This window comes from Populus nigra, chromosome 15 (assembly GCF_951802175.1).
Source record: "Populus nigra chromosome 15, ddPopNigr1.1, whole genome shotgun sequence".
Classification (NCBI taxonomy): domain Eukaryota; kingdom Viridiplantae; phylum Streptophyta; class Magnoliopsida; order Malpighiales; family Salicaceae; genus Populus; species Populus nigra.
Window position 1 is genome coordinate 2,045,920 of NC_084866.1, and position 70,181 is coordinate 2,116,100.

General features: G+C 32.7%; 8 protein-coding genes and 1 pseudogene across 12 annotated transcripts; 4 read left to right on the forward strand and 5 right to left on the reverse strand.

Moving 5' to 3' along the window:
- Window positions 1-1,700: 1,700 nt before the first annotated feature.
- LOC133674658 (pentatricopeptide repeat-containing protein At4g21065-like) lies at window positions 1,701-8,182 on the reverse strand (annotated as a pseudogene).
- A 5,662-nt stretch (window positions 8,183-13,844) lies between these two features.
- On the reverse strand, window positions 13,845-14,649 carry LOC133674932 (EG45-like domain containing protein 2). The gene is made up of 3 exons (XM_062096231.1): window positions 14,484-14,649; window positions 14,104-14,383; window positions 13,845-14,024 (listed from the first exon to the last, which is right to left on the reverse strand). Exons 1-3 carry the CDS (start codon window positions 14,590-14,592, stop codon window positions 14,018-14,020), a joined length of 396 nt encoding a protein of 131 aa, XP_061952215.1. The 5' UTR covers window positions 14,593-14,649; the 3' UTR covers window positions 13,845-14,017.
- Window positions 14,650-20,613: 5,964 nt separating this feature from the next.
- Window positions 20,614-21,576, forward strand: LOC133674500 (EG45-like domain containing protein 2). Its single transcript, XM_062095636.1, has 3 exons — window positions 20,614-20,778; window positions 20,879-21,158; window positions 21,251-21,576. Exons 1-3 carry the CDS (start codon window positions 20,670-20,672, stop codon window positions 21,255-21,257), a joined length of 396 nt encoding a protein of 131 aa, XP_061951620.1. The 5' UTR covers window positions 20,614-20,669; the 3' UTR covers window positions 21,258-21,576.
- A 621-nt stretch (window positions 21,577-22,197) lies between these two features.
- On the forward strand, window positions 22,198-26,920 carry LOC133674498 (adenine nucleotide transporter BT1, chloroplastic/mitochondrial-like). Its single transcript, XM_062095633.1, has 2 exons — window positions 22,198-23,143; window positions 26,802-26,920. Exons 1-2 carry the CDS (start codon window positions 22,643-22,645, stop codon window positions 26,883-26,885), a joined length of 585 nt encoding a protein of 194 aa, XP_061951617.1. The 5' UTR covers window positions 22,198-22,642; the 3' UTR covers window positions 26,886-26,920.
- Window positions 26,921-29,964: 3,044 nt separating this feature from the next.
- LOC133674497 (adenine nucleotide transporter BT1, chloroplastic/mitochondrial-like) lies at window positions 29,965-33,666 on the forward strand. The gene is made up of 3 exons (XM_062095632.1): window positions 29,965-30,938; window positions 32,690-32,851; window positions 32,935-33,666. The coding sequence occupies exons 1-3, from the start codon at window positions 30,438-30,440 to the stop codon at window positions 33,406-33,408; spliced, it is 1,137 nt and encodes a 378-aa protein (XP_061951616.1). The 5' UTR covers window positions 29,965-30,437; the 3' UTR covers window positions 33,409-33,666.
- Window positions 33,667-33,929: 263 nt separating this feature from the next.
- Window positions 33,930-36,141, reverse strand: LOC133674499 (uncharacterized protein At2g34160-like). Its single transcript, XM_062095635.1, has 5 exons — window positions 35,818-36,141; window positions 35,323-35,371; window positions 34,914-34,976; window positions 34,757-34,821; window positions 33,930-34,193 (listed from the first exon to the last, which is right to left on the reverse strand). Exons 1-5 carry the CDS (start codon window positions 35,947-35,949, stop codon window positions 34,101-34,103), a joined length of 402 nt encoding a protein of 133 aa, XP_061951619.1. The 5' UTR covers window positions 35,950-36,141; the 3' UTR covers window positions 33,930-34,100.
- Window positions 36,142-37,148: 1,007 nt separating this feature from the next.
- On the reverse strand, window positions 37,149-44,202 carry LOC133674365 (cellulose synthase A catalytic subunit 1 [UDP-forming]-like). The gene is made up of 14 exons (XM_062095423.1): window positions 43,873-44,202; window positions 42,816-43,011; window positions 42,544-42,722; window positions 41,785-41,905; window positions 41,513-41,699; window positions 41,076-41,342; window positions 40,641-40,986; window positions 40,283-40,420; window positions 40,063-40,188; window positions 39,573-39,785; window positions 39,214-39,478; window positions 38,666-38,862; window positions 38,243-38,593; window positions 37,149-38,149 (listed from the first exon to the last, which is right to left on the reverse strand). Exons 1-14 carry the CDS (start codon window positions 43,951-43,953, stop codon window positions 37,562-37,564), a joined length of 3,255 nt encoding a protein of 1,084 aa, XP_061951407.1. The 5' UTR covers window positions 43,954-44,202; the 3' UTR covers window positions 37,149-37,561.
- Window positions 44,203-49,450: 5,248 nt separating this feature from the next.
- Window positions 49,451-52,116, reverse strand: LOC133674366 (transcription factor HY5-like). Of its 4 annotated transcripts, none has more exons than XM_062095426.1 (5): window positions 51,954-52,108; window positions 51,663-51,726; window positions 51,355-51,541; window positions 51,077-51,233; window positions 49,451-50,228 (listed from the first exon to the last, which is right to left on the reverse strand). In XM_062095426.1, exons 3-5 carry the CDS (start codon window positions 51,537-51,539, stop codon window positions 50,163-50,165), a joined length of 408 nt encoding a protein of 135 aa, XP_061951410.1. In that variant the 5' UTR covers window positions 51,540-51,541; window positions 51,663-51,726; window positions 51,954-52,108; the 3' UTR covers window positions 49,451-50,162. The 4 variants fall into 4 exon arrangements, with proteins under 4 accessions (XP_061951410.1, XP_061951411.1, XP_061951408.1 ...); XM_062095427.1 differs by having other exon boundaries at window positions 51,636-51,726; XM_062095424.1 differs by lacking the exon at window positions 51,663-51,726 and having other exon boundaries at window positions 51,954-52,116.
- Window positions 52,117-64,900: 12,784 nt separating this feature from the next.
- LOC133673789 (UPF0481 protein At3g47200-like) lies at window positions 64,901-66,934 on the forward strand. Of its 2 annotated transcripts, none has more exons than XM_062094681.1 (2): window positions 64,901-65,107; window positions 65,421-66,934. In XM_062094681.1, the coding sequence occupies exon 2, from the start codon at window positions 65,518-65,520 to the stop codon at window positions 66,802-66,804; it is 1,287 nt and encodes a 428-aa protein (XP_061950665.1). In that variant the 5' UTR covers window positions 64,901-65,107; window positions 65,421-65,517; the 3' UTR covers window positions 66,805-66,934. The 2 variants fall into 2 exon arrangements, with proteins under 2 accessions (XP_061950665.1, XP_061950666.1); XM_062094682.1 differs by having other exon boundaries at window positions 65,457-66,934.
- The last annotated feature ends 3,247 nt before the right edge of the window (window positions 66,935-70,181 follow it).

The window sequence follows — 70,181 nt, forward strand, 5'->3', positions numbered from 1 at the left end:
TTGAATGTGAATTCAGGCTCAATAGAGCTCAATTATGCGCACAAAAAAATAAATTTAGTATCGAACAAAATTTAGAATAAAAAATACTACTCCAATTCACTGTGATTTATGAGAAAATGATGCTATAGTGGTTTCTCTACTTGGTTTAATTTTTTTTTAATTATTATTTCAATCCACGATAATTTATGATGGTATTTCCACACAATTTAGCTTCTTTTAATATATATACATACTCGAAGTTGTAGAGTCCACTTAAAACATACATGTTTTCACCACTTAGAGAGATTTTTATATTTTCAAAAAAAATGATGTTTTTTATATATTTTATTTTTTTAAATAGTAAGTTGTGTATTATACTATTTTAAACTAACATATTTTAATAATTACATGCAATAAATATCTTTAAAAAATCATTATATGGATATTGAATTAGAGAATTGAATGGAGTTTTCCTATATTTCAACATGAGTGCACCTAATCAATTAGTTTTGATGTGTCATGTTAAAAATTAAAAATATATATTTTAATATATTTTTAAATAAAAAATATTTTTTTAAAAATCAATTAAATACACATTAATTCCACTTTATGTATTAGTTTGTCCCATCATAAACGGCCCAATCTCAACCAAGTTCAACAATTTTTATTTTTTTAACGAAATTTCAGACTTTCTGCTAGTTTTTGCAATATTTTGCCCTAGACATTCTGTTATGGTGGCTGGTGTTTGAAGTTTCTTCTATGAGAAAAGAGGACATCCCTTTGCTAGTCCTGAAAACCAGAGATGCTTTCTTTATGTTCTAAATTGGAGAATTTGTCCTGTGGCTGCTACACATCCCACTCCAGAGATTGAGACAGAAGGATCAATCTAGTAGCCCAAACCCATTAGCTTAGAGAAAAAGGATCAGTCTAGTAGCCCAAACCCATTAGCTTAGAGACATAAATTGCCATGCTAGAACCTTTGACATGCCATTTACAGTCAACTAGAAGCACATGGAAATGGGATTCTCAAAGAAAAATACATCGGGATTTCAAGGTTTATCATTCTTTGACTGTAACCATTTTTACTCAGTGAAATCTCTCTCAACTCATATCTATGAAAATGGAATTTACAAAGGTTAAAACCATTAACAATTTTAAATCTAATATGTGAAATAATGATGACAGTGATGAACCCTTTGGATCAAAATGTCTCACTCTCTATCTGATCTGCTACAATCGTGGCGCCGAAGGGGCATTAACTTAGTGTCATAATCGGAAGTGAACTCATGCCGGCAGCATTTTCCCCCGGAAGCTGCAAAATAGAAGTACCTCCATTGTATATGCTGCCAGCTGATTCATAGAAGTACCTCCATATACAGCTCATGGACAATTCTTACGTTTCCAGCTCATGGAATCCACGTTTATTCGAACAACCCATATCGGCTGAGAAATTTTTCTTGACCGGCGAAAGACGTCAAGGAGTCCTCGTTATAAAAGTATTGGTTGATCGATTTTTCCTGTGGATTTGCCCGTTGGATCGAACAAGAAGTCCACAAGAGGGCCCCAATAACGCCATAGGAAACTGATTTATGTACGTTTTTCCCTGCTTTTAGAATTTTGACCATGTGTTTTTGGCTTTTGAATATCCACCCCTTGCGACTCGATGTCCCCCGGGATCGCTTACAACTATACAAGGACCACCAATTTTGCCAATTGCAGGCTATACAAAGACCAGTGCCGATATTATTAATCGACCACAGATGTGGACGGGTTAGCATACTGTTATGACATTACAGTGTCCTATGATATGAACATGGAAAAATTGTTTCTTCAGAAATAATGCCCAGGTATCTTCTTCATTCCGTTCATGCCCATTGCCTCTCTAATCCTAGTTTTCTTTTCCCAATCGTACATTTTTTGTGCAGATGTTGGACAGTAGTACGTAGTTGGACTCATGCCTGGGCTCATTTCTGATTAGCTGCCTGTTAATTTTCTCTCCGAGCTTGAGTTCACCATGAGCACGGCAAGCATTAATCAGAGTACGCCAAATGACAAGATTAGGATCAATATGCATTTCTTGAACAAACTTCAATGCCTCTTTTACAAATCCTTCCCTGCATAACATCTACCATGCATCCATAGTATTCAATCTTCGGTACAATGCCAAAATCTTCCTCACTGAATAAAAATATCCAACTAACTCGGAATGACTACAAGCAGAAAGCAATCCAATAAACACAGCAACATCCGTGGCCACCCCACCTCAACAGCCTCTACACCACGACCACGCAGTGCTAAGCCGCCAATCACTGAAGTCCATGAAAAAGTGTTCCTCGCTCTCATACTCCTAAACAAGTTCAAAGCTTTATCAACATCACCACACTTAGCAAACATGTCGATCAACGCTTTACTAAGCTCAGCACTCTTCTGTACCCTACCCTTTCACCGTAAGATTCCACGCACTTCCCTAACTCGAGCACACCTAAACCCATACACGCACTCAAACTGAAACCATTATGATCTCATCAGGACAAACACCCTCGATTTGCAATTCCCTAAACAAACTAATCGCATCACTAGACCTCCTCACCTGCACGTATCCACCAATCATCGCACTCCACGAAACGGAATCCAACTTGCACATTTCATCGAGCACCTTTCGTGGAAGCTCAACCCCTCCTTCCCTCTACAACAACAACTCATACGCGCCAAAGTATTTTGCACATTAACTTCATCACCAAACCTAAATCTCAGCCCATGAACCGATTTACCCAAGTTCAAGTCCCCAATACCATTACAAGCCTTAAGAACAAAAGGGTAAGTGAATTTGTTAGGGGCAATTTTTCCTTTCAAGCATGACATTATTATACAAATCAATAGCTTTAGCCTTTAAATCACTAGTTTGGGCATATGCCCTGATGGTAGTGTTGTATAAAAATATATCATATTGACTGGTATCGGATTCGGGTGAGAATAGAAAAGAAGTAGCATAGTTCATGGCTTGAAGATCAGAGGATGTGGCAGTGAATTTGGTGAGGACTAATTGGTTGTTTTGGAGACCTGATTTGAGAATGTGAGTGTGGATTTGGGTAAGTTATGAGAGACTTTTGCAGGCTCTGCCCCGCCATTCTTGTGTTTCCGGCCGCCTTGGTGGTTGGTGGTGCTGGTTGTTGTATGGATTAGCAGTGATTTAACACTTTCGGTGTTTTGGATTTGCATTTGAAAGGAAAGAGGGCTCGAATTTTGCTTGGAGAGCTTAAATAGATGGGGTAAAGTATATTTTAGTCCTTGTAAATTCATAAATATTTCAGTTTAACCTATATACAATTAAAAGTTTTTCAACGTTAACAATATAGCTTATAAACATTAATTAAGAGAACTTCAAGAGAAATTGAGGGTTACCATTGATAAACAGTAAACCATACAGCTGAAGTTGAGCATCTCGGAATCTACAGGGAATGGAATGTAGTACTTCAGCATCTCGGAATCTACAGGGATTGGAATGTAGTTTGGGATTAGACCGTTGTTTACTCATATATAAATAAATAATTTCATGACAAAAATTAATTTCTTATAAATAATTTCTTCCTGCTGTAGCAGATGAGTTTCTCATAGACCAGCAAGCAGATCAAAGAGGGGCTAGCATTCCTTGCTTTGATGAAATACAGGTAACATGAGAAATTTATTAAGAAAATCATTTATATTTCCTTACCTCTAATCCTTTTATTCATGACTAAAACAACGATTTTCATCTGCGAAATATTTCGTCGCGCGGTGTTTAAGCTGTATTTCTATATTCCCCCGATGTAAACCTATCGCCAGGGAGTTTCTGCATATTGTACTTGTAACTGTGAACTTGTGTTTTTGCAGCCATAGGTCTCCATTGAATCAATTCATGATATGCTATTGGTTGAGAATGTTGTTGCATCTTGTTGAATGTTATGGCAGTCTGTGGCTAACTTTTTTCTTCAAACTTCTACCTGGATTGCCTTTCTAGATTCTAGCAAGAAATCCAACGGGGGATTATTTAAAGAAGTTGTTTATCTGCTGCTAGGACCAGTTAGGAAAAAAACAGCTCATTGAATTTGCAGCTCGTTATATGACCTAAGATTTCTGCTTCTATATTACAGAGTGTTGACGTATTTGCTATTGTGGCCTTATCTGGAATTCTAAGCAGATTGCTGACTACTGGAACTGTTATTGTCGCCTCCAGTAATCGAGCATCGAGAGACTTAAATCAGGGTTTCTTTTTTCTTTTTTTCATTTCCTTGGTTTTCTGCATCTTCATTCCTCTAAAGGTTTGTGTAGCTTAATAGTGATTACCTGATATATTTCTGGATTACAGCTTGAATCTTCTTTCGATTGTGAGATTTCCTGTGTCCCTTTCCAACCTTTTGCAGTTAATAGATACATGATCCAAAAAATAAAGTAAAAGGAAACCTCCATTGATGTATGTCCACTTCATTTTATATCACTGCATTATTACCAAGATGTCTTCATGATCACATGAGCCTGTTACTTTTATGGTTTCCAGTTTCCAATTTGAAATAGAGACAGAAGGTGGAAAACTTGGCACAACTGTTTTAGCTGAAGGCAATGTAGGCTCAGGAGGTGCATCGTCTGAGATAGTTTCTGATGGTCTCAAAAAATTTTAGTCTAAGAATAGGGCTTTCAAGTTCAATAATTATATATTTAGTTCTAATAATCTCATTTATACTTGATATTTATTAGGTCAATGTAGCTTGTTGCAAAAGATCTCATTTAGTAAAGGTAGAGACTTTCTAACACTTAAATAAATATTTTTTTAGAGAAAAAAAACATATAATAATATTCTAGAGAAATATATATATATATATATATATATATATATATATAAATAAATAAATAAATATATATGTGTGTGTGTGTGTGCAGTAAAGAAAGAATGAAAATTGTGAATCTTTGTTCTTAAAGTCTCATGGTGTATTTATAACCCATGAGTTTTGTTCTTTTATAGAGAAAAGAAATTGGAGAGTAACTTTATTTTTGAGATATTTTGAGTTGCATTATAAATTGTATTCCGCTTATTTTATCCAGTTAAAAGATGGAGAAATAACCATGAAAGACTTTAATATATTTAATGGTACTCTTGGTGGAGTATAGACTTTTTTAATTAAATCTATTTGTTGAGAAATAATTCATTTATACTTTTATATAAAAATCTATAGAATTGATAGTATTAGACTCAATCATCTTTTAAGTTTGGCCAACATGGGACCCAATGCTCAGGGCTTGACACACTGCTAATCCCATTACGGCTGGGGCTTGGCGCATTGCCAAGCCCAATCATGGTTGGGTTTGGTCAGCTCTAGACCCAACACCCGGGACTTAGTGTACTATCAAACTCAATTATGGTTGGGTCTTAGCCAGGACCAAACTCAATGCGTCTTCACTGGAACCTGTTTGTATTGCAAAAGATTTATACTTGGTAAATTTTTCTTGATACAATGTTTTTTTTTTAGTAATGATATACTGATATATTCATCAGTTTCTAAGCTATCTACACAAGAAGAGATCTTTGCCTTCCACGGAGTTGTGTTCCACTCCCTTTCAACACAACTTCCTCTTTTTCATGCTCATGCCCCCTACCTCTCTCAAAGAAACACTGTTATTAGATATATAAAATTACGGGTTGAAATAATTATACTTGGAGACGAATCATTAGAATATAAAAACTGGAAAAACTTAACGAGCTTCCACACGCCACGAACCGTTGCTTTGTTCCTATAATGCAAGCTGCTAGGTAACAGAGTCCAAAATGGTCCGAAATGAAATGGGGATTTTAATCTAAATGAGACTTCCAGGGATGGGATATAGCAGATGGGTTCTCTTGAAATCAACAATTGGTGCATTATGAATGCATGCGGGGTTGCTTTCCTTCTGTTGCAGATGTGGGATCTTACCCAGAAAACGAACAGACTGCCGCCATATATAGCAGGTAGGACATGAGTTTGAGATTCAGAGCCTCAATGTATTTGCAGTTATCATTAGCTTATGACATAATCATCTATATGTTGTAAAAAACTAAAATATAAAGAACAAACTAATATTTATGAACTAAGAAAAAAGAACAAAGAACAAAGTCTTAACAATTGAAAGAACAAGGAGCAGAAAATATCTCTGTTAGTTACTGTCATCCCCAGTGTTTTATTTATAGAAGGAAACAAACATTACAAAAAAATGAAACACTAAAGAAACGTACCAACTATGTTCTCTTTTATCAAAGGAGTTGTATAACAAGCTAGCCTAATCCTAGATAAGCTTAAACAAATGAATTGAAAGAAACATCCTAATCTAGATAATGCTATCAGCTAACAGATAGATAACTATCAGCTAACAGATAGATAGCAATGCAGTAGATTACTACAAAGTAATCCTGTTCCAGCTTTGGTACCAAACTTCAACACTCCTCCTTGGTTCCAAAGCTACACATTCCAATTCTTCCTCTCAGATCTTCAAACATGTTTCCTGTTTCTAGTTCAACTGCTGCTTTGAATTTAACAAACTCAGCAAACACATAAGATTTTGATTTCAAAAAGTAAATCCAGCAGAATCTACTATAATCATCAACAAATAGAAGAAAATACTTTGAACCATTTAATGATTCATTATGCATCGGCCCACACAGATCTGTGTGTACAAGCTGGAGTTTTGACAGTGCTTTGAATGCATTGTCAGGAAAAACAACTCTAGTTTGTTTTCCTAACTGATAGGCTTCACAAATACTCTTTTGTTCCTGTATATCTGGTAAATCGTGAGTCATCTGCAGGTCAACTATTCTCTTTAAAGTTGCATAATTGAAGTGCCCCAACCGTTTGTGCCAAAAAACAGATTCATTGTTCTCACAAGTGTTAGCATTCAAACACACTTCTCTCCAATCAACATTAAAACTTTTGTTCATCATTTTTGCAGAAAGCAGTAGCACTCCATTTTTATCTTTAATATCACATGCTCCATCATTAAAGAATATTGAGTAACCAGATTCAATTAATTGTCCCACACTAACTAGATTCTAATTGATCTTAGGCACATAAAGAACATTTTTAAGAGTTTTTGCACCTGACAAAGTTTCTACTTCAATTGCTCCTTTTCCTTCAACCTTCACATAGTTCCCATTCCCAATTCTAGCTCTAGATAGATAGCTTTTATCCAAATCTTTGAATAAGCTCAGATCTGCAGTCATGTGATTAGTGCAGCCACTATCAATAAGCCATGATGAGTCATTTACCTTGGTTGTGTTACACATTTCATGTATTGTAGCCATGAATAAAAAATCTTCCTCCACTTCTGAACTCTCGGCTACTTGAGCTTGTTTTTCTGGTTCTGCTTTATTTTTGCAGAATCTTTGAATGTGACCAAATTGCTTGCAGTTTCGGCATTGTGCATTCTTGAGCCAACACCAGGCTTCAAGATGATTTGTTTTCTGACAGAATTTGCAAGCAGGAAAATGTTCTTTCTTCTCTTTCCCTTCAGTGAAGATGTTGTTGTTGTTATGTTGCCAGTTATTAGATTACCAACCTCTCCCTTTTTCTCTTTTTTCTTCTTGATTGTTTCTATAAAAATTCTTAGCCCGACTCTTCTCCTTGTAAACTGCAACAAGAGCTCCTTCACTTGTTCCTTCTTGTCTATAAGCTTGTCTTTGCTCCACAGCTTGCAATGCATTTACTAGTTCTTGCAAATTCATTTCTGAAAAATCTTTAGAATCTTCTAAAGAGCAAATTTTATGTTCAAATTTCTCTGGTAGACTTACCAGAACTTTCTCTACTATTCTTGAATCTGGAAAATCTTCTCCCAAAAGTCTCACTTGATTCACAAGTTTTGAAATTTGAGAAGAGAAGTCTTTGATGGTATCGGTTTCTCTCATCTTCAGACCTTTAAATTGTCTTCTAAGATTTAAAACCTGCATCTTTCTTGACTTCTCATCACCATGAAACTCTGCTTTTAATTTATCCTATGTTTCTTTGGTAGATTTACAAGCCATAATCCTTGTGAAGATTTCTTCACTCACAGCATTATGAAGACAGGTAAGAGCTTTGAATCGCTTTGCCTTTTCTTCAGTGAAAAATTTCATCTGTGCAATCGTAGGATTGTTTCCTAATGGAGTGGGTTGCCTATCACTCTTCACTATCTCCCACAAGTCAAAAGCTTTGAGATATGTTTCCATTTTTACAGCCTACACACCATAATTCTGCCCTGTGAAAACTGGTGTTTTTGCTGGAAAATTTGCAGAATCCATTTCTTAAAAAAAACTCACTTAATCTCTCATGTTTCACTCACAAACCCTTCAAAGCAGAAAGCTTTGATTTAACCTTACTATTCTCTCGTGTTTTCACTCCCAAACCCTTCAAAGATCAGAGGTGCTCTGATACCAATTGTTGTAAAAAACTAAAATATAAAGAACAAACTAATGTTTATGAACTGAGAAAAAAGAACAAAGAACAAAGTCTTAATAGTTGAAAGAACAAGGAGCAGAAAATATCTCCGTTAGTTACTGTCATCCCCAGTGTTTTATTTATAGAAGGAAACAAACATTACAAAAAAATGAAACACTAAATAAACGTACCAGCTATGTTCTCTTTTATCAAAGGAGTTGTATAACAAGCTAGTCTAATCCTAGATAAGCTTAAACAAATGAATTGAAAGAAACATCCTAATCTAGATAATGTTATCAGCTAACAGATAGATAACTATCAGCTAATAGATAGATAGCAATGCAGTAGATTACTACAAAGTAATCATGTTCCAGCTTTGGTACCAAACTTCAACACTATCTGCCACACATACATGATGCTCAGAGAAGGCACGATTAAGTTAAATGGTGTCTGCCAGCCACTGTCATCCTACTGCAAATTTTGGATAGTATGTCACATTTGGGGTTTCTATAATCATTAATATTTAGATTGTATAGCAATTAATGATGCTTTGCTGTTTATGTAGACTGAAATAGCAAAGAATTTATTGCGTATATATATCAGATTAACATACAAGCTGTCTATGTAGGTTTCTTGTTTGATCAAGATTCAAAGGTGTTCGTAGTCTTCATCCTTATTTCCAGAAGCAACACCAAGGATTTGGAAATGATCATTCAAGCAATCTACAATCTCGAGCATCATCCTGGGAACTAAATAATCGTACTTGTAATCCATATTTAGTCCAGGTTCAATTTGATTCAATGGCTTTTCAAGAGCGGAACGGAACATGTGGAATGGAACCGGAACGTTTCGGGCGGAATTTAGCCGAAAAATCCGGAACGGACCGAGATTTAAAATGAAATGAAATTTGTTCCGTTTTGTTTCGTTTTTTGAATTGGTATGGAATGTTTCGGCCATTCCGGACGGAACGGAACGGAATTGACAACCTTGCTTCCAACACAGGAATGTGATGCTGTAATTGACGTGGGAACTTTTTTATGAAGGCGGAAGATAATAGAACAATAATAGTTACTTTAAGAGATTTAAAGAAGTTTAAATAGGCTATGAAAATCTATCTCTACTTCTCTATTGGGAATAATATAAAATTAAAAAAAAGTAATTAAAAACAGAAATCACAATAAATAAATAAATAAAAGATACAGTAAATCAAACATACCGATAATAAAATATTAATAATCATCCTAGAAAAATTAATAAAATTAGTTCAAACAGCAGCAACCAAGCCTGAAACTTGATTCTAAAAGATCCAATAATTTGATAAGTAATGTAGTGACTTTAAATAATAAAATAACTCTGAAACCACCTAAAAAAATTTAAATTTGATCCAATGATCTGTTCTCTCGTCATTTTAATTTTAATGTGCTAATATAATATGATGCGATAAAATCTACTCTTAGACTTAGACTTATCTTAATGGTTTATAATAATATATGTTATGCCATCCACATAATCTGTTTAAATCAGATTTTCATCTAATAATACCAGATCCTCACTAAAATATTTAGAATCTTTAGTTTCTATAAGTTCAGTTAGATCACTTTCTCTTTCTCTCTGATATACTTGTTTTTATTATATTAAATTTTTAATTATTAAAATTTTCTAGATTTTAAGAAGTTTCGAACTAGTCCAATGCGTAATACAATAAAAACAAGCATAATGCTTTATATAATTGAAACCGTGCCATATAATTCTAAAGGTCTAATGATAGTAGTTGACTTTCCAACTATTTTTGCTTCCAGACTCGAATTAGGATTGAAATCTACTATTTCATATCTTTTTATTTTTTATATTTAGTTTAGAACTTAATTACGATTTTGATACTTTTTATAAAAGAAATATTAGAAATATTATATAATAGTTTTTTTTAATAATTCTCTTTATAGATAAGGGCTGTAAATTTATTTGTCGTCCCAGACATGATTCTAGCATTTTTATTTGTCGTCCCTGGCATGATTCTAGCATGAAATATCGTTGGTTAGATCGGACTGTACCATTTCATCTCCATTTGTAACAGGTTTTTGGTATTGTGCCATGTCAATCGCAGCCATCTATGAGGGCCATAATATGGTGACACCGCCTGTCTTTTCCTTGCTAAGGTGAGCACTCTTGACCCGAAGGTGAGCACTCTTGACCCGAAGCTAGGTGACTGATCCACCCAATGTGTCTCACACAATTTGAATATCATGAAGAGAAACGTGATGTGATAAGAAATCTGGTTGGTTGCTGCTGCAAAAGGAGGCCAGTTTTTCTAGAACTAACTAGAAAGGATTCTTCTGGGCGATCTTTTGATCTAAAAGTAAACGCCATAAATTACGAATTGTCATCCCCGACTGAACCCAGCCCTTCACTATTCCACGGTCAACTCTTTGTTAATTCACAATCGATCATAGTCATAACACAACATACAAATCATCGTAAGACCTGGTAGAGGCTTGGATGGATCAATCGAGTCATCGTAAGACCTGGTAGAGGCTGATCAATTTTTCTTGTTGGATGGTTTTTAGGTTAACTCGATTTTATTTGGTATATTTATTTTTATATAAACATAAATATTTTGTTTTGAATGATTTGATTACATCAAGAATTCATTTAGCAGATCACTAGAATTTCACTAGGTTAACTTACATTATGATTCATGTTAGAGAATAATATAGATAATATCATGGGATCTCATCTAATAGCTTAAGCTTGGGTTAAGATGGTTCTTCGACATGGTATTATAACCTTGATGATCAAGCGGTCACGAGTTCGAATCTCATCATTCCCATTTATTTGATAAAAATTAAGCACAAGGTAAAGCTGGTCTGTGCAAGATTCAAATCCAAAAGACTTTCATTTGAGGGGGTGTGTTAGAGAATAATATAAATCATATCTTAGAATCTCATCTAACAGCTTAAGCTATTAAATTGAGATGTTTTTTTGACAATTCAAAATCAAAACCCTTGAATCTGCTATGCATCCAACTACTTATTTAACCAATGTTTTATTGCTACTATCATTTTCAGTTGCGGAGGAACTCTATTACGTTCCAGCTTCAAAAGCGAGCACCACTCTCCATTAATTAGAGATTAAAAAGTTCAATGCTTAAAAGGTGACGAATACTGTTATTGATTGGCTCGCTAACTTTAATCTTTTTATATATCTATTTTTTAGGGAGAATTTGGCTTTGTACTTTAGCCCGTGATTTATACCCCAAAAAAAAAAAAAAAAGCTTAAAGTACTCTACCACATCATCCATGTTTCCTCGTGCAGGTCTTTAATTAATTAGGTGTGGCATCTTACACTTGATTTTGTGCATATTAATATGCCCTAGCTAGCTAGAAGAAGGGGAACCCCATTAGGATGATGCTTTGATTTGAATCACTGCTATTTAAGAATGATGGATCTCACTACCCAGAGCATTATGCTTTATGATTAGGACTCGAATGTGATGTCAAAAATCACATTTTCAATAAGGTATTAGACCACTATATATATATATGAGATAACTATTCCACCACTAACTACGTGATAAGATAGCCATGATTGAGGAGTCACTCTGGCTTACTGGTGCCCATGATTATATATATATATATATACAAAGCCAAAGATTTGACAGCTCTATGGATATATAGGTGGAAAGCTTCGAGAGGTAGGTTTCATTGATGCTAGAATTACAGCCAAACATCAGCCAGAAGTTGTATAGAGCTAAAGTTAAGTAGGGCGCATGCGAGAACAAGACAAAGTTCGATGATCATGCGCACTCGTAACTTCCAATATGAACCCTTGAAGAGTTGTTGAAAAAGGTATCGATGTTCTGAAGGAGTAAGACTGTCCCTTTTAAGGATAGTCGCCTAGCTGAGCTTTGACCATATCATTTTGTGGGACAGATTACACACCCCACTCGACACTCCTGGGTCAGTGGAAAGGAGAGGTCTCAATTCTATGGACGCCTGCGAAGTGCTAAACATGTGTATGTATCTGTCCTGGCCTTGTTTGAGAAGAAAATTCAGGATGTTATTATTGATAATTTAGTATGTATTTTACTTTCAAACTCATGTAGAGTTTATATAATGGTACAACAAAATATATAAGAAAATAAAATAAATTATAGATAATGCTTGATTATCTCTTTTGATTAGATTATTGAAGTAATTTATTGATTGTCATGAGCCGTTCAATTTCTTGATTCCTTTTTTTTATTGATTAGAAAATAATTAAGGATATTTAACTTGATTATCTCCTTAACACACCCCTTTAGACTCATAATAATTTTAATCTTTATGGGTTTAATATACTCTACTTCTATTGCTATTATAGCCTCGTATGCTTATCTTCAATAATTATATTTTTCTGAACATGTCTATTCTTAGCTACTTTTGTCCTCTTATGACTGCTAACACATTTCTTTAACCAAACATCTCTTCTTCTTTTTTTCTTCTTTTTTTTTTTTTTAATATTTGATTCTTCAAGTGGTCATTCTATTTTATCTTACTCTTTATTAAATTGATGCATTCATCTTATGATGACTTCTTTGTCATATTACTTCTTCTTTTTTTTTTTAGAAGAATTCTTATTTTTTTTTGGGTGATCTCTTTTATACCAACTTATTTCTTATGCACAAACTTATAATTTACATTAAGTCTCTCTTGTTTATCTTTTATATCTTTCTCTTGATGTAGGGTTTCAATTCTCTTGGCCATCCACATGATCTTGAGATTTCTCCTTATCATGAGTTGATGTATTGTTAAAAAATAATAGTAAATAAAATATTTGATAGACAACTAAAAGGATAAAAAACAATAAATTTTAAAATGGTCGGACAGATAACATAAAAGCTGCCCACCAATAAAAGCAAAAGCTAATATTTAGAATAAGATATGATTGGCATGCTCTGATACCAAGAAGAAAATTTAGAATAGAAAAGTATGTTATTAATTATTTGATAATTTGATGTACATTTTACATTCAACTCATTAAAGTTTATATAGTTATATAACAAGACATTTAAGAAAATCGAATAAAATAAATTATAGAAAATACTTGAACATTTTCTTTGATTAGATGATTAAAATAAATTTCTAATTCAAATCTTTGATCTCTTTTTTAGGATATTTACCTTGATTATCTCAGTCTGAATTATAAATGCTATAACTTTGGCGTTGAAAATCTAGGAAAAAAGCAGCTTATAACAATGAGGTTATTAACACTTGATTATTGATGCATGTTAATTATGGCAATTCTTGCCCTCAACCTTGAATTTGGATATGATAACTTGTCCAACTTAATTTCCACGAGAAAATTTTCCAACAATATGTTCATCTTGGAAGGGCATGCATGGATCACTCTATTATTGTTAAATTTGCTCTGTAATCTTTGTTTTCATAGTAGTTATTAGTATAATCATACGTGACATCCGTCTAATCAAGATTTTATTGGAGATAGATATTCATACTACAACATGGAATAATGAGAACTCAAGTACAAACTAATGTCAAAAAACTTCTAACATCAGAAACACCATTTTCCCCTCACTTCTAGCAATCGGATTGCTTGATACAGTTCAGCAACATATCTCGATCGTACCATCATATCCTGCAGGAAAAAGCTATGAAGTCAGTGGAAAAAAAAAGGGAGCATTTAGGAGTACAGAAGGACAGGAGAAGATACATACTGGATGTATTCAACATTGATTTTTGCGGATGGAGAGTGTGATACAGCAGAAAAGGCGTCACCTGACAAGAGAATAGTAGAAGGGCATGGTGATTTTCTGCAGAAATCCACCACCCTAACATCAATAGTCCCATCCTTGCATGGTCTGTTATTTCCACTTAGGCACCGCAACCTGTAACGCCTTCCACAGGCAGCGCCATTATCCCACAAACCTTCACTCACAGAAACAAACAAGTTTCCTGGTGGGAATTGATCCTGTCGATTGCCATGACACTTGGTAGCTGCACAAAAATATATCCCAGTAAATCCATCAGACAAAGAAAGCTTGAAGGAACTTTTAGACAAGAAATAGTAAAGGGAAAACATGAAACATTTACTCACGTAGATAGGGAGGATTATACGAAGTAGCAGTGCCAATGTCCCCAAGAACAATGCCTGCTTCATAGCTGAGAAAGCTGATGGCTACAATTGCTATGGCCATAAGTGCCATGGTTAGAGAGAGCTAGGGAGAGGAACTTTGAACTTTGCTTAATTAGTAATTGCCCCCCAATAGCCCAATTTATACCCCACCCCCCTTTTGAAAGTGAGGGCCGGCCTAGTGATAATATGAATCACTTTCTCATATTAGTTGATTAATTGTTATAGAAAGAAAGTAATATAAATTATATTTTGAAATTTTTTTTATAAGGTTAAGTTATGTGGTTGAAATGATTCTTTACATGATATTAAAGTTTTGATGACCAAGCGGTCATAAGTTTGCATCCTTATTTATTTGATAAAAATTAAGCACAATATAATATGGGTCTCTGCAAGTTTCATGTCCAAAAAACTTTTACTTGATGGGGTATATTAGAGAATAATATAAATTATAGCATGTGATCTCATCTACAATTTTAAGCTATTGGATTGAAATAATTTTTTGACAGTTTTTCATATTATTTTCTTATAAAATACAATATATTTATTTATTAACTACTACATCCATTAAGTATGTTAGAGAATAATATAAATCATATATTGAGACCTAACCTAATAGCTTAAACTTTTAGGTTGAGATATTTTTTTAATATAGTATCAGAATCTTGATGACCAAACAATCAAGAATTCGAATATCACTATCTCATTTATTTGATAAAAATTAAGCACAAGATAATATGGGATTGTACAAGTTTCAAGTCCAAAAGCTTTTACTTGAAAGGATGTATTAAAAAATAATATAAATTATATCTTAGGACCTAATATAATAGTTTAAAGTTTTGAATTTGAGATAATTCATTGAAAATAACAGTAAGAAAAATAAAAAGAACTCAAAGAGTCAGAAAATTTGCTAACAAAACTAATAATCACAATAAACCCTGAATAAAAAAAAATAACCCAGCTAAATCAACTTTTCTAAAAACTTCTTACTTGGCTATATTTCAATAACATTGATTTTTCTCTCCATGATCATATTCAAAATACACAAAGAAAAAAAACTTATTATATATCTTGAAAATATCATTGAATTCAATTTATACATAAACTTCAAGGCGGCATAATATTTTCTTTTTTAATCCCATTTGATTAGATTGTAAGAATCTGAATCAACGACCGGCATGGCATCTATCTATTTATATACTCTACTTAAAAGTTCATAAACCGTTATATTTCCCTAAAGCAGCTGCATTCATCCACTGATATCTATAGTCATGATCAGCTAGTGGCTGCCAGCGTTGGTTTGCCTTCTTATAGAAAGTAGAAACTGAGAGGAATGCTACAAGTGGCAGCTATCCACTTTTGACTTTACAAGCCCAAACATGCATGTGTGGCAAATAAATAAATAAATAAAAAGTTGTTTTTAATGATCGATAGTCTCTATCCACCTTTTTGAGTGTTCTGCGAAATTAGCACATCTAAAAAAAAATTAGTTAACACACTTAGAATATTATTTAAGAATTTAGCATAGTTAATCAAGTTGTAATTGACATCTACAACACGCGAGTTATAAAATACTAATTGTGACACTCGAGTTGTATATAGGATTTGCAACTCTTCTAACAAACTAATTCTGAGATAAATTTTTTGCTATTAACTCTTTTTCTAAAAATTAGTAATTCGTACAATTCAAATAGCTAATTTTTCAATATCAAAACACAATTCACATAAATAACACATATCATCTTTAATCATAAATAATAAAATTAGAGTGACAATTAACATAATATTTTATTAAAATTAAACTAATTATACATCTATTCATAATTTTCATAAAATATAATAAATGCAATTATATCTAATAATCATCTTAACTTATAAAAGGACCTGAAGCACTCGTGGATGGACCTGGAGCATCACTCCAACTCGTCCAACTCGAGGACAGGTCTATAATACTCATGCAGGTATGAGGAGGAACAATATCATCTCAACTCATGGATGGACGTGGGACGCTCGTGGACAGACCTGGAACGCTCGTGGACAAACCTATATCCTTAACATTCTCACGATAAGCAATCTCATCTTCTGTTAATGTCACTTCAAGACACTCAACCTCTCCAACCTTTTGAAATCTATTATGACAAAAATTAAACATAGTATTGACCACAATATGTCTCATCTCATAGACACATTCACAAATAGCTTTCCACACAAAGTAATTAATTTATATATATGCATTAAAAATCAATTAGCATTCATCATCCATAATAAATTAATTTTGTTTTTAATTCTGGCCAAAAAAATATCATCTACAAATTATGGTCTACAAACCTTTGATGATACCTTTCATATAAATACCATCTACAAAATAGCTCATGAACACACTACAATTGTTTTGGCTAGAAAAATGAAGAGTCGTTGTGGTTTGGGAGGGGGGGGGGGGGTTGCAGACGGTGGTGAGAGGGAAGGGAGGGTGGTTGTAGAGAAAGAGAGTAAGAGAGGAGGAGGAAAGAAGGTAATTGCAGCTTTTGGACTCGGCCTTGTTCCGGAATGACTCTTAGATCGGGCTTTATAATTACAGTAAAAGGTGGGTTGCTTCTTTCTATGGTAAAGAGCTTATTGATTTGCTCTGGGCCAAAACTGAAGTTGTTGTTCATTTCATTGTTCTGTTCCCAAAATCAAGCCCATCGTAGCCCTTAATGTTTTTTCATCAATCCATTCCTTGGCCAGACCATACTGGGAAGGAGTAGGAGAATTAGCAAAGGCGAAAAGAACAGGAAGTTCTAGATTATAAATCTCAGCAAGATTTTGACATGCTATCATTAATTTAGTATTAAAGTTGTAAGTACTTGAAAGGTTACTTCTTGTTGCGCTGAGTTGATTATCAGTTTTTTTTATTATTAACGTATTTAAAATCAGTTTTTATATATGTATCGATCCTGATTAATTCTATATCCTGAAGTTAATGATCATAAAAGTTTTTTAACCATAAACACCGATCTATACTTTCATATATTCGCGTTGCATTTTTTAGGACAGTACAGGTATACAACATTTATATGTTGAACATCAAAAAGATTTCATGTGATGAACAAAGAACAGAAAACAAAAGCATAGAGCATATATGTCGAGAGTCGGAATAAACACAGGCTTGAGCAAGTAGTGTTGCTGGTGGCAAGGATGGCAACTGGCAAGGTGGAAATGCATGTGGTTTAACATGGTTTTTTTATAAAAAATTTAAAAAAAGTTTTCAAATTAATTTTTTAAAAAATTATTTTAATATATTAATATTAAAAATAAATTTTAAAAAATAATTATCACGCTTCAAAATACAAATACACGGTCGCTTGTTTTTATTCGTCAGAAGGTAATTGCAGCTTTTGGACTGATGGGAGTAGCTCTTCCACGCTACATAATTAATAAATAAATTATAATCAATTGGACTCGAATTTATTTAATAGAAGCAAGTCATGATGCATGACTGTTAGTTAAACTATATGTCCACTTGTATAAAAAACTTTGGTCTAAGAAAAACCATATATACTTAATTTCTTTCCAAAAAAAATATATATATTGAATCTAAGGATTCGTGTTATTAGTGAATTTATTTAATAGATTTTCAGCCCCATAAATTGTGACAGACACAAGTAAATGAGGCGAACATTACCCCTGTAATTAATGTAATCCCCCTAGTCCATTTCCCTCGTCCCAAAAATATCCTTAAAAGGTAATTAAAAATGAAAATGTTTCAATTTTAATCGATTTTTTGTCGAAATAATTTTTCTATTTCTTTTACCTATCTTTAAATCTCAAATGTACACACAGACATATTTTTCTTTCCCTTTTTTTTTTTCTGTACTTTATTTACTATTAATCAATAACGCTAGAGATAGTAAATTAATTGAATTGTATGAAATATCCATAAAAGCTAATCTAATTAAATTCTAAAATTAACCGAATGGAATAATTTTATAACTTTATTGGATAATCCTGGTAAGGTTTCTTTTTTATATTTTAGAGATCAAAATAAATTTAACTCGATTTTGATTTTAGATTTTAGAGATCAAGATAGCTAATCAAACTTGTTTATTTGAGAGTGTGGTTGCGGTTGTTTTTCGTGCTGAAATGTATCAAAATATATTTTTATTTTAAAAAAAATATTTTTGAGATCAGTACATCAAATCGATCCAAATAATAAAAAAAAATTGTTTGGTGTAAACAATGATAAGTCTATTTTTCCTCATTTTAATAGGATACTTTAATTTATGTATTTTGATACCAATTTCTTTTTGAGAACCAGTCTTCTTCACCACCCACATTTTAAATAATATATGTTACACACATAATGCAATATTTCTTCTTCTTTTTTGTTTTTCCTGATGACTCTATCAAATGCCTTGGTATCAGGTGCTAGAAGCAACTTGCAAGAGGTCAGCAGGCAGGGAGGGGCCTTTATTCTGTTGGGTTTGTGGTCTCCTCGCTATTTTTTAATGCACTGTTCATTTATTAGCGGCAAATTCATTGGACCCTTTTCTAGGTCCGGACAAGTTTGTAAAGAGGTCCCTTCTTTTTTTATACGTGAATGCTAGACCCCTTCATTCCTTATGTAATCATGGCAGATTGTTATTTACCAAGCATTGTCGGAACACCGTTGAACTTAATTAAAACATAATCTCAAAGGGCTCAGGAAAACACTGTAACATGATTGTTATCACCTCTTTATTTTCACCTTTTTTCTCGCATGATTGGTGCCTTCATTGGCTTTCTTCTCTGCACCAGTAGCGTGATCGAAGCTTCAACTCAGTTTTGTTTGTTGCAGTTTCGTGTTGGGACACGTCAGCCACTGGGCATCGAGGGGTTCTGAGTGGATGTGGCTGGTGTGAATAAGCATTGTCGGGGAACACCGTTGAAATTAAATACTAATAAATCAAAACCAAATTCTGTTAAGTAAAAACATTTGAATGGTCCGAAGTAAATATCCTCAGAAATTCACAAAATACCAAAAAGCCTATAAATGACAAAACCAAAGACAAAAACACTCGAAAATCTTTGAATAGAAAGACACTTAAATTCCAATCTTTTCATGTCTAAAACGTCTATAGCCACAACTTTTTATTTATTTATTTATTTGCCACACATGCATGTTTGGGCTTGTAAAGTCAAAAGTGGATAGCTGCGCTTGTAGCATTCCTCTCAGTTTGTACTTTCTATAAGAAGGCAAACCAACGTTGGCAGCCACTAGCTGATCATGACATACATGACTAGATATCGGTGGATGAATGCAGCTGCTTTAGGGAAATACAACGGTTTATGAACTTTTAAGTAGAATATATAAATAGTTAGATGCCATGCCGGTCATTGATTCAGATTCTTACAATCTAATCAAATGGGATTAAAAAAGAAAATATTATGCCGCCTTGAAGTTTATGTATAAATTGAATTCAATGATATTTTCAAGATATATAATAAGTTTTTTTTCTGTGTGTATTTTGAATATGATCATGGAGAGAAAAATCAATGTTATTGAAATATAGCCAAGTAAGAAGTTTTTAGAAAAGTTGATTTAGCTGGGTTATTTTTTTTTATTCAGGGTTTATTGTGATTATTAGTTTTGTTAGCAAATTTTCTGACTCTTTGAGTTCTTTTTATTTTTCTAACTGTTAATTCATATACTTAGTGGATATAATAGTTAATTAATAAATATATTGTATTTTATAAAAAAATAGTATGAAAAAATTATTAAAAATTCATCTTAACTCAATAACTTAAACTTGTAGAAAAGATTTCAAAATATAATTTATATTATTTTTTAACATATTTTAATTTTTGAATTTAAAACTTTTACAAATCCATACTATATTATATTTAATTTTTATCAAATAAATAAGAATAATGAATTCAACATCATGATTGCTTGGTTATTAAAATTTTAATACCGTATAAAAAAATTATCTTAACTTAATAATTTAAATTTATAAATAAAATCTTAAAATATAATTTATATTTTTTTTAACCATTATTAAAATAAAAAAGTGATTCTTATGATCACCAGGTCGGCCCTCACTTTCAAAAGGGGGCTGGGCTATAAATCCGGCACCTGGGGGGGTACGATAAGCTAAGCTAAAAAGTTCCTCTCCCTAGCTCTCTCTAACCATGGCACTTATGGCCATAGCAATTGTAGCCATCAGCTTTCTCACCTATGAAGTAGGCATTGTTCTTGGGGACATTGGCACTGCTACTTCGTATAATCCTCCCTATCTACGTGAGTAAATGTTTCATGTTTTCCCTTTACTATTTCTTGTCTAAAAGTTCCTTCAAGCTTTCTTTGTCTGATGGATTTACTGGGATATATTTTTGTGCAGCTACCAAGTGTCATGGTAATCGACAGGATCAATTCCCACCAGAAAACTTGTTTGTTTCTGTGAGTGAAGATTTGTGGGATAATGGCGCTGCCTGTGGAAGGCGTTACAGGTTGAGGTGCCTAAGTGCAACTAACAGACCATGCAAGGATGGGACTACTGAGGTTACGGTGGTGGATTTCTGCAGAAAATCACCATGCCCTTCTACTATTCTCTTGCCAGGTGATGCCTTTTCTGCTGTATCACACTCTCCATCCGCAAAAATCAATGTTGAATACATCCAGTATGTATCTTCTCCTGTCCTTCTGTACTTGTAAATGATCCCTCTTTTCTTTTCATTTTCTTTTTCACTGACATCATAACTTTTTCCTGCAGGATATGATGGTACGATCGAGATATGTTGCTGAACTGTATCAAGCAATCCGATTGGATAGAAGTGAGGGGAAAATGGTGTTTCTGATGTTAGAAGTTTTTTGACATTAGTTTGTACTTGAGTTCTCATTATTCCATGTTGTAGTATGAAGTGAGGAGAAATTTTGCTCAATCTCTTCAATTATTTTATGTGTTGTTCGCTTGCGTGTTTTCTTTTTGCTTTATCATAACAAAAAAACTAAAAGATTTGATGATTCAACTGTTCATTCACAGTTATGCATTGTGGACTCGTACAATGAACTCAGTTTTTCTTTGATTGTGTTCATATATATCTGTTTTATTTGTTGGTGGTTTCTTGGATTTTGGTGGTTTCTTGAATTCGTTAGGTGCGGTTTGTGGGGGATGGTTAGGTGAGGTTTAGGGGATGAGATATATGAATTTCAATCAAATGGCATAGGAATCACGCTCAGAAGATCAAAAGCAGCCTATTTGTAGTTTTAGGGGATGAGATTGATGTTAGGGTTGAGACTACAATCAAATGGCATAGGAATCACGCTCAGAAGATCAAAAGCAGCCTCTCCAAAATGAATTTGGAATCAATCAAGAACTTGGCTAAAATAAGAACAAAAACGTGGGCACTAACCCAGAAAATCCGGCGTAATTTTGGGAGACATTTCTTCTAGACTGTATGGGTTCTCATTATGTGTATTTGTATTACTGATGAGACTTGTAATTTTATTTGTGTTTAGTTGGGGATTTCACTTTAATTTTTGTTGTTGAGCAATTTATATACTATTGTAGCTCTAGAGATTACTGGTTACTGGTTATTGGGTTTGCCTAAATCAAACTGCATTTCAGTTGAGTTTCAATCTGTTAGATTAATTTACCATCTTTGATCTTCTTTATTTATTTTTTTATCTCTGTCACCCTACCTTCTAGAACAAAAAAAAGTCATGAAGGATAAAGTTAAAGAAATCGATTTTCTCTCTCTCTCTCTCTCTATCAAAATTGATTTGCTCAATCATACTTGCTTTTCCTTTTCATTCTCACACAGCCGTGTAATATTCTTCTTTCTTTCCTCCCCAGAAGCATCCATTCACATTGTCTCTGCGTTTAAACAAAAAAAAACACGCACACGGCTTCTTTGCCGTAAAATATTCTTATTTCTCGCTCAAAGTTCTTACCCTTTTGTTTCCCTTCTCTTGTTTTCCCCGCTACTTCTCCCTATTGGATTTTTTGTTTGCAATTCTACCTCATACCCGGTTTTCAAAAATGGATTTTTTAGGTTCCCATTCGCTCAAATTCCAATCTTTTCATGTCTAAAACATCTGGTTTGGGATTTTGGGTATTCATTACACTTTAAAGCATAAGAAGTTGTTGAAAAGGTTTTGATTCATGGGTAGGGGTGGAAACCAGTTGTTTGATGATAGTAGAGATGTGTTTCTCTCGGTTGCCTGTTTGGGGTCTCAATGGGGTAACGTTCAGGATGTTCAGTATCTCCCTAGAGGAGGTCTTTTTGCAAGTGTTAATCTAATGGGTATGGGGGACAGCAGCAACTTAAAGTCTTTATACAATGATTTATATGTTAAGTACTTGTCCTTTGTTGGTTTTCAAGAGGAGGAGGGGGTTTTGAAGAAAAAGAAAGGGGGGCTTAAGTTGAAGATTAAGGTTAAAAATCCCTCGTTAAGAAGGCTGATTAGTGGAGGGATTGCTGGTGCTATTTCAAGGACTGCAGTGGCTCCTTTGGAGACTATTAGAACTCATTTGATGGTGGGGAGTAGCGGACACAGTACAACCGAGGTTTTTAAAAATATAATGCAGACTGATGGATGGAAAGGGTTGTTCAGAGGCAATTTGGTTAATGTGATTCGTGTTGCGCCTAGCAAGGCCATTGAGGTAATGAAAACTTCTCTTTTGCTTATGATTTACTCAATGTGAAAGAGATGTTATCGTGGTTACTTGATTGGTTTTGTTGTTGTTGGATGTCCATCAATTTTTGTGTACTGCCCGATTCGTGCGTTGCAGTCTTGTATCTGAGGATCTGAAGGAAGTTGTGTGCTTGCTGTTGGCATTTATTGTTCTTCTCTTTTTGAAGAATTACCGTGAAAATTCCTCGATTCTGTTTTCTTGATGTCATCCTTTTTGTTTGCTTCTAGTTCATTGATGGTTTATATGCTTGTCTGAGTGTCAACATGGATTATTGCTTCACGGAACAGCTTAGGTTGTCTGCTTTACTATGGTTGCAAACTACCTGGCTATTGATAACTTTTTGGTTCAGCTCTGTAATGTTTTGATGGTGTTATATAGTTGAACCATGAATATCCATGATCGATGCTTATTAGCAACCTTATTTGTTTATTGCAGTGAATTTAGAATTCTGGTTTCTTAAAGTTCAATTGAAATGCAAAGTCTTAACACGTGTGAGATTGAAAAGACTAATCTGGAATCAAAACTAATTTTGAAATTAAACACAAACATTCAACAAGAATTTGTAAAGCAATCAGTTTGATGCGTATCAATAGTCAAAATGGCAGTTCCTTGCTTATAAGACAATAATTTACCTTGCATTATTCAATTATTTCTAACTCCTAGGTTGTGCACTATTGGATTGGTTTTGGTCTTGTCGATTCCTGTATGCCAATTTCTCGTACGGGTTCTTAAATTATTTTATCTGGTTTTGATTTTTCATTCTGCCTTCAGCTGTTCTTTTTTTTTTTTGGCTTTATTTTTATTGTTTTGTTTTGCTCGGAAGAGGTTGCATCTAATTTTTTATGAGTTCTTAAGTGCATTATAAACCTTTAATAGCCATCAACCAGAGCTCATACATTAGGATGAGGGTAAAATTGATCAGAAGAGTATAGGCTAGTTAGTGGTGCCCAATTTGAACGAGACTGGAGAAGTGGCTGCTAGATGTCAGTCCTATGTGGATTGTAACGAGACTGGAGATTGGCAGGTGTCTACCTGTAGGTTGGTAGAGCTTCTGGATACTCATAGTCTGGCTGTAGTTGACCATCATAATTCTGAACTTCTGCAAATAAATCTTCTTTAATTGATTGGAAAGGTAACCAATTAAATATTTGAACCTCAGCGGTCTAAATTAAAAGCTTACCTATCCATGCAGTTGTCTGTCCTTGTCTTTTCTTTATGTAGAGAGTGAGAGAGGGAGAAGGGTATTGTGTAGCCATGGAGTGTAGAACCTTCACTGTACTGATCAACAATGCCTTTTATAGTCTCCTCTGCCCTCATTTATTTCTAATTAGAGAGGAATAATTAAGCTCTGCAACTTCTGCATATTTTAAGTAACATTCCAGTTCCAGGTACATAATCTTACAGGTAACTAGCTTCTGTGTCTTTGTTTATCTTTGGGCGGCTTTATTTGTTATTATCCTCGACTGAGGTGAAAGGGAATGGTTTGCAGTTGGCCCATTAGTATTCAATTTAGGGTTCTGCATTTGAAGTTTCGGAGACGTGCATTGCATTTGGTCTCAAACCCATCAAAGTATTTTCATGTGAGAACTTTATTAAACCAGGACTGCATCGAAGGTAGGCTCGGGTTTTAGCTGATCCGGACACGAACTAGTTTGAGTTGGAAAAAGAGAACTCAGTAAAAGATGTAGATTGATTTAATGACCTGTTTAACTTTGATCTGACTCTATCAAAACTTGATTTTTAATCTACTAATTTTTCATTAAAACAATATTATTTTGATTTACTTAAAAAATAAATTTTTAAGAGCTAACTCCTTCTATTCATAACTCAAGTCTTGCTGTGGAATGATTCTTAAATTGTTAATGTCTGTTTGTTTTTGCTTTTTAAAAGTATTTTTTTAAAAATTTAATTTTTTTTTATTTTTTATGTACTTTAAATTAATATGTTTTTTGTGTTTTCAAATTATTTTAATGTGTTGATGTCAAAATTAATTTTTAAAAAATAAAAATATTATTAACATGTATTTTAACACAAAAAATTATTTAAAAAATAATCATAATCATACCCTAAATAAGCTCTTATGAGCTGCTTCTTTGACTGGAGGAGGAGGAGAATTAGCAAAGGCGAAAAGAACAGGAAGTTCTAGATTATAAATCTATATATTGCATCATATATTTATCCAATATAAGAGACTTCACAGTTTATGTGTTCAAGTTAGCATTAAGTATTATGGATTGAATTTCAAATAAAATTTAATTTTTATAAATACTATAAAAGTAAATTAGAGGTCAACCCCTTTTATTTACAATTTCAAAAAAAAAATTAATATTAAAACTAATTTTTTTTAAATACTCATCTAGCTTTTTAAAAAAACTTTTAAGAAAATAAAATGAATATAATAAGGGTAATACAAGAAACAAAACGAATTGAAATTTATCATTTAAAAATATAAATAAATTATTAAGTATAAATTAGATAAATTAGATGAGTAAATAATTTATAATAAGGTTACTTGTTGTTGCGCTGAGTTGATTATCAGTTTTTTTTATTATTAACGTTGGTGTATTTCAGGCCTCTAAATTTATTTAATAGATTTTCAGCCCCATAAATTGTGACAAACACAAGTAAATGAGGCGAAAATTATCCCTGTAATTAATGTAATCCCCCTAGTCCATTACCCGCGTCCCAAAAATATCCTTAAAATGTAATTAAAAATGAAAATGTTTCAATTTTAATCGATTTTTTGTCGAAATAATTTTTCTATTTCTTTTACCTATCTTTAAATCTCAAATGTACACACAGACATATTTTTCTTTCCTTTTTTTTCTTATTTCTGTACTTTATTTACTATTAATCAATAACGCTAGAGATAGTAAATTAATTGAATTGTCTGAAATATCCATAAAAGCTAATCTAAATTCTAAAATTAACCGAATGGAATAATTTTATAACTTTATTGGATAATCCTGGTAAGGTTTCTTTTTTATAAAAAACCTGGTTTAACTCGATTTTGATTTTAAATTTTAGAGATCAAATAGCTAATGAAACTTGTCTGTTCGAGAATGTGGTTGCGGTTGTTTTTCATGCTGAAATGCATTAAAATATTTTTTTATTTTAAAAAAAAATTATTTTTAAGATTAGTGCATCAAATTAATCTAAATAATAAAAAAAATTTAACTTTTAGAGAATACAACGTTATCAAACATTTAAAAAAATTTACTAGTAAAATCTATTTAAGTCTATTTTTCCTCATTTTAATAGGATACTTTAATTTATGTATTTTGATACCAATTTCTTTTTTAAAACCAGTCTTCATCACCCACATTTTAAATAATATATATTACACAATTATTTAGATGGTGGCCCAGTAGTAAGAGCTTGGGACTAAGAGATTTGCTTTTTCTGTGGTCTCAAATTTGAGTCATGTGGTTGCTCATATGATGATCACTGGAGGCTTACATAGTCGTTAACTTCATGGTCCATGAGATTAGTTGAGATGCGATTAGTTGAGGTGCGCACAAGCTGGTCCGGACACCTACATTAAACTAAAATATATATATATGTTACACACATGATGCAATAATATTTTTTTTCCTGATTACTCTATCAATTGCCTTGGTATCAGGTGCTACATGCAAGTTGCAAGAGGTCAACAAGCAGGGAGGGGCCTTTATTCTATTGGGTTTGTGGTCTCCTCGCTATTTTTTAATGCACTGTTCATTTATTAGCGGCAAATTCATTGGACCCTTTTCTAGGTCCGGACAAGTTTGTAAAGAGGTCCCTTCTTTTTTTATACGTGAATGCTAGACCCCTTCATTCCTTATGTAATCATAGCAGATTGTTATTTACCAAGCATTGTTGGGAACACCGTTGAAATTAAAACTAAAACATAATCTAAAAGGGCTCAGGAGAACACTGTAACATGTGAGCGAATCCACTGTGGATTCAAGCAGTATTTCTTGTTATCACCTCTTTATTTTCACCTTTTTTCTCGCATGATTGGTGCCTTCATTGGCTTTCTTCTCTGCACCAGTAGCGTGATCGAAGCTTCAACTCAGTTTTGTTTGTTGCAGTTTCGTGTTGGGACACGCCAGCCACTGGGCATCGAGGGGTTCTGAGTGGATGTGGCTGGTGTGACTGATTGCTCTTTAAAGGAGCTGGGTTGGGATCAGCTCGCTTGACCTTGGTTGATCATGGCTATATTTTAGGGGTGTGTGGTGAGCCATTTACTTATGTGGTTAGTGGGGTGTGTCATCATTGTGCATTAAATGCACACCTCACTTGCGTTGTGCCTGGGCTGGCTCTATAGATTAGGGGCTGTTTTTTTCTTTTTCTTTTTTCTTTTTTTAAGTTGTTTTTTTTTCTTTTTTTTTAATGAATATTTTTTTTGTTAAATTTTTTTTATTTAGTTACCAAACTTCCATGACACGGATTCTGGGTTTGACGGGTTAACCCATATTTTTTTCTAGTTTTTCTTTTTAATTAATTTTTTTATTTAATTTAGTTTGTTAATATTAAATTTTTTTCTATTTAGTTATCAAACTTTTATTACACGGATTCCGGATTTGACGGGTTAACCCAGCTAATTCTGGGTTAACCCGTAATTTTTTTTTCCTATTCAGTTATTAAACTTTCATGACATGAATCCCAGATTTGACGGGTTAACCTAGTTAATTCAGATTTTTTTCTTTTTCTTCATTAGTTTTTTTTCTTCATGTAGGCTTTTTTTTCTTTGTTTTTTTCTTTTAAATTAATCTTTTTTTTGTTTAGTAGTTTTTTTTTTTGCTTTTAGCTTTTTTTTTTTCTTTTTAATTAATTTTTTTAAATTTAGTTTGTTAATATTATTTTTTTTCTATTTAGTTATCAAACTTTCATAACACGAATAACAGATTTGACGGGTTAACCTGGTTTGACGAGTTAACCCAGTTAATTCAGATTTTTTTATTCTTATTAGTTTTTTTTCCTTCCTATAGGTTTTTTCTTTGTTTTTTTTCTTTTTAATTAATATTTTTTCATTTCATTTAGTTCATTAATATTATTTTTTTCTATTTAGTTATCACACTCTCATTACACGAATCTCAGGTTTAACGGGTTAACTTGATTTGGTGGGTTAACCTAGTTGATTTAGGTTTTTTTCTTTTTCTTAATTAGTTTTTTTCTACCAATTTCATCTTTTAATATTATAATTAACCCACAGTGAAAAGGCTGCATAGTTTTTTTTTCATTTTGTTTTGCTTTTTTCTTTGTTTTTTTAATGTATATTTTTTTTGTTTAATTTAATTTGTTAATGTTAATTTTTTTTTTATTTAGTTATCAAACTTTCATGATATGGATTCTGGGTTTGACGGGTTAACCTAGATTTTTTTTATTTTTCTTTTTAATTAATTTTTTTTTTTAATTTAGTTTATTAATGTTAAATTTTTTCCTATTCAGTTATCAAACTTTCATAACATGGATCCCGGGTTTGACGGGTTAACCCGTATATTTTTTTTTCCTATTCAGTTATCAAACTTTCATGACATGAATCACAGGTTTGACTGCTTAACCTGGTTTGAAGGGTTAACCCAGTTAATTCAGATTTTTTTTCTATTTCTTCATTAGTTTTTTTCTTCATGTAAGCTTTTTTTTCTTTGTTTTTTTCTTTTAAATTAATCTTTTCTTGTTTAGTATTTTTGTTTTTGTTTTTGTTTTTTTTTTTTGCTTTTTGTTTTTTTTATTTTTAATTTTTTTTTTAAAAAATTTTGTTAATATTAAGTTTTTTTATTTAATTATCAAACCTTTATGACATGGATCCCAGGTTTGACGGGTTAACCCAGTTAATTCAAATTGTTTTTCTTTTTCTTCATTAGTTTTTTTCTTTATGTAGGTTTTTTTTCCTTTGTTTTTTTAATTAATCTTTTTTTTTTGCTTAATTTAGTTCATTAATGTTAATTTTTTTCTATTTAGTTATCACACTCTCATGATATGAATCCCATATTTGACGAGTTAACCTGATTTGGTGGGTTAACTCAGTTGATTCAATTTTTTTTCATTGGTTTTTTTCTTCCAATTTCATCTTTAAATATTGTAATTAACCATAATTAAAAGGCATCAACTTTTTTTTTTCAATTTCATGACACAAATCCCAGGTTTGACAGATTAACCTGATTTGACGGGTTAAACCAGTTGATTCAGATTTTTTTTTCTTTTTCTTAAGTAGTTTTTTTTTTTAATTTCAATTTCATCTTTTAATATTGATTTGATTAAGAATTAAACTTTATAATTTGTTTTATTTACTGTTCATTAGATTATTGTGATCTCATAAGGAGATTTTACTGTACCTCTTCTTGCAAAGCATTATTCATTGGAATAATATTTTGCTTTATTGTTTTTTTCTTTTCAATTAATCGTTTTTTTTAATATTATTCTGTAATATTAATTTTTTTTCTTTTTAACTATCACATTTTTATAATACGACTTTACAGTCGTACTCATATCCAAAGCTCTGGGTTTAATGTTGCAACCAAACTCACTTAAACTTGAACCGTACAAGTTTAATATTATTATTAATATTATAAATATAACTTTTGAGTTAGACGTAGCAAACAGAAAGACCTAACACTCTTAAATTTTAACTTTTTCTAATATTTTTTATATAAAACAATTAACCCATAACATAGCACGCGTGAAACGTTTCTAATTATATACTAAATCAAAACCGAATTCTGTTAATTAAAAACATTTGAATGGTCCAAAGTAAATATCCTCAGAAATTCACAAAATACCACAAAGCCTATAAATGACAAAACCAAAGACAAAAACACTCAAAAATCTTTGAATAGAAAGACACTTCCCAAGACAACAGTCTTCCCCAGCACAAAAACCTAACTCAACTCCGCCAAACCACCTTGAAAATCCATGCTATACATATACCTGTATATATAACAACTAAGCACACGAGATTTTGCAGAGAGAAACAAAGAAAGAGGAGAGGGAGGGAGATTCACCAACCCCTCTTCTCTCTCTTTCTAATAACATTTTAACTTTATTTCTTGCTCAAAGTTCTTACCCTTTTGTTTCCCTTCTCTTGTTTTCCCCGCTACTTCTCCCTATTGGATTTTTTGTTTGCAATATTCTACCTCATACCCAGTTTTCAAAAATGGATTTTTTAGGTTCCCATTCGCTCAAATTCCAATCTTTTCATGTCTAAAACATCTGGTTTGGGATTTTGGGTATTCATTACACTTTAAAGCATAAGAAGTTGTTGAAAAGGTTTTGATTCATGGGTAGGGGTGGAAACCAGTTGTTTGATGATAGTAGAGATGTGTTTCTCTCGGTTGCCTGTTTGGGGTCTCAATGGGGTAACGTTCAGGATGTGCAGTATCTCCCTAGAGGAGGTCTTTTTGCAAGTGTTAATCTAATGGGTATGGGGGACAGCAGCAACTTAAAGTCTTTATACAATGATTTATATGTTAAGTACTTGTCCTTTGTTGGTTTTCAAGAGGAGGAGGGGGTTTTGAAGAAAAAGAAAGGGGGGCTTAAGTTGAAGATTAAGGTTAAAAATCCCTCGTTAAGAAGGCTGATTAGTGGAGGGATTGCTGGTGCTATTTCAAGGACTGCAGTGGCTCCTTTGGAGACTATTAGAACTCATTTGATGGTGGGGAGTAGCGGACATAGTACAACCGAGGTTTTTAAAAATATAATGCAGACTGATGGATGGAAAGGGTTGTTCAGAGGCAATTTGGTTAATGTGATTCGTGTTGCGCCTAGCAAGGCCATTGAGGTAATGAAAACTTCTCTTTTGCTTATGATTTACTCAATGTGAAAGAGATGTTATCGTGGTTACTTGATTGGTTTTGTTATTGTTGGATGTCCATCAATTTTTGTGTACTGCCCGATTCGTGCGTTGCAGTCTTGTATCTGAGGATCTGAAGGAAGTTGTGTGCTTGCTGTTGGCATTTATTGTTCTTCTCTTTTTGAAGAATTACCGTGAAAATTCCTCGATTCTGTTTTCTTGATGTCATCCTTTTTGTTTGCTGCTAGTTCATTGATGGTTTATATGCTTGTCTGAGTGTCAACATGGATTATTGCTTCACGGAACAGCTTAGGTTGTCTGCTTTAGTATGGTTGCAAACTGCCTGGTTATTGATAACTTTTTGGTTCAGCTCTGTGATGTTTTGATGATGTTACATAGTTGAACCATGAATATCCATGATCGATGCTTATTAGCAACCTTATTTGTTTATTGCAGTGAATTTAGAATTCTGGTTTCTTAAAGTTCAATTGAAATGCAAAGTCTTAACACGTGTGAGATTGAAAAGACTAATCTGGAATCAAAACTAATTTTGAAATTAGACACAAACATTCAACAAGAATTTGTAAAGCAATCAGTTTGATGCGTATCAATAGTCAACATGACAGTTCCTTGCTTATAAGACAATATTTTACCTTGCATTATTCAATTATTTCAAACTGCTAGGTTGTGCACTATTGGATTGGTTTTGGTCTTGTCGATACTTGTATGCCAATTTCTCATACAGGTTCTTAAATTATTTTATCTGGTTTTGATTTTTCATTCTGCCTTCAGCTGTTCTTTTTTTTTTTGGCGTTATTTTTATTGTTTTGTTTTGCTCGGAAGAGGTTGCATCTAATTTTTTATGAGTTCTTAAGTGCATTATAAATCTTTAATAGCCATCAACTAGAGCTCATACATTAGGATGAGGGTAAAATTGATCAGAAGAGTATAGGCTAGTTAGTGGTGCCCAATTTGACTACCTCTTTTGATTGATGGCAGTTTAACTTTGCCCATAAGAAAATAAATAATTCCCGGCAAACTAATCTCTGTTTCAGTTAAGGAGATATCTTCCACCCTATTGTTACATCTTTTGAGCAACTACAAAAAATTTAGGATGCTAATACAGAGGGTGAGCTAGCTTCCAGCATGTACTTGCCTGGCATATTCTCGTTGTTTGGATTGCATCTCACCTGGTAAACAAAGCTTGATACTTCCATTTACCACGATTAAATTGACTTGTCAAATTAACTACCTTCTGTTTTCAACAATGGGCTTTAAAGAAGTGGCTGCTAGATGTCAGTCCTATGTAGATTGTAACGAGACTGGAGATTGGCAGGTGTCTACCTGTAGGTTGGTAGAGCTTCTGGATACTCATAGTCTGGCTGTAGTTGACCATCATAACTCTGAACTTCTGCAAATAAATCTTCTTTAATTGATTGGAAAGGTAACCAATTAAATATTTGAACCTCAGCGGTCTAAATTAAAAGCTTACCTATCCATGCAGTTGTCTGTCCTTGTCTTTTCTTTATGTAGAGAGTGAGAGAGTGAGAAGGGTATTGTGTAGCCATGGAGTGTAGAACCTTCACTGTACTAATCAACAATGCCTTTTATAATCTCCTCTGCCCTCATTTATTTCTAATTAGAGAGGAATAATTAAGCTCTGCAACTTCTGCATATTTTAAGTAACATTCCAGTTCCAGGTACGTAATCTTAAAGGTAACTAGCTTCTGTGTCTGCAGCTTTTGGCATATGATACGGTAAACAAGAAGTTGTCACCTGCACCGGGGGAGCAGCCCAAGCTTCCAATTCCTGCATCATTAATTGCTGGTGCTTGTGCTGGAGTGAGCTCTACTTTGTGCATGTATCCACTTGAGTTAGTCAAGACTCGATTAACTATACAGGTATGTGCAAAACGTAGAACAAAAACTGAAATCTTGGGTGCTGATGCTGTTCAGTTTCTCATGGCATCTGATGTATTCTGCAGAGAGATGTTTATAATGGTATAGTACATGCATTCTTAAAAATACTGCGTGAAGAGGGCCCTGGAGAACTCTACAGAGGTCTTGCTCCCAGCCTCATTGGAGTTATTCCGTACGCCGCTACAAATTACTTTGCCTACGACACATTACGGAAAGCCTATCGAAAATATTTTAAGCAAGAGAAGATTGGCAACATTGAAACTCTTCTAATCGGATCTGCTGCTGGTGCCGTATCAAGCAGTGCAACTTTCCCACTTGAAGTTGCTCGCAAGCACATGCAGGTAGGAGCTCTCAGCGGAAGACAAGTATACAAGAATGTGATCCATGCCCTAGCTTGCATACTGGAACAAGAAGGTATCCAGGGGTTATATAAAGGGCTGGGACCCAGTTGCATGAAGTTGGTTCCTGCTGCTGGGATATCTTTCATGTGCTATGAAGCATGCAAAAGGATACTTGTAGAGGATGATGAAAAAACATGAAAGGAGCACATGAGTCTGAGTGTTTCTGTCTTAAGCAGAAGGGAGATTTGAGGTTTTAGTAATTTTTATCCATACCAAGTTTAACATATCTTGGGTTTTTGTCCCCGTTGATTTTTTTTTTTATATAGGAAACGGTCCAATAAACTTGTTTGCGAGGTTAGAAAACATACATCGCCTTTGTTTTCCTGGTTTTATTGAATTCATCGGACATTTACATTTAAAAAAATGTAAACGGACTTGAAAATTATTCGATTGCTACTCTGAAATCTTGGTCGATTAACCTAGTTCCACCTCTTTCTACAACTGAAACACGATTTCGAGTTAGGAATTGGGTAACCTGCATTGAGAAACGAGATTAGCATAGTGAATTGTTGTTTGACATTTAAGACGAACTGTGAATTGGGGCATATCTTCAAGTTCTCAGTTGCGATTTTCATACCCTTCTGGCCCGCTAGTTGAATGAATGGCAACGAACATTCCACAAGCGACTCGTGAGAATGCTCCATCGGCGATATAAGAACTTGGAAACAAATTTGAATTTTGAATTTGCGAAGGCATTGTTTTTACAAAATCTCCTAAGAGAAATATCATCACAGCAACTAAACATTGATAGTTCGAATCTATGATAGGCGGGTTACATATGTCCATAATAAAGGAACTCAAGAGGACAAGCTAAATTCATCATTTCAAGCTCAGCTCTGCTCCTCTGCATCTTCTGCTTCCTGTGCAGCAGCGGCAGCCATCAACTCATCAAACTTTTCTGTCTTGCCGAGCAATATTTCAATCTGTAAGAGAACGAATCCAGATTGTCAGTCTTTTACTCTTGAAAAAGAAATAAATCCAAAAAATGACTAGCTATTGACAAAAAAGAGTGAAGAGCAGCTAGCTCAGACGGGTACAAATACTAAGAATACACACACAGGGACGATTCTGCAGAGGCCTCACAGTATAGCTAGATTGGATAAATTTTAACCATAAGCTACATCTCTGGATTAATATGATCCCCTGGTATCTGTAGTACTTGGTGAAATAAGGCATCCATTAAAAGAGAGTCCATGGCAAAACCCCATCAATGTTGCATCCTCCATCTTCTAATTTGAACCTGGGATCATGCCCCTCTTAAACAAACCTAAAAATGCATGCTAGCATGCACAGTGGCAGTTTTTGTTACTTTAAAAACACATTTATGCAAAAAATCCTAGGTTTCCCAAAGAAAGCAGTGCAGAAAAAATTCCAAAGCTGGTGAAATCTTTATTTGGGAGGATTCCATCCGCTGCATGCCTCCACAAGTTATCCTAACAGTATGTCTGACAAATGTTGTCCAACACAAGGCAACACGATGATTTACCTTAGCTTTCGGAACAGGACGCCCTCCTGTTTCTTCCCTCATGTCAACTGTGGACGTCGTGATCTCTAAGCATACACACAACACATAATAAGTGATCACGCTCTCAACATCAGCTTGAATCATAGAGGGAGACATAAGAAAGGAAGAGAAATCTCACTTTTCTCAACAGCAAGTCCATTATTCTTCAAGATCTCAGCAATGGTAACAACAGTGGCTATTGCTGTACATGTAACATAAAAATCAAATTATATTCAAAATCTACAATAACAAGAAATATGGACCAAAATACTTTTCTTCCGTAACCAAAGTTTTCAGAAAAAAGAGAGGTCGTATGACTACATTGCACCGCACTTCCATCTTATGTTTTGTGATTAAATAGTGTATGTTTAAATCAGACACCCAGCCAAGTTGAGCAATAACTCCCGTGGCTTACAATTAGCCAAATCACCACTTGATAGGGAATGCAACACAGATTACTAATTTCAACAGGCAAGAAATGCATCCTAAGTATAAGAGAAATAAATATATAAATAAATGAAATCAGCATGCGGATAAAGAAACAATACCCATCCCAAGAGCAGAGAGCTCCACTTCATTGTGCTGTTGCATGTACCTCTGCAAAAAATCAACCATTAAATAGCTAAATAACAGAACAGTCCAAAAATACAAATAATAACGTCACTAAAACCATTTCCCTTTCTCTAACAAGCCAAGAATTACAAAACCCTCCACCAAATTCAGAAGATACAACCATGTTTTAATTAACTTCAACGCAATAATAAGATACACAAACTTCCATTTTTCATTTGTTTTCTCATCCACAGTTCTCCCAGCATCCAAACAGAGCCCGTAAAAAGAAAAGAACAGAAAAACCCTAAACAGAAAAGGGCAAGAAAAGAGAATAAAACAGGACCCGTGTCCATAACAGCAACAAATCCCTTAAACTTTAAAACCCTAAATAGATCATTAAACCCGTATAAAAGACAAAGATCTAGCTTATCCAAAAAAAAGAAGAGAAGTGAAACATTAAGGGGGGTTTGGGTTTGGATGCTTTAAGTTACCTTGGCGAGATTAACGTAGAAGAAAAGAGGTTTTTTGGTGTTAGAAACTTGGATTCGGTTCTTCTTGTTATTGCCTGAATCTGCTGCTGCTGTGATGTTTAAGTTGGTAACACCCTCTGTAATTCCTTCCATTGCTCACTGCTTTCCTTCTTTATTTTCTTTCTTTCTTTTAGAGAGAGAAAAGCCCTACTTTCCAATCTATTCCACTCTCTCTCTTTCTAGCTAGCTAGCTATCTCCTGCCTGCTATATTTCTAGATGAAGGCGAGAGAGGGATTTTGTGTTATAAATACTCAAAAACCCTTAGCCCAAGCATCCCCTCCTACTGCTTCCCTGCTTTTTACTAGGGGTTTGCTCTCCGATTTTGTTATTTAGATACGGTGTCGTTTCAAACAATTAGCCCCAAGCCCAGCCCACTCATCCTTAATTGGGCTTCTCCATTCACCTCTTTTTCTTTTTTTTTAAATGGAAAAAATTGAACTAGGTTAATTTACTGAAGGAGTCGAATATTTTATTAAAATAATATTATTTTATTTTTTAAAATAAAATTAAAATTTAATCAAGTGTTTTACTAAGATAATATATTTTCTATTTAACTTTAAACATGATATAAATTAAACTTTAAATCAGAATTTTTTTAATTAACTTATTTAGTACGGTCAGGTTTAATAATTATACAAATGACTAAATTAAACAAATATACAAGATGGGGTTAATAAAATGTCAATATTCATAAAATGTTAATTTAATATATTTTTAAATAAAATATATTTTTAAAACGTGTTAAAAACAGAAATTATTACACTGTAAATTACTATTTTAATTATTATAGTTTGTTATAATAATCCCACGTAAGAAAGGGCTTTTGCTATCAAGTAGGCCAGATAATAGTCAAAATGACAAACCATCATCATTTGTTACTTGCATGATTGATTACTTGGCAGATATTTGTGATTATTTTTTATTTAAAATTATATATTTTTTAAAAAATTAACATATAATATTTCAATAATTGAAAAACATTAAAAACAAAAAAATAAAATAAAATATTTAAAAAACACGGTTTTAACATCTTTTTAAAAGGCTATGCAAGATCATTTAAAAACACGGACTAACTTATATTTTTAAAAAATTTAAAAATAATTTTTATTTTATTAAAAAATAATTTTTTTATATTTTAAATTATTTTGATATACTAATATTAAAAATAAAAAAAAATTATTTTAATAGATCTCAAATAAAAAACATATAACCACAATCACTCCAGCAACTTGGAAAATATAACATCCTCAAACTTACACTGCAGCAGAACAAAAATCAGGACAATCTGCAATGACAAAGATATGTAATATATTGAAACTCGATGATAACCATTCTTACACTTAGAAAGAATTCTTAAGCCAAGTACTTCTAGACAATGGATGAATGTTTCTATAAACTTTTACCAAAAAAATAAAGCATCACAAAACTGCACAACAATGGCATGAACAAACGTAAAAAGTCCAGCAACATCTGCTCATGTAGGGATGGATAGAAACACCATGTGGTAGTGACGACAACAAAGATGATACTATAAAAGGGTTTTTCTTTTAATGTGTCCCTCTCCTTCAGTGCCTCCCAGAAGTACATCTCTTTAAGGTTAACCCCTTCTACATAAATTAATTGATATTGTCCAGTGCCTTGGTTTCTTGTTATATACACGAGGGTAGGCTTCAAGGAGAGATGGCATTTGTCTCAGGAGACAATCTAGCAATTGATGCCACATTGACCGTTTGCGGCGGTTTGTGTGGTGCCTGAGGTGAAGGGGTCGATGCGCACCCATAGCAAGGAGAAAATGGAAGCAAGGAGTATAGACCAGACAATGACGATTGTTGGTGTACGATTTTGTCGACCCAACAAACCCTTGAGGAAAGGATACAAATGGGCAATGACCCAAATAGCAAAGAACAGCTTGCCAAAGAGCGGACCCCATGACTGGTACCCGCTGTTTATGGCAAAGGACACACCAGCCACAATACCCATCATGTTCAGTAGAATGACAGTGGTTGGAGGGATGAGAAGAGATGTCCATTTGAACACATAAAGCTCTGCAAAATCCCCATCCTCATCAGATGCTTTTGAAGTGACAGTGAAGTTGGTATCAATACCTGCAAGCACTTTCAAAAGCCCTTGGAAGACAGCAAAGAGATGAGCTGATGTGCCACCGATCACCCAGAATTGTTCATTCCTCCACCAGTCTTCAATACCAACTCCACTCCATCTAAGCTCAAGTATTCCAGTAGCAAAGATGGAGATGAAAAGGAGAATGAACCACATGCCAGCGTAGTTACTTATCTGAAAAGAAATCGTAGCAGAATCATTGATTTGTTAATTGAGATCTAAATCATATGATCAACTGGTACCAAACAAAATGGAAACATCACTTACCTCAGGAATAATAAATTTTCCGGTGACAAGGCAAATGGCAGGAAGTATACAGTAAGCAAGCAGTGGAAGAGATGTTAGTGGGTAAACGATGGTATTGATGTATGCTAGCCTCTCCAAGAGCTTTAGTCTTCCACTGTATCCATACCATATGGGGCAATGCCTGCTCAGCAAAATCTCAATAGATCCCAAGGCCCACCGAAGAACCTGGTTCAAACGATCAGAAAGATTGATAGGAGCAGACCCCTTAAATGCTGGGCGAGGAGGCATGCAATAGATTGATATCCAGCCACGAGCATGCATCTTGAACCCAGTCAAAATATCTTCAGTAACAGAACCATAGATCCATCCAATCTGGCAGCAAATGAAAAGGATTAGCTAAGGTATAAATTAAACATGATCAGACTAATACAAAGCTAGACTGACCTCTTTGCCCCATTCAGTTTTGTCTTCATATCCACAGCTAATAACATGGATAGCTTCTTTCAACAGAGTTGCAGGGTTGGTTGATGGTGGGATGCCTCCCTGTTCCTGGAAGGTAGCTGCAATAAAAACTGGTGACTGACCAAAACGCTTTTCTAAACTCTTCTGCGACATAAGAAGTGACCTCTCATCATCATATCCTGAAAAGAGAAGGAATGCAGTTAGAAGAACATGCTACGTTAACTTTTCTCTGATCATTTGTAGATTCCACCTCAGCATTTTATCAAAATCATGATAAATCTCAAACTGAGTGTTCTGTAGTTTATCATTGCTAGTTACTTTGGCATTGGAAAATGAAACCTTCGATACTGTAGATAATGTGTGTATATATATATATATAACAAAGTTAAAAGTAATCAAAACACTAGTGACCATGCTATATATGGACCTGCATGCTCCATCATAAACCAAATTACAGAGATGCAGGGCCGGTAAAAGGCTTCAATTGAAAAGGACAGGTGAGAAAAAAATAAATTCTAGCAGAAACCAACCTTCAACACCCTCCTCGATGTCTTCCATATTGAAAATCGGGACAGTGGATTCAGTTCTTTTCATTGCCCTCTTCTTGTCAATATATTTCTTATGACCACCCCTTCCCTTCTTTCTTGAGCCACAACAACTCTTTACAATAATGTTTGGTTCCAAATCTTCCTCTGTCAAAACTGGATCGTAACCATATAGTGCTTGCCTGTTGAAACAACAACCAGTTCCGACATACACAGGGCCCTGGATGCCATCCAAACCTTTCAAGTTGATCTGCAAGATACAATGAGAACACTTGAGCCATCCATAGCAATAATAAACGGAAAGGAACATTTTTCAGATTGATGATACATCAACTAAAACATACATCGAAGAAAACAATATTGCGATTGGCATATCGATCATGCAAGTCAATGCCATCAAAACGTTGTGGGAACTGCACATAGCACGTCTTCTTTCCATAGGCAGGGTCCATCATGAAACACATGGCTTCCTTGAGAGCTTTACTATTATTGAAGTAGTGATCACAATCGACGTTCAGAAGATAGGCACCATTGGTAAGTACAGCTGAAACTCGAATCTGCATAACAGAAAGACCAAGTTAGAGGACATGTTGATGTTTAGCAGATAATTGTGGTGCAGGCGTCTAAGTTCAGGAAATCAATCATCTTGAACCAAACCATGGTACACATAAGTGCCAACTTCCGTATAATTAAGGAAAAATAAATAAGCAACTGTCCTTTAATATTATGCATGAAAAGCAGCACCCATATAGTACCATGATCTGTGATGAATGGCAATGAATTTGAGAAATTGAAACAAAGGGTGAAATTCTACAAGAAATTAAGATGACAAACCAATGCATTCATTGCTCCGGCTTTCTTGTGATGCTGGAATCCAGGTCTCTTTTCACGGGAAACATATACAAGTCGAGGTAGCTCATTTCCATCTGTGTCAAGCCCCCCACTATGACCTAAAAACACCTGCTCTCCACCATAGGAAGAAAGGGTAAAGTGTAGGGAAAAGATAAGGAAAAGCGGGCATGATTATGGATACATGTAGGAAGGATGGTAATACCTGGATCATTCCTGGGTGATCCCTGGGATTATTTCCAGGCCATGGAGTTCCATCCTGCATCGTCCAACCTTCTTCAGGCATCTTCTGAGCTTTGGCAACAAGAGCATTGATTCGCACCTTGAATTCTTCATATTCTCTCTGTGACACATATTTATGCTCATTCTTGTGTATAATGTTGAAAACAAGTAAAAAAACACAAGAACCCACTTAATCCATGCGAAATGCAGACAAAAGTTTGTGCAAAAGGCATGCTGTGTATACTGTTGAAAACAAGTGAAAATGACACAAGAACCCACTTAATCCATGCGAAATGCAGACAAAAGTTTGTGCAGAAGGCATGCTGTTTTTCTAGACTCACCTTCATTGCTCGGCGCTCTTTGACAAAAGAAGGCTGTATCTTGTCCTTCAGATAATCAATCTTTTGGGCAAAATAAAACTCAGGGGCCCTAGGCTCAATACTGTGCTTCTTGCAGAAAGGCACCCACTTCCTTGCAAACTCCGCAGTTTCAGAAAGGGCTTCAAATGTCAACATTGCTGAACCATCATCTGAAACATAGCATGATACTTTGTCGACAGGGTAATCAACAGAAAGTATGGACAACACAGTGTTTGCTGTTACAAGAGGAGGTTCTTTCATGGGATCCACAGTACTAACAAAGATGTCAATAGGGGCTAACTGAGATGGTTCTCCTTCACGATCATATCTGCAAGACATAGAGTGCAGTTAGCCAAGCAATAAGAGTCATTACTCCATCACTAAACTCTACTGACCAATAAAATGTGTTTAACTGACCTCAATGCTAGCCTGTCAAGATAGGTCTCGCGATTGATAGGCATCCATTTTGGAAATTGATCCAAAAGCCAGGACAAGGCAAACCAAATTTCACAGATAACAGATGTCAACCACAATCCATATGCATCTTTCACTGGGTGAGTAACACGATATTGTAAGAAGAATCCCAAAATAATAAGCCGCAGAATGATTACAACACGATATGGAGTCAGGTAAGATGAAGCAATGGGCACCACACGACTCAAAGGTTGTCGAGCATCATCAGCCCTGTGATGCAGGAAAAGAAATGCAGACACAAAATGGTTAATTGAGTGCATTAAGGAGATTAGTCCATCCTTTTAATAGAATCTGAAAGCTAATCCATGCTTCAATATAAGAGATTGCAAGCTTCCAGAAGATAGAATGATGCAACCTAAATCATTAAGAAGGAAACTCACATTTGAAGTTCATCTCCATTCGAACCAGTGCATTCCATGTCCCCCTTTCCTTCAGAGTATCTGTTGGTCATCTGCATCGCATTTTTGTCCTGTTTGAGCTTCCAACCTTCAACCCTCTCCTTCCAGTCAACATTACCAAGGCCATAAGAATTCAAGTCCTTTGATGGATCCACAATTCTAACAGGAACTGTAACAATAGGAATAATGATTAACTCAAAGCCATACAAACAATAGAAAGGATTATAAATGCTCAAATTCAGTTGCTTGACTACCTGGCTGCCTTGGATCAATATAAGGAGATGAGTGAATGTTCCTTTCAGCAGGGCCCAAAGGACCAGATGTAGTTCGTACAGATTGATTGTCAGGTGTAGCACAGGGAATTTCACCAGAAACCTGAAAATAACATCCATATAAGCAAAATATTGCAAAATCATAACACCTAACATTCATGTTGTTCACTTGATAAGGCACCAAGAAGAGAAGAATTTTAAATATCTACAGCTAGCTAGCTTCTAAGCAGGAAACAAGCCCGATGAATTCTCTTTTCCAGAGAGAGAGAGAGGGACTTGTTGAATTAGTGGAAGTTTCAGTTTCAATTACATCTCTAGGTAAGAAAACCAGAAAGACCCCTGACTTTAAAGAAACTGGAAGCTCCCAAGTGCAAAGTTTGTAATTTTAACACAACAAGTAGATTGATGAGACAGTATTTAACAAAGCCAAGAGTTTTTGAAATACTTTACAGACTAGTCAAGCAGCGCTTGGCATTGTGGTCTTGCAAACATATATGATGGGGCTTAAAAATAATCAAAGCATCAATAGTGAGGGCTTGAGTTAACCACAGCTAAAACTGTGTTTGTGGTCTTGGACCACATGTATCAATGCCAAAGACACCTTAATCTGAATAAGGTTCAAAATTTCACAAGGACATGTAAAATAATGTGGGTCACTAGAAGCATATATTGTTATTCAATCTATTTTTCAGTACCCAACATGCGCATGTAAATGAACCCTAAATTGATAGCTCTGCATACCGGCTGCCCATTTGTGAGAAGGGGAATTGGTTGAGATTCGTGTCTAGAGGATGAAGAAAGTTCTATATCATCACCCTGCCACTGATGCTTTGCATTGCCAATGCCTTGGGCATAATTGAACTCATTCTCCAGATCATCAACGTCATCTTCATCCTCATCTCCATCCACTCGAGGACTCCCTGAAATACCCATAAAACCCCATTTGTTGATACATCACAAAATGACTACACAACAGAAAAGAACCCAAAAGAAAAATGAAGAAACAAGCTAACCTTTGTGCCTTCGATACCTAGTCTTGCACTGGGGGCAAGACTGAGTTCCATCTTTTCGCTCATACTCGTAACAAGGACGGCAAACTGGGAAAGCACACTCATTGCATGCAACAAAGATGTCACCATTTTCTGTAACTCCAACATTATCCCCACAAATTTGACATGTTTGTCCATTCAAATTTTTGAGGGGTTTGGGCTGCATAATTCCATTAAAAAACACTGATTAGAATACAGAAAACAAATATATTGTTCCACATGCCGCATCAAAAGAAGAAAAATATTGCATTCTACAACTGTATTCAATCAGAGATTTCCTAACTTCGGACCCTAACAGCCTGCAATGTTGGAATTTTACTGGCACATTAAGAGTAGCAATCAAGTCCACAGCAAGACACAATGCAAGCCACACATTCCACAAAATAAAGGACATGAGATCAATTCAGAGTGCTTTTACTTCTTAAATAAAAGGAAATCAAGAAAAGTAAACGTGAATTCTTTCTTCTTGACATATTAGACTATGGAATTGCTGCCCCCTCTAACATTTTACATCACGTAAGTAACCTGATATTGCTTAACGCATTTAAGAGAGATCCCAAACAGAAAGAACATACATCCTCTGAAGCCAAACGATTGCAATTGTCACTTTATCAAGTTTAATTCAGCTCAGAAATAAACAATTATAAAACATTAGCTTTCATTGATTGATAGAGATGGATCTCATTTATCACATGGCTAGAAAAACAAGTTAAAAATCTCACCGATGTGAGATACTATGATCCTGGCTTAAGGAAAATGTAATATTAAGAATAACAAAAAGGGCCAAATCTTCTTAAAAGAAATCAAGCAATCAAGATCAAACTGAACACTCATATTCACAAACACTAACAACTAGATCTAGTCAGTGTCAGTCAACACAACAAAGCATTGCTGAAATACAAAAACCTACCAGAAAAAAATTACTCTCACAAAACTCAACACTCAGATCCACACAAACACACAGAAATGCAACCAAATCAAATCAAATCAAACCCAAAAAAGAAAAGAAAAGAAGACAAACCCCACTATCGGAATCATGTCGAATCCGAACCAACTCATTCCTCCTATAAGACCCAGCAACCATACCAGCATTCGCTTCCATCTTTTCCTAACTTCTTTCTTTCTCTCAAAATCAATTCACTCCCTACTTTCTTTTCTTCAAAAGGATAACATAGAGAGATAGAGAGAAATGGATCTGTGAATGAAAAGGAAATGAAGAGAAAGGATTAATGTGGAACTCTTCGCACCACTCAACACGCCATCTCTGAATCTGCCTTTGCTTTCTCTTGCTGTGGGCTTATTAGCTGGCTGCCTTCTCCGTATGTCTCTCTGTCTAGTGTTGTGTATAAGTGCCTGCTCCTGTCTTTTTATTATCTTTTTTCTTGTCTTTCTTTTGTTTATTTATGTAATAAGATATTTTATTTATTTTATTTTACCGGGTCAACCGGTTACTTTTTAATCTAACGACCCCGCTTGGCTTGCCGTCCGTTACAACTCTCAGCCTCACCTTGGCTTCCCTTTTATCTACTCCGGTGAAAAAACTATACGTGTACTTACCATGTTATAAACAAAATTTATAATGTCCTTAGCTTTTTAGTTAAAATTCAAGCTCAATACTGTTACAAAGCTGCGTTTGAAATTGTATCTTAAATGGTATTTTATATAAAAAAAAATTAATATATTTTATAATTTAGGATTGTTTTGATATGTTGATATCAAAATTAATTTTAAAAAAATAAAAATATATTATTTTGATGTATTTTCAAGTAAAAAATATTTTGAAAAGCAACCACTATCACTTTCAAACATTCCTGAAATAACTTTAATGCATGTTTCTCATAATTTCTGTTTTTCAAAATATTTAATAATTTTTTTCATTTAAAAATTATCAAATTGATTTTTGATGTACTTTTCAATTTAAATTTTAAAAAATAATAATAATAAATATTATTTTAATATATTTTTAAAAAGCACCTCGTGCTACATTATCAAACACACTTATATTTAAAATTGAGATTATATTTGTTCTTATTTCTGTTTTATTTCTTCTTTTAATCATTCACAATTCAATATTAAAACTTTATTTATATCAAAAATAAATTATAAACACAATATTTTTATAAGCAATTCTTATTTTATTTTTCGATATCATATTATTATTTTTTCAAAACATATTTTAGTATCGATAAAAAATTTTAAAAAAATAAAGCAATACGAACTAGCTTGATCACAAGCTACTATTGGATTTTATTTAACGTCTATATTTTTTCTTAAAATATTTTGGAAGCAATAATAAAAAGAAAATCAAATCATCCATTCCAAACTTAGCCTCCTCCGTAAATGGGAAAGTTGGGCTGTGGATTAGAAAGCCGGAGTCGAAGCTTAAACCGGAGTCGAAGCTACACGCAGCTGGAGCCAAATCATAAACAGCTAGAACGTCGCTTTCCAATTTAACTAGCTGATCTCCATGAGCTCGATGACATGTATTGGTGTGATTGGCTCTACAACGGAAAGGTCCTGGCTAATTATAATGAAACCAATAATATCTTGACACGTATCGATCTTTGTCCGTTGGAATATTGTTTGTCGAGAGAGCGACACTAGTTGAATATTTTCTTTGCTGTTAACAGGCTGTGCCTCATGATTTACCGATAATTGTCGGTGGCTTCGGTTTTCTCCTCTAGTGGCTGGCTGTCGGTGGACTCGATTTGTGCATGCCTAAAATTTTCTAAAATGATTTTCCTTTTTAGAATGATTTCTTATGTGTTTGGTATTTTCTTGAATTGACACGTCTCCCTCCTTGATTAATGCCCTGTGATTTCTCCTCTTTTTTTTTTTTTTTAAGATCCGATTTAATCTTTAAATTCTCAGTGGTTTGATCCATTCACTAGCACTGCTAGCTTGAGACTTAGACCAGTTTTTTTTTTTTTAGCTAACTTGATTTATTTTTTTATAACCCAAATAAGTTTTGTTTTTTAAATTAATTTTTATCTAAAAATTTTCAGTTTAAAAATAAATATTCAAAATAAAATTGTTTAAAAAATAAAATAATAAGGTATTGATTTACCCGACTTATAATTTAAGTCTTGAACCTTTTCGTAATCATGTGCTAATTAGGTGTGATCATTTTCTGTTTGATTTTTATAAAAAAAAAAAGTAACCAAACTGGTTTGACGGGTTTCGGTTCTGTTATTTTAAAACAAAAACCTATTTTTTCCGGTTTGACTCGGTTTTTTCAGTTTGGCTTGATTTTTTTCAGTTTCAGACTTCTAAAACTAAAACCGAACTAAATCGGTTGATTTTTTAAAATTCTAATCACTTTTTTTTATGATTCAATTTTTTCAATTTTTTAGTTTTTGTCTGGTATGCTATTACTATATTTATAGTTTAAATTAGTTTATTTGTTGCCTTTTCCTTTGGAAAAAGAGATTAAAAAATTATGACATTTTAAAAAGATATAGAAATCAGCCTCTGATGTAAAAGTAACATTCCTATAGTCACCGTGGTCCAAGACTACAGTCTCTAAAGAACAAAGAATTATTTAGTACTTGAAAGCATATTTTTATTAGAAATCATTAGCACCAATTATTAATGGTGTGATAACAAAATAGATCCTTACTTTTCGTGCTTAACTAAATTAATAGCCATTTCAACCACTTTCCTAATTACAAGATTAATAATGCTTAACCACCATTACACCAACCATCTATATATATATATATATATATATATATATTTCCAAAAGCCTTAGCACCGCCTATCATAGGGCGCCACCATCTGCATCTCATTGCCCACATGCATAGACGGATTCACCATGAAGGCAACGTGGCACTTGCCCACGTTGATTAAAAAAAAATTCAAATAATTTTAAAATTGAGAAAGGGTTTTGACAGATAAAAATTAAAAATAAAATAAATATATTTTGAGAATGAGAAAATAATTCAAATGAATTCTAATAAAAATAAAAAATAAAAGTTAAGAAAAAACTGCGAGAAAAAATATTTTTGTAACATGTAGGCTTTAACAAAGTTTGAAATAAAAAATTTATCTCATGAACTTAGTAAATGGCTTTTAACAATAACATGTACGCTTATTAATGATATTTTTGTAAATAAACTGAGAAAATTAGAAATTCAACTTCTTTTTTCCCTTTAAATTGTCGACCACTACTACAAAAAATAGAAGATAACAAAATTGAGAGCTTCCTCGCTAAAACCCTAGAGAAAAACCAAGATTTTAGGCAAGATAGATAAGCATGTGAGTATTGAGCACATCTAACTCAAAAATTAAAGGGAAAATCAAGTGAGAGAAAGGAAGTAGAGAGAGAAAACTCATGACATTAAGAGGAAAAATAGGATGACTAGAAAACTTTGATCGGTTAACATTTGAAGTCCATATCATAGTTATTCTTTGCTCAATTTTATTTGGCTAATTTTTAAAATTATTTTGTTATTTCATCATTCAATAATAAATTGGTTGAGAATTGAGCTTTCTTATGTAGCCAAGATCTAGAATTTTACAGGTTGCAAGTTTGAAATATTAGCTCATATTTAGAAGGGGTGACCCTAAATATGAAGATTGGGCTCATGTTTAGACTCATGTTTTTTCAGTTTCATCATTTATTCAATTAAAGATTGGGCTCTGTTTTTTTTTTTTTTTTGCTTTCTATAAGATTTTTTTCTAATTATGAAAATGACTCAAGTTATCTCAAATCTTTTTTATTTTTCATTTTTTGATAAATTTAGGTTTTAAATTTTTTTAATTAAATTAGATTGATTGATTAAATATAAGTATGAGATACTCATTTAACGATATTGTGTTTAGTTTACTTTCTGAGTTGTTGTTTTGACAACGTATATGGCCTCTTTCGATGTCGTTGTGTGCTTTCATAATAATGTTGAAACCGTTTCGATGAGCTTTGTTTAGTAGTGAAACAGTGTGTGTTTATGACAGGGTGACGATGGGTCTCTAACGATTTTTTTTTCCTGCTCCTTTCAAGTATAACAAGTGTACTTGTGATTATAAAAACATGTAAGGTATTCACAATTAATTATCTTCTTAATTTTAAAATTTAAGAAATCACATATATATGGTAGAGTAAAAAACATGTTATAGAAAGATACTATTACATTCGTTTGTATTCCGTTGCAGGTTGGACTATTCTTTTTCTAAACTTGAAAAAAATGTTAAAAGTATGAAGATTTTTTTTGCAGTATCATTAAATTCAATCAAATTATTCGATCTTGAAACTTGTCAACCTAACTCTTTGTCTAGCTCGAATTTTGAATTAAATCGCATGCTGATCCAAAGTGAAACATTATACTTAATGGGTCCAAAGATAACTTGGATGACCTGTAAAAATATAGCATAGCTTTTAAAAAACTTTAAAATGACAATTTGTTTTTTAAATATTGAGACAATGCCAGATTGGATCTACCTCGGTCACCCTATGACCTGGATCATGTACTTCAATGAGTTTAATAACTTTGTTGTTTTTGTAAATTATTTATTTTTAAATTTTATGATAAAATTAGATGCTTGCAAAATCAAGTATCAACCCTAAAAGAAATATTTGTTTGAAATTGTGAAAACCCTATAGAAAATAGAAAAAAAATAAACCATGAATTTTATTTTTCAACCAATCAAATATCGAAAAGAGTGAAATAAATGAAAAAACAAGTAGAAAAATTAAGGATAAAAAACTAAAAAAAAAAACATATTAGATTTGATGGATAAACCTGTTAAACCCGTAAATCAAGTAACTCAGGTCAACAATTCAAACCCACAAACCATGTTATGAACTTTATTGGGATTAGTAACTTTATTTTTTTTCCAAACTAATGTTTATTTAACCATATGATAACAAAAATACACAATTACAAAATCGAGCATCAAACCAATACTAAGACCAGTTTTTAAAATCATAATAATATCATAAAAAACAAAATAAAACAAATTATGGAACTCAACTTTCAATAAACTCAATATAAAAAAAATAGTTTTTTAAAAAAAGTTAAACTTATCAAACCTATCAAGAGGCCCATGAAATTTCTAAAAATCAATAACATGTTTTTTTCTGAAATTATTTTTTTAATTATATAATAAAAAAATAATAATCACATAATCAAATTTAATTAAAAAAAATACTTTGCTAAACCCGCAGAAAAAAACAACTAAGGTTATCTAAACCGAGTTATTAATTCCATAAAGATTAATAACCTAGTTTTTATCCAAAATTATTTTTTATTTAACTAATAGTTTTAAAAATTAGACCATACTACAATGCTTTTCTAATATCAACTCAATATTGAAATATTTTTTTATAACAAAATAACCATATAGAATATAAATTAAAATCAATGTAAACACATCATATAAATATTAAATTAAAAAAAACAATAATCAAAGGTAAAAAAGAGATCAAAATGAAAAAAAAGATAAACAAAAGCTATTGGAAAATAATGTTTTCCCCATGCGTTTATACTTAGCCCCCCATTTGGAAATGGACCCAAACAAAAGTTTGTTAAAATTTATTATTTATTATTTTAGATTATATTTAAAAAATATATTATTTTAATATATTTATTATAAAAAAACACTTTAAAAATAACTATAAACACATTCTTAATAATAATAATTAAAAGTTTTTTTTTTAATAGAACAATAATAAACCAAACCGATATAACAAAGAACGAGCTTGAACTCTTGACATATCCAATATCAAAAGCTGGTGTGACACCATTGGAGAGCACCCGAAGCTTCCCCAATATCAACCAGAACATTCATCTTCAGGACCTCTACAATAACTCACATGATTTCTCCCGTATTATTACACATCAAAGCACCCAGTTCAATACTACCACGTCTCAAGGTGGCCAAATCTGAATACATCTTGACGCATCCCGCCAGTGGAGGATGCCGCATGCTGACACAGAGTGCTGAAGACATAAGAGTAAAATCAAATGGTTTCATTTTGGCTAAATGTAACCTCTGTTTTCCCAAATTCACCTGCTGCCCCAAAGCATTTTCATATACTTTCAGCGTATGAAAAACATGGTCAGACTGCTGAAATAATACATCCTTGTTATCTAGGGCATGCACCATCTGCATCACACTGCGCACATCCCACTGTAGATCTAAAATTAATGAATTTGCCATGGTGCAAGCTTTGAGGGGAAAAATAGCACTAAGGGGCAAAATTGCCATGGTCCTATAGCCACACTACTTCCATGCATGATAATCAACAAGGGGATAATATTATCTGAAAGTATCTCTCTGCTAAGCACTCCTCTTGTACATTACCATCCCTCACTAAGACCCATCTGCATTAGTACCGCTGCTGCCTCCTTTCCTGCTCGCTGTTGTGTTCTTCAATATCTGCAACAGTGTCAAATCATTTTATGACCAATGAACAAAAAACATTAATAGATTTCAGTGCAGTTAATTAGAAAGAATTTAGCTTCAAATCCTGCACATAAGAGACCAGACCATGCAATATGGTTTCTGGAAGTCCACGGGACAAGTCATGCACCTGTTAAATGGGTTCCGAAAACAGGGCCATTATGAAAAATTCATATAGTGTTTGGTTGCCAAATCCAGCCCTATTGAAATTTTACAGCCTGAAATGATGGAGCCCTCCTCACGATTGGCCCACCGCCATAAACTATCACCAACTAGGTCTTCTTAAAGGGGTAGTTGAAAAGGGAAAAAAAATCCAGATGGCTAATAATTGACAGAGATGACATTCAGATGCACATGCTATACATTGATGGCAATTGGACAAGACCAAGTGGGATGATATATTCTCTTTGTTAGAGAATCTATATATTTATTTTTGGTCATATGCCTCATGTGGGCTAACCCATACACCCCAATAATTATAAGTTCATGAACTTCTTTTCTTTCTTAATCCTTGATGTAACGCCTTTCATTTTCAATTTCTTCTCTTAAATACACAACAAGATGTCAAGATCATGTGTCTTATTATCATATATGCCTCAATCAATTGGCTATACACATAAAAACTTATACTTTATAACTACAATTAGGCAATCATCAACCATGCATGTTCATTATGAGCATAATCTGCTTTCTAATACTAGGTAATAATGCCCTAATGATTTTTTTTTTCAATTTCTAACTCATAATATCCTAGTATTCCCTAGTGATGAACAGTTATTGGAACAAGACAAGAACGATATAATGATGGGATTATGTAAACATACTTGTCTAAGCATTTGATTCTCATTCTGCAAAGTAGAAAGCCTCTCTTCAAGCTCAGAATTCTTCTTTTCCAAATCTTTAACTCTTGTTTCCAACTCAGTCAAGTAAGCCTTCTTCCTCTCCCTTGCTTGCTGTGCTGACACTCTATTCCTCAGCAACCTGAGAATTCCCAATAACAACCCACCAAAAACACTAATTATCGACAAATCGCCATCATAAACGCCTCAGGGCTCCACTTCAAACGGCAAGAAAGGGTAAAAGAGTAAAACCAGAACATTACCTCTTCAGCCTTTTGTTTTCTTTGTCAGCTGGGCTCCTTCCTCTCTTTCTCTGACTTTGGCCCTCTCCTGCTGGCTGCACCCGGTCTGGACCGGCGTTTGAACCGGTCTCTCTACCGGAGGCTGATGTCCCGGCCGGCTCGCCGCTCATCTCTGGAACTCTTCTAATTTCCTCATCACTCTCCATACCTAAAATCAACAAAGAAAAACACAATAAATTCAAAAATCTAAACACAAACAATGTAATATGAAAACATGAAGTTTGAATTTTAAGAGATTCTACTAAGAAAATTGAAGTAAGATTGGAGACCCAGTTGAGAAAATCAATGACTCTACAGAACCCAGATTGGCAACTTTTGAGATACTTGAAGATCCTGAAGAAATAAATAAATGAATAAAGATTATAACTTTGTACAAGTATGCTCTACCTGTAATAGAAAAGCTTTTATTTCAAAAAACCCAGATGGGAAGTCTGAAACTTCAATTGAAATAAAGAAGAAAAACAATCAAATATTGAAAAATTAAAGAAATTGAATAAAGAAACTACTTTATTTCCATTTTAAAGTCAAAATAATATTAACAAGAGAGAGAGAGATAAGACCTTCTTTGACTTCAAGTTGAGGAGCAGAACTTGAAGATCGCTCACTGCTAGACGGCAGAGAATTAGCAGGAATTGAACTAGTTGTTTGTTCTTGCATTTTTTTTTTCCTTTGAAAATCAGATAGAAACAAAAAAAAAACTATGGCTTTTAGAGAGAGAAAAAAGAGCGGGATATTAATGCAATATGTAGTAAATTGTGCAGAGAAAGTGCACGGAGTGATTTAGAGCCATTAGATTTAATTTTAATCGGTCGATGGAAACATAGAAATCGTGGAAGCATATGAGCCATGACGAGTTAGGTGAATCAAAGGATTGTAGGGTACAATCGTGGAGGAATGTGGAGTGTTGGATTGGTTTTGATCGGATGGTTGGGATGGAAGTTGGAAGAGGAAATTGGGACCTAGTGGTGTTTCTTGGTTTCTGTAAAAAAACAAGAGTTTTATTTGAGTGTTGATAATTTGACCAATGCCAATGCCCCGATGAAGAGGAGACTATCTGTGTTCGATATTTGGATATGACCACTTGTGACAATCACGTGATATCCATCTTAAAATTAGGGTTCCATCAAAATTCCAAATCTCCAATCCATTGGAAACTGACCACTTATTTTTGATTTATTTCATAGCCGTGAAAGTTGATTAGAGGTTGTTCTTTGGATATGATATATTTTTAAATAAAAAATATCTTAAAAATAATTGTTATTATACTCTCAAATACTTAATTTTAACTAAATTAATAAGTTAAATTATGTTTTTAATAAGATAAAATAAGTTTTCTTTATTCCTTTATTTTTTTCCGTTATAAAAGAAAGGTTGGTATTAGTATAGCTTTATATTTTATATGATATGCATATGCAGTTTTTTAAAATTTTAATTTATTTAAAATTTAATTCGTTACTATTAGATTTGTTTATTTTTCAAATTATGTTTTATTTGAATTTTTTTCATTTGTTTTTATATGGTTTTTATAAGGGAATTGTTGTATGTGAAAGTCTCATGACTACTTAAAAATTAATTTCTTATATTTTTTTATTATGGTTTGCATTTTCATTTTTTGTTGAATAAAATTATGTTTTTTTTTTAAAAAAATTCGTTGAATAATGGATGTAAGTATGTAACCCTACAAAAACAGTAAAAAGACTTGATTAGTTTAAAATATTGTTAATGAATAAAATAATGTTTTTTTATAATCAACATTATTTGAATAAGGGATTTAACCCTACAAAAACTATAAGAACACTTGATTAGTTTAAAAATATAGTTAGCAGAGGTCAAATTAAGAATTAAAATTTGAGAAACATCTAGGAAATAGTTAGTGGTAAGAGCTTGATATCAAAGAATTTGCTTTTCTTATAATTTCATGTTCAAGTCCTGATATTCATGTTAATAAAAAAATAATAATTATAATTTGAGTATTTGGTTCTCTAATAAGATAAAATTAAGAAAAGATAATCATTGGAGACTTACATGATTGTTAACTTCATGCCCGTAAGATTAGTCGAAATATACACAAACTAACCCGAACACTTATATTAATTTTAAAAATTTTTTTGAGCATTTAATTCTCTAATAAGATAAAATTAAGAAAAGACGACGTCCATTACAATCACAAAAAAAACTAAAACTCTCAATAAAATTACCGTGTGCCCAGACTTAATTTATTATTCATTCAAATATAAAAACGAAGTTGCTTTTCAATGACACAAATTTTGAACTAGAGGTAACATGATTTTTTTATATCAAGATTCAACAATCATTGTCAAATTATACCGGGTAAGTTAGTTTTTTTGTATTTTTTTCATGATAAAATTATTTAAATACCCTTAAAATAAAAAAATATCAAGCTTATATTCAGGGGTTTTTTCATCTTTTTAATTTTTTAGCATATTCAAATAATTAAATTACCCTTAAAGTCAAAGGTTACTAAACTATCTCGCATAAGTTTTTTTTTTTATCATTTCATTGTGGTTTTTTAGTTATTATAAAATTGACTTGGAGGTTTTTATTTTATTTTAATAAACAATAAATATTATTTTAAAAAATTATTGACATACGCATTGCACCCGCCAACAAGTGGGCAGCTGTACAACATCATCTTGTTGCTAAACGCCGCTTTACATAACAGTGTTTGAATCGTTTCAGTGACTCATCCATAATGCAGTGGCGCTTGTGTCCATAGAGCATCTAGTTAACCGATGACTTTTTTTCACATTATTTTCTCTATCTTTTTTTTTATTTTTACATGTGACCTTTTAAAATTTTACCTTTCAATTTGTTTTTCCTTTAGATTTAGTTTTTGTTTTTTTAATTACTATTTGTTTTATTTTAAATTATTTGTAAAATCAGATTTCTTTTTATTTTACCCTCTTTAATTTTTCATATATCAATTTTGATCTCTATTTTTTAATTGTCATTTATTTTATTTGAGATACTTTTTATAATTTTATTATTCTTAAGTTCTTTTTTTATAATTGAGCTTCACAATGTTTTTTGGTTTGTTTTCTATTAGATTATCTCATTCACATGATATAAGTCGAAGAGTTTGGTTGACTTGATTAGTTTGTTAGATTTTTTTAATTTCATCATTTTACATTGGATTTATTTAATATTATACACTTTTTTCTTTTAATTTATCTTAATTTCATGATATGTCTTGTATTTTTGACATGATTGCTCATATTGGCTCACATTATTATTATTATTATTATTATTTTACATTTGATTCGCTAGAACTTTAGCTTTGTTCTAGTAACCGTTCTAGTTTGGTTTTCAATTTTTTTTTTGGTTTACGTTGGTCAATTTAATATTCTCTTATTAACTATTTAAATTGTACCGTTTTTTTTTCAACTGGGTCTATGGCACGCTGACATGTACTATTTTTGCAATTTAATGGCTTCACAATTTCGAAAGAAAAGTTGTTTTGAATTTGATATTTTTTCGTGAAATTTTATTTTATTTTTCCTCCAATGCACGTCGATTGTGATTATTGTTAGAAATTAATAATCAACTGCTCTCGATGACAATGATGATGAGGAGAAGTGACGAGTTGGCAAAATAGTTACCATCTAAAATTATTCCAATAGAGTGTAAGAATTTAGCATGGCAGCCATTAAACAAGGCCCTGAGTATCCTGAACAATATAATTACAAGGATGACAAATAGCTGGCTCAATAGAGAGATGGTGCACTACTTCTATGGATTCTTTTCCATGGAGAAAGAAGTATATAGCTCTACTCCTGGACGGATGTATACCTTCTTGTCAAATACCCTGTAATTCAACTATTAGATTATTAAGAAGTGAATTATTTATTGATGTTTGACGGTATTATAAAAAATAAATTAAAAAATACTTTCTAGTATTTCATTATGTCATGAAAAATAAGTTGAAAATAACTTACTAATGTTTTTAATTTTCAAGTTTATTAAGAGAACGAGGATCAAAATTGATACATGAAAAAATTCGAGGCTGAAATTAAAATAATTTTATAATTTATCTCAAATAAAATAAATAGCAATTAAAAGAATAAGAGATCAATTTTGATAGATAGAAAAATTTTAATTGAAAAATAATAATAAAAAGAGTGATGACCAAAGTTGATATAAAAGATAAATTCTTATGAACTTAATTGAAAAAAAAAAAAGATTCAAAAAAAGATATACAACAATTAAAAGGTTAAGAATCAAATTTGATATAATTAGCAAATAACATGATATTTTTGAATTCTTTGCAACTTCTAGAAAGCGTATTCTGCTAAAAATAAAAGAAAAACACTTTCCTGAAAAACCAAGTCAAGTTTTTATTTGTTTGGAAATTGTTTTTTATTGATTAACTCTTTTTTAACAGTAAACAAACATGAGAATTAGGGTGACCAAAAACACAAAAAAACCGAGAAAATCGGAAAAAAATAACCGAAATAACCGATTAAAATTTTAAAAAAACCGGCAGAAAAAACCGAACCCAAACCGAAAAAAACAAAAAAAAACCGAGCCAAACCGGCAAAAAATCGAGCCAAAACCAAGCCAAATCAAAAAAACCTAGCCAAACCGATTTGAACCAGTTTTTGTCCTAAAAAACCGAACCAAACCAAAACCAGTCGGTTCAAACCGGTTTCGTTTTTTTTTAATTTCAATCTGGTTATTTTTTTATAAAAACTGAATCACATCGAAAATAATCACCTCTAGTAAAAATATTCAACTATCTAATACATGGTTAGCTTGATATATATGTATTTTTTTAAAACTTCAAGGTTATCAAGTTCAAGTGAGGTTCAGGTTCGTGAGTCAAGTTTAGGGATTCAAGTTTAGACCAAGTATACTAATATTTATATCCAACTCGAGACCTAATTCTTTAATTTATACAAGAATTCAGTATGGTCTAAAGTGAAATTGGCATCTCTATTTGCGGTTCCCGTGTGCTGATATTATTGACTATTGTGACAAGGGTTGCTCTTGCCTCGGAAAAAATTACAAAAAAGTATAGCAACGGAAAAGCTTGTGCTGATAAAATTGTGGTCGGACCATTGACTCTGAAAAGGCAACAAAAATATGCTTTAGGTCCGAAAGTAAATTGATTATTATTATTATTAATCAATTTTTTTTTTCCTTTTCTCCATGAATGCTTTTTTTTAAAACCTTATTTTTCTCGTAGCCATCAAAAGTCACCACAGTACTAAACAGACGCCTACCAAGCTAGCAATATTCCAGTATTCCTCTTCAACACAAACATTTAGGAAGCAGAAAATTAAAAAGAGGGAAAACAATTAAATTAGAGAGAACAATGCATTGCTTATTGATGAATACCAAAAAAAAATAAAATTCATCAATATATTCAATCACGTAGAACAAGATATTTATTTGATTATTTTTATTAAACTTGTTTATTTAAATCAATATAAGATAAACCCACATCCAAAAAACTTATAGCCTAAAGGATAAAAATAAATAAAACTAATTGAATAAACTTACACCCAAAAAATATATCACACAAGGCCGAACATATATTATAAAAATTATTTAAAAATAAATATTTTTTTATTTTGAAAAATAACGTTCATTTGTGTGTATATATAAATATAAAATTATAGATGAATTAGAATACTATCTTGAAAAATCAAACACAAATAGTTTTTTTAAAAAATTATATTAAAAAAATTGCAAAACCCGTGACCTTAATTCATGAATTCAGGATAAATCTACGGAAAAGAAATTGAAGATAATCACAAAATCAATATTTAAAAAAAAACTAATGCAGGATGATAAGATCTTACGAAGTCGAATCCTCAACAAATCAAATGCCAGAATATGAGATCAGGAAAAAAAATCAATTACACAAAATAAAAAGAAAAAAAAATCAAAAGAATAAGAATCAAATTATATATATATATATATATATATATATATATATATATATATATATATATAAACAACATAAACTTTGATTGAAGGATGTAATTGAAAGAAAAAAAACTTTAATAAAATAGTCAAGAAAATAAATTAAAAAAACAAAGGAATAAGGACCGAAATGAAAATAAAACATATGAAAAATTGTAATTGAAAGACTAAGTTGAAAAAAAAAACTTCTATAAAAAGAATAAGAAATCAAAAGAATGAGGGTTGAAATTGATAAACAAAAAATAAAGAGAACAATCATACACTTTATCCAGTAGTAGAGAAAAGAAGGTAAAAAAAAAGACTATCAGCGACAATCCAACTACCATACGTTGTCACAAGCAACACCATGTGAAAAAAAACACGATGACACATTCAAAAAGATGACAAAAGGTCATGCTTGTTCATCGAGTGGCGTTGAATGCATTATCTAAATGATGCGTGTCTAGCACGCACCAACAAATTTTCTAATTAAAAAATTAAAAAGTCAATGTAAAAATATTAAAATATCCTCATGACCCTGATAATTACTAAAAAAACTCGTGTGAAAGTAAAACCTTGTTTTTTTTCTAAGGTCAAATTCATATTTTTATTGTATATAAAGAATGAAAAAAACAAAAAAAAACCTTTGCCCAATAACCCAATATTTTTTTAATCCTAGAGGTAAATAAGTATTTTGATTGTTTAAAAGTTTATGAAGAGTAAAAAAAGCTTTTGTTTAGCAGCTTTAAGTTTTGTTAATTTTAGAAGTAAAATTATATTTTTACTATAAAAAAAAATATATTTAGACACTCCCAAATAATATTTTAATAATTAAGAGACCAACAAAAAATTCCAATGCACCCAGCAACTAAGACCATCATTTTTTTTACTCTAGAAAAAAAAATATTTCACTTGGAATCTTGTCTTGGCCGGTTTAATGAAAAACCCATTTTTTTTAAATAACATCAAAAAGTTTTTTTTTTCTCTCGAAACATCACGATTTGTTTTTTTTTAAAGAGTTGACTTACCATACCAATAATACGAGCCTTGTCTTTGACTTTTAAATTTTCTATTTTTTTACTTGAACAGTTGAGCGAATTTTTTAAGTATTTTTATGACTATATAATGTGCTCACTCAGTGCATGAGTGCGCATTGGACGAGCAGGGTTCCATCACCTGCGACTGACTGCTTAGCATTTCTAATTGTTTTTGGATTAAATCATGTTATAATATCTCATACGTCATAAAACAGAACAATTCATCCAATTTAAACTCCTCTCAGGTGGAATCTAAACCATATTTCTTTAAACAATGACTTTGAAAGTTTGCCATGACATGTCTTGCTGCTACGATGAACATCTAATTTTAGCTATTTCCCAGTCTTGAATGGTCTATTTCTACAGTAATAGGAGTATATGCTCTTGATTTTTGCATCCCTAGCCAAGTAATATAGGCTCGCTTTTACAATTGTTTGTTTTCACATCCCAGTGATTCTCCACTCTCTTACCCCTTCATATCCTGATAAAACTTTGTATGCTTACTGCCTTCTTTCGACTGCTTTTGGGAAAAAAATTATATGAACTTGTGATTTGCTTGTGATGATCATTAAGGTGAAGGTACATTGTATCGTCCACAGCTTGGATATTTGGGCAAGAAAACTGTATGGAAGTTAAGAAGATTTCGTAGTAGAAATCTTGCAAGTATGATACGATTAATGCCATCATTCATGGCCATCACCTGTAAAGCAGAATCTTCTTTCGACATCTCCACGAATTGCCATATTATTGCAGTAACTTGAAAGCGAATGATTTATATGTTTGGTCTAAATGCATTAACGATATTCTGAAGGGAAACGCTGTGCACACACTTTCAGGCTTCTAGGTTGATCAGCCCATGCATATGAATCATGATGTTTCTGGGTTTTGCTGGGAGTAGTTTATTTTTGTTTGAGGGTTTAGACAGTCTCCTCTTTCAACAGAGATGCCAACTTCCAGCAACGATATTTAACCATATTATATTAGATTAAACATAAAGTAACTGCAATCGTTGCCAGCAGGTATTAATCCTCTCTTTCTCTTCTACTAAGCGAGAGAAAGAGACATGGCTCAATTTTGAGAATGCCACTACTATGGCTGCTAAACTAAAAGAAATGTAACGAGCAACAAATCAATAAATGAAAGATGCAAATACCTACGTGCATAACTTCCATAGCCATCGATCTTCCTAAGGAATTAATCACTTGTTGCTAAAAAGTAGATTTGAAAACAGTTTTCTTTCTTCTGATTTGGATTTAGGGATGGCCAGAGGCTTTCCAAAAGAATGATTGACGGGGGCAGTTGAGTAGCTGCGAGGGAAAGCAGTGGGTTCTGCCTTCGATTTGCCGGGATCTGTCATGCTGACAACTCTCGCACTCTGGCATGACCTTAGTTCCTTGTAGTCTACCTTGTCCTCTTTCAAGAAGTATTTGTCTTCCCATACCACTCCCGATGAGCCCTGCCTCCTAAAAGCTGTCGACCTTTGCAGAGTTGCCATGTCCTTAGTTCTTGATTGCTCTTATTATTGTATGTGGATTGGGAGATTGTGATACGAGAATAGTTGCTGTCTCTTAAGCATATATAGCAGATGGTGGCAGAGAAAATTAATTTGAAGTTAAGAATTACAAGTAAATAGGTCATAGGATGGGATCCAAGGAGGGGAAAGCATTTTTCCATGCCGACTAACAAAAAGAGTACAAATCTTGTTTGAAAACACCCTTGTCCGAAGCTATTGTTTTACAAAGATGGAGACCGAACAATTTTCACTAGAAACAGCATAAGCTCTACGATATTGTCGAGGGAAATTTTGTAGCTATTCTTGAATTCTGTCGAATCAAATACTGGAGGACATTTTCTAAGCATATAAGACAAGCCACAGTGGAAAATCCACTTTCCTACACAATTCATCAAAGCTTGACACAACTGCCAAAATTTGGTATTCTTTGTGTATTTTCATTTTGTTGAAGCCAAAGGATTTGATGTTCTTATATTTGGCATAAGAAATCCAGTAGATAGTTTTCTCCCCATATAGGAAGGTTAGGTGAGAAAGTAGATATTCATTGGTGCATTGAAGTTCTATACGAAAAAGAGCTTAGATTTGAGATGTATTTGAGATGTATTTCGTCTCATTAACCCATAACCTTCACTTGTATCTAAACCACTGCTATGTGGTTGGATCGGGTAAAAGATTTTGTTCAACCATTGAGTACCTGAAATAATTTTATTTTTTGAAAGGTTATTTCTTTAAATTTCTTTATAACCTCTCACAAAATTATATCCTAATAAACTACCAATAATCTTATTTTTCTAAATTATATTTGAAAATTTATATTACATATGATTAAAAAATTAAAATTTTATCATAATCTCTAATGTTTTGAGCTTAGTAACTCTTTCCTACTTAGAGAAATTACATTAATCTGAAGTCAATGTCAATTTTAAATATAAAAATATCCATGACTTGATTTTCCTTCCCCCCCTTCCTACCTCTTTCTCCTCTTTCTTCCCTCTTCTTCTTCCTCTCCTTTCTTCCCCTTGGTCATTAGAGGCCATCACCCTCACGCTATTGAAAGTAAAATCTACTACTTTAATTTTCTCTAGCCATTGTGGTGCTTGAATGGAAGGATGAGAAACAGAAGACGATGGCTTATAGTTGGAATGAGTGTTCGGTGTGGTGGAGAAAGAGGATGACACGAGTTTGACGGCAGGTCGTGTTCAGGCGTGGCTGGTTTTTTGTTGGGTTTGCTTGTTCGGCTCTATTGCATTAACCATTCAGAACTGAGACTTGGTAGCACTCTCTTAGGCTTTTCTGGACCTCAAGATTGAAGAGAACTCTCTCTTTCACTGCTGATTGTGTGGAAGTAGCAGGACTTGATTTGTGTGCTATCGCTACAATACTTTGAAGGTGCCACTATTAGCAATAAAGACAGATCGTTACCAGCCCAATTACACAGCAAACCCATGAAAAACACAGAATTTCTCATCAACACAGGATTTAAAGGATTCTCATCTTCTAACAAGAAATGTTCTACAGCCTTCCTAAGCTTATGTTATGTAGAGATTTTCTTTCCATGTTTTATTGCCCCCATTCCTGCTAATACATGTTAAGACTCGTCAACTTGGGATCTGGAAAACTTACCAGCAACTTTGCAACTGCCTGTCAAACTTGCACGTCAAATTTCCATAAACCACATAGCAGCTTGTGTTGTCTATGATAATAACCACATGAATCTTAAGTTTTCAGAAAGGATTACATATGGAAAAGAGCAAGAGCTTGAAAAAAACATGGAAAAGATCAAAAGCTTGATGCATTAAGTATCTTCCCTCACATGCCGTTCCCAGATACATTACAAATTTACAGTGTTTTTCAACTTGAAGATACAGTTTCAGGAACAGACCTTTGAAATGGGCGTCGATGTTCAGGAACACTGTCTTCAGCACGTTTATCTTCAAACCATTCCACACTCTTTTCCGAGGCAGGTTTGTGACGTACAATGTTGCTAAGCATTGAATTCTGCGTTGTTTATATACACGAACGGTATAAGGAACCAGAATTTCCCCATATCGATACAGCTTCTCAAGAAATACCTCATCCTCTTGTTTTTCTCCAGGTAGTTCATTAAATCATGAAATGATCATAAATATAAGCAGGAAACTAATCTAGAAAGAGTTTAGAGCAAGGTTTCATAATAATTGATATCCTCAATTAAGATAAAGGTTTGAGTATTGACAACACGCACATCATGTAACCTTATTGGAGGCTAAAACCGTCTCCAAACTCTCTGGAAAACCATAATTCTGTTTGGTTGTGTAATGAGATTTTTCACATGTACATCACATAGATTATAAAAGCCATTTACTAAAATTGATTAGCAATTTATGTAACTTAAACTATTAATTCCACATTTTTCATAGCACAAAAAATGCAATATCCACTCAGACAACTTTTTTCACAAGAGAGAAGGTAGAGAAAACTAGACTTACAGTGGGTCTCCTAGTTCTTCTATAGACTCTTTCGGGAGTGTCAGCATGGACTTTCTTCAGTCTCTTTCGAGCAAACCAGCTGCCCTGCATAACATGAATTGGTCACCTCAGCCCAGTGACATTCACGTTTCCAGTTTCTTCAGGAACAATTTCAATTGGTAAAGTTTCCAGCATCACCAGTGTAGGTGCAGGTTCATCAGGCAAGGCGGCACCCATCATAACAAGATTTAGAGGAGTGTCACGAAGCAAGTCAAGAACAACAGCCCTATCAAGACAAAGCTCCGCAGCTAGACTTTTAACCTGCAAAACAAAAGAAGAAGAGATTTAGAAACCAGAAATATTCACAGATGTCCCTTTATTTTGTAGTTTGTTGAAACAACATTGCTGTCATGACACGCACACTGTTTTTGCAGTGCCCAGTTTTCAAAGCTCGAGCGAGTCTCCGAGGTTGCCAATTATTAAGGCTATGTTTGTCTCGAAAATTTATTTTTTAAAAAATTATTTTTAAAATTTTTAAAATTTATTTACTATTAAAAAATTTGATCAACAAAAAATACTTTTCAATCAAAAAAAAATTTAGCTTGATTTCTAGAAAAGTGTTTTCCTGAAAAATTTGAACGGAAAACACTTTCCTGAAATTGTGAAAAATTTAAAAATATCATATTATTTACTGATTATATCAAATTTGATCATCAAACTTTTAATTGCTATATATATTTTGTTTTTTGAATATTTATTTTTCAATTTCATCTCTTAAAATTTATTTTTTATATTAACTTTGGTCCTCATTTTTATAATTATTATTTACTTTTTCCTTATCATTTTTTTATTGAAATTTTTTATGTATCAAATTTGATCCTTATTCTTTTGATTGTTACTTATTTTATTTAAAATAATTTATAAAATGTTAATTATTATTATTTTAATTTCTTTTTCTTTTATTTTTTAAATTTGATCTCTATTATTTTGATTATTATTTATTTTATTTGAGATAATTTATGAAATTATATTTTTTTTCAATTTCATTTTCATTCAACTTTTTAATTTATAAGATTTGTTTCTTATTATTTTAATAAATTTAAGAAAAATAAAACATTAATAAGTTACTTTCCAGCTTATTTTCTATGACATAACCAAACACTGGAAATTATTTTCCAACTTATTTTTTATTATACTGCCAAACATCAAAAAATAATTTACTTTTCCAGAATTCACTTAAAAAAAAAAAACCTCCTTTCCAATAAATAAACGCGCTCAAACTACTTTCCTCCACATTCCTTCTCCTTCATTTTTTTCAGTAACCAAACACACGCTTTCACCATGACCCTTTTCAATCTTATTATCTATCATACAGTGAAAAATCTCAAATGGGCTAACAAAAAATTCAATTTTAAACAAATGGGTCATCAAAATTTTCATTTTTCCTGGCCATTTCACTTAATTATTACTAATATTTTAAGCTGGCCTTCTTTTTCTTTGAAGAGGAAGTGAATGCAGAGTTGTTGTTTCGACGGGGGGAGAAAGTGGGAGCGGAGGAGGCGAGAGAGTGACGTGGCAGAAGGAAGTTGGATGGCATGAGATGGACCCGGTCACTATGTTAAGCTTTCAAGTGCCGTTAAGGCATTTGAATAAAGCGAACGCCATTTCTGCTATCTCAACTCTCCTGCAGCAGCAGAGGTAAATTTGCTGTTTTTGTTTTTTTTTTAAAAAAAACATATTTTAAAAAAAATTAATTTTTTTAATATTTTTTATTTTAAATTAATATTTTTTTGTTATTTTTGATGTGCTCATATCAAAAATAATTTTTTAAAAATAAAAAAATTTTATTTTAATATATTTTTAAATAAAAAACATTTTAAAAAATAACGGTTACTACACTTTCAAACACCTTCTAAATCTAATAAATATCTTTTAAATTTATATTAATTATATAATGCTAGAAAAAATCATTATAATTTATTTTTTTATTTTATAAAAATAAAAATTATTTGTTCGTGCCAACAAGAAATAACTTTTAAAATAAAATAAATAAAAATATATAAAATAAAAAGAATAGTTATGGTTAAATATTTAGATATATATATATATTTATTTTTTATTATAATGATTAGTTTTTTATTTTAAAATTTAATTAACTTTAACAAAAAATTTTCAATTTATCCATTATTTTTTAAAAAACTTTATTTTATTAAACATAAATAATATATTTTTTTATTTAATAAAAAAATTATAGTACTAAAAATCATATTTATAAAGTTAGCATCTTTATTTTTTTCAAAAAAATTAATTTAAAACAATAACCATAACATATGCTGATCACCTAAGTAATTTCTACACTAAAATATAAAAAAATAATGAATTTATGATTTAAAATGGTGTTTGAAAATATAATAATAGTTATTTTTTAAAAAACAATTTACTTGAAAATATATGAATATAATTTATATTTTTATTTTTTTAAAATTATTTTTGATATTATTATATTAAAATAATTAAAAAAAAATCACCAAAAACGATTCGAGTTGCAAAATCAATAGGGCATAAAGAAAGACTTGCGAGGTCAAGTAGAGGTCTCTCTCACAATGCAGTGAGAATTGGCATAAAGAAAGACGATTCGAGTAGCTATAGGGCATAAAGAAAGACTTGCGAGGTCAAGTAGAGCTCTCTCTCATGATGCATTGAGAATTGGAAAATTGAGCCATTGACTAGCAGAAATCTAGTAGAAAATTGAGCTAGCTACCTCCTCAAGGGCTTGAGTCGAGTTCCAGGTACGCAAGTAGGAAGATTGGTGTGCATAATTGTGCTTTGGCTTTTCCTTTATATTTGAAGATTAGATCTGTATCTTGTTATGTATGCCTTCAAGATGTTTTCTTTTCCTTGTGCTGATACTCGACTTGACCATTCATGGTTCTGGAAAAAGTATAGTTATGAACAGCAGAAAGTTTCCCTCAGCATAACTGTTATTTACTATTACTCCCACCTTGTCAATTTACTGGATTTTCCTTACAGGCCCTGAAAGAGTAAACATTAATGTCGAGAGATAACGGAATATTTAGCTGTTCTTTCTTAATTTACCTGCAGATTTACAAGTGAAGGTTTTGTTCATTGTGTTGCCAGTGGTCATAGTCCTCTGCTTCGATTACAAGTGTGGAAATTGTTGAAGCAGTGAGGTGAATTGATGGCAGAAATAACCAATGATACTTTGGTCAATATCGACGAACTAGCAGCTTCAATGAGAGGGGAGTTAGACAGCTTGCCTGTTCTGTCCTCAAAGTGTTGCATCTACACAGTTCCTAAGCGACTGCATCATTTGAACGAAAAGGCTTACACTCCTCAACTGGTCTCAATTGGGCCACTGCACCATGGCAAACCAGAACTAAGACCGATGGAAGAGCATAAAAAGAGGTACCTTCAAGATTTTCTTCAAAGGACAAAGTTGAGTCTGGTGGATTATCTTAAAGTCATAGAGAAAAATGAGAAAAAACTACGAGATTGTTATGCGGAAACCATAGAATTTAGCAGTGATGAGTTCATAAAAATGATTCTAGTGGATGCTGCCTTCATCATTGAAGTCTTGTTGAGGTATCATTTCAAACCAATGCGAAAGGAAAAGGAAAATGATCGAGTATATAATAAACCATGGGCGATACAAGATATAAGGAAAGATATGTGGTTACTTGAAAATCAGCTTCCTTTCTTTATTCTGGAGGATCTTTTTGATCCTGCAAGAATAACCTTGCCGTCTGGCAGCAATCAAATGCTTTCAATCACCAAGCTTGCCTATGAGTTCTCAAAAGATTTGTGGGACTTGGAGGAAATGGAGGAGAAATCTCAGAAAAACAAATCCCCTAAAGTACAACATCTAGTTGATTTTTTATGGATTTGCCATCAACCTCCTCAGTCGAAATCCAAGAAGAAACTTAAAACTCTGGGCATACCCAGTGCAACAGAGCTCCATCAGGCTGGGGTCAAGTTCAAGCTGGGGTCAAGCAAAAACTTATTTGACATAAAATTCAAGAATGGGATTTTGGAGATACCCAGATTGGAAATAGTCGGTGCGACAGAGCTGTTATTCAGAAATCTGCTGGCATTTGAGCAATGCCATTGTTCTAAGAACTACATAAATGACTATGTCATCATTATCAATCACCTTGTCAACACGGCTAAGGATGTGGAATTACTTGTTAAAGATGGAATTGTTGAGAACTGGCTCTGGGATGATGAAGGGATGTCTGCTCTTTTTCATAGCCTTGTCAAAGAGACTTTTGTCATGGTCGACCATTTCCATTTTTCTGGTCTGGTTGAAGAGCTGAATGCATACTGCAGAAAACCTTGGCACAAGTGGCAGGCAACCTTAAAACAGCATTACTTCAATAATCCATGGTCCATCATTTCATTTATCGCTGCTGTCATTCTACTTGTACTCACTACTATACAAGCAGTGTGTTCTATTTTGTCAGTGTAGGTACTACCAAACTGATTTTCATAGTGTTTTAAGTTGCTTTGAGTTGAGCAGACTGCGAAGCTTTACCTTGTGATTGCAGTCTCTATTCTGTTGTCAATGTTGATTTTGTCTAATGACTCTGTTCCTGTAACACTGCTATCAACTAGTTCAATATGTTGTCAGTAATGATCCAAGTAGTTTTTTCATGATCTAGAAGGAATTATGAATATGAACAGAATAAAAAACACTATCCTCTTACAAGCTGACAAGGTAAGAAGAGAAGGAACAATACCAGCATCCTCGATAATGCTGATAACTATACTTGCAAAGCAGGTCACAAAAAAAAAGAAGCAAATAAAGAATCCATGTCCTCAAGACATTTCGTACGTTAGTCGTGGCTTTGCAAGTTGAAACCATGAAAGAAAAACAATAGAATCACGGTTTTATTACAGCTTAAGATTTACACCTACAGGTGAAAGAAAAAAAACTATATTTTCGTACAGATTAAAAAGCTGAAGATCACCCTCTTATACTATTGTCTTGTGTTTGCGCTTTTCAAAAACCGCTTAAACTTAAAATTTTAAATTGTTAAATGAGATTTATATTATTTTCTAAGAATTTATTCAACTAATACATGTATATGACAGGGAAAAAAAAACTGGATAAGAACCTGACTTTGAACAGAGCATTGAAGCTTAATATGTTGTCAAGGAAAAAAAACAACCATTCATACCATTTCGAAGGTAAAATCTCTTATAGGTTCCTATTAGAAAATAATATAAATCATATCTTGGGATCCTACCTAACAGTTTAAGTTATTGGATTGAGATGGTTCCTTGATATAGTATTAGAGCCTTGATGATCAAGCTATTATAAATTCGAATCTCATCATCTCTATTTATTTGATAAAAATTAAATACAAGGTAAGATGAGTTTATATAAGTTTCCAGTTCAAAAGACTTTCACTTAAAGAGACATGTTAAAAAGTAATATAAATTATATCTTAAAACCTCACTTAACAGCATACCATCATTTCTTGAAATCAATGCACTTTGCACCACCGAGAAGCTTCTGTCACTCTTATACATTCACCACTGAACATTGAATTCTTTCAACTAGTTCTTCATATTTATCTCCAAAATTAAGTCTTTTATACACGAGACTTTCATTGAGACATTTCATCAAACATGTAGTGGGCCTTAAATCCAACCAGAGAAATGGACGATTAACGAATCGTGAACTATCATGAGCTAAAGAAACACTAAAATATGATGAAATTAGCGGTGAAGAAACAGCTTAATTAGAAACTTGAACTAAATTTGCTGTTGCTTGTTTTGAATCAAATGGCGGTTGTGGAAGATTTTGCCTGATTTCTGCGGAATTGAAAAATATGGGCCTTTTTTATATTACGGATGTTTTCTATTTCAGCCCATCTGGGTTCATGATTCTGTGTTGGGCCAAATATTGCCCTGAATGGCCCAGGTATTGGCCCATGATCTTGATACGCCGATTCGTGAATATTTATGGATTCCACTTATATATATATATATATATATATATATATATATATATATATATATATATATATATATATATATATATATTAGTGAGATTGTGATACTTAAATAATTTGATTTATGAAAAATAGAAAAGATATTAATTCATCTCTATGATATTATTTTATTATTCTCTTAAAATAGAAAAGATGAGACAAAAAGAAGGCTATAAATGAAAAATAAATTTTATTTTGTATAAAGACAAGATATGCAATCAAAATACAAAACATTATTGCTAAGAAAATAATATAATGAAATTATAATTTACTCAATCATTAAATTATTTATTCAAATATATTTAATTTTAAAATAAATAATTAAACCAATTATTTATCAAATAAAATATTTGCATCAACATAGAGTTAACATGTAATATCAATAGACATATAAGATATATAATAATTTCATCACAAATAAATATTTTTTAGTAATCATTCGATCTCTACATCATCAAATCCAATTTCTTTGAAAACATGACCAAATTTTATTTCTCTACATTATGCATGGTTTAATTATTATATTAATTTTTAAATAATGATATTCATTTTATTTCATAATCTAAAAAATAATTTGGTTTTATCTCTACGCCACCTCTTTGTCCTTCCTTAATTTCTAGATAAACAAAAAATTAGCTAAAAATTATTTATGAAATAGAGTTAAAAACTTTTTTTTCTCTAATTAAATACATTTTTATCCCAACCATATTCTTAATCTTTTTATTATGAGAAAATAATCAAACGATATCTATCATATATATCTAGATTATTGAAGAATCATACCAGAGCCAAACTCATGAGCTCTCCATATGTGAAAGTCGAACCTATCACATGATGAGTTGAAAGACATATCTTTTTACCACTCTATTTATTGATGTTTTATATGTACGGCTAAGTTATAATCATGTACGGATCCACCATGTGGGTAATTTAGGCACTTGCCCACACTGCCAAAAAAAAATTCAAATTCAAATGAAGTATATATTATGATGAAATTGGTAATGGATTTCGAAGAATTAGAAAAAAATTAAAATAGATCTATTTTGAGAATGAAAGAATAATTTCAAGAAATTATAACATAAATGAGAAGTAAAAGTTAAGAAAGAACTGTGCGAAAAAATATTAATGTAAACTCTGATTAAAAATCAATAACGTTACCGTGAAATTATAATAAGTTTGTAAATAAAACAAATGATAAAAAATGAAAAATAAATATATTTCAGAATAAAATAATGATCTTGAGGACTTAGTAAAATAATTGATATGGTTTTAGCAATGATTGAATAAGAAAATTTGGATCTTGACGTTAATCACTTATTGATCAGTTTTACGCTATCCTGCATAACTCTCAGTCTGATTGTCATATTGGACTGAAATTCTATGAGGAGCCTCTTGACACATTGCTCTATCTTGGGTTAAAATTTCAGGATATTATAGGTTTGGAAAGACCATGCGAGAATATCAACAGTCGAATAAAAAATAACATGGAGGCTCATTAATGATATTTTTATAAATAAACTAAGAAAACTGGAAATTTCGCTTCTTCTTCCCCTTTAAATTGTCATTCAGTGCTGAATAAAATTATAAGAGAAAAAATAATTTTAAGAGCTTCCACACAAAAACCTCAAAGAGAAACCAAGATTTAAGGCAAGATAAATGATGAAGTGAGTATTGAACACATCTAACTCAAGAATTAAGAAGAAAATTAAGTGAGAAAATGGAGTAGAGAGAAAAAACTCACGACATTAAGAGGAAAAAAAAGGACTAGAAAACTTTGACCGGTTAATATTCAAAGTTCATATCATTATCAGATATAATGTTATAAACTCAATTATTCAAGTTTTAG

What these genes read in the sequence shown, in the direction of transcription:
- LOC133674932 (XM_062096231.1), bottom strand. Translation starts at nt 14,592, where the DNA reads ATGGCACTTATGGCCATAGCAATTGTAGCCATCAGCTTTCTCAGCTAT. An exon ending in GTATAATCCTCCCTATCTAC is followed by an intron (nt 14,384 to 14,483) that starts GTGAGTAAATGT and finishes ATTTTTGTGCAG; the next exon opens with CTACCAAGTGTCATGGCAAT.
- LOC133674500 (XM_062095636.1), top strand. Translation starts at nt 20,670, where the DNA reads ATGGCACTTATGGCCATAGCAATTGTAGCCATCAGCTTTCTCACCTAT. An exon ending in GTATAATCCTCCCTATCTAC is followed by an intron (nt 20,779 to 20,878) that starts GTGAGTAAATGT and finishes ATTTTTGTGCAG; the next exon opens with CTACCAAGTGTCATGGTAAT.
- LOC133674498 (XM_062095633.1), top strand. Translation starts at nt 22,643, where the DNA reads ATGGGTAGGGGTGGAAACCAGTTGTTTGATGATAGTAGAGATGTGTTT. An exon ending in CGCCTAGCAAGGCCATTGAG is followed by an intron (nt 23,144 to 26,801) that starts GTAATGAAAACT and finishes CCTTGGTATCAG; the next exon opens with GTGCTACATGCAAGTTGCAA.
- LOC133674497 (XM_062095632.1), top strand. Translation starts at nt 30,438, where the DNA reads ATGGGTAGGGGTGGAAACCAGTTGTTTGATGATAGTAGAGATGTGTTT. An exon ending in CGCCTAGCAAGGCCATTGAG is followed by an intron (nt 30,939 to 32,689) that starts GTAATGAAAACT and finishes CTGTGTCTGCAG; the next exon opens with CTTTTGGCATATGATACGGT. An exon ending in AGACTCGATTAACTATACAG is followed by an intron (nt 32,852 to 32,934) that starts GTATGTGCAAAA and finishes TGTATTCTGCAG; the next exon opens with AGAGATGTTTATAATGGTAT.
- LOC133674499 (XM_062095635.1), bottom strand. Translation starts at nt 35,949, where the DNA reads ATGGAAGGAATTACAGAGGGTGTTACCAACTTAAACATCACAGCAGCA. An exon ending in TCTACGTTAATCTCGCCAAG is followed by an intron (nt 35,372 to 35,817) that starts GTAACTTAAAGC and finishes GATTTTTTGCAG; the next exon opens with AGGTACATGCAACAGCACAA. An exon ending in TGGACTTGCTGTTGAGAAAA is followed by an intron (nt 34,822 to 34,913) that starts GTGAGATTTCTC and finishes GTGTATGCTTAG; the next exon opens with AGATCACGACGTCCACAGTT.
- LOC133674365 (XM_062095423.1), bottom strand. Translation starts at nt 43,953, where the DNA reads ATGGAAGCGAATGCTGGTATGGTTGCTGGGTCTTATAGGAGGAATGAG. An exon ending in CTTGACAGGCTAGCATTGAG is followed by an intron (nt 40,987 to 41,075) that starts GTCAGTTAAACA and finishes TATGTCTTGCAG; the next exon opens with ATATGATCGTGAAGGAGAAC. An exon ending in CCGGAGCAATGAATGCATTG is followed by an intron (nt 39,786 to 40,062) that starts GTTTGTCATCTT and finishes TCTGTTATGCAG; the next exon opens with ATTCGAGTTTCAGCTGTACT.
- LOC133674366 (XM_062095424.1), bottom strand. Translation starts at nt 52,050, where the DNA reads ATGCAAGAACAAACAACTAGTTCAATTCCTGCTAATTCTCTGCCGTCT. An exon ending in TCAACTTGAAGTCAAAGAAG is followed by an intron (nt 51,542 to 51,953) that starts GTCTTATCTCTC and finishes TGTTGATTTTAG; the next exon opens with GTATGGAGAGTGATGAGGAA. An exon ending in GAAAACAAAAGGCTGAAGAG is followed by an intron (nt 51,234 to 51,354) that starts GTAATGTTCTGG and finishes GGGAATTCTCAG; the next exon opens with GTTGCTGAGGAATAGAGTGT.
- LOC133673789 (XM_062094681.1), top strand. Translation starts at nt 65,518, where the DNA reads ATGGCAGAAATAACCAATGATACTTTGGTCAATATCGACGAACTAGCA.